A 69458-nucleotide genomic window follows, 5' to 3' on the forward strand; every position below is an offset into this window, starting at 1 on the left:
GAAAGCTTAGATGGTTATTTAGCTAAATTCTTTGCAATTGTAAACAACCTAAAGTCATTAGGTGAAGATGTTTCAGAAAACAGAATTGTGCAGAAACTATTAATGAGTCTAAGCAGAAGATATAAGTCCATTGTGTCAATCATTGAAGAGACACGAGATCTTGAAGTTCTAAGAGCAGAAGAAGTCATTGCTTCTGTTAAGGTATATGATAAGAGGGAAGATCTGCATGATGAAAGGGATAAGCTAAGAGGAACAGAAAAAGCCTTTAGCAGTTTAAAAGTTGGAAACAATCAAGGATACAATTCTCACAAGAGTTTCCAAGGCAGACCTACTCAAAAGTGGCAACCACAAGACAGGAGGGGATCAAATTGGACTCCAAACAGAACTCTGAATAACTACAGCAATTTAAGCTGGAATAACACTATTGGAGGGAGCAGTCAAGCTGGAGAAAAACCACAGTGTCAAGTCTGTCAGAAACATCATTTTGGATTGTGCAGGCACAAAGGAAAACCAAGATGTGGAAAATGCAATCGTTTTGGCCATATTGCAAAAGATTGTGATAGTTACAGTAACAAGCAATTAGCCAACTATGCAAAGGAAGGAGTAGCCACAGGAACCATGTTCTATGCTTGTCATTCTGCAAGTCTGCAAGATAATAATATATGGTTCGTGGACAGTGCATGCAGCAACCATATGACATCTCAAGAGTCTGAACTGATCAACCTTGATAGATCAGTAACATGCAAAGTCAAGATGGGCTTAGGAGACCTTGTGCAAGCTACTGGAAAAGGTACATTGGTTGTGAAGACTCAGCATGGAAAAAGATACATACAAGAGGTGCTGCTTGTTCCAGGATTGGATGAAAACCTCTTGAGTGTGGGTCAGATGATGGAGCATGGCTATTATATCTTGTTTGGAGGAAACAAAGCAGTGATATTTGATGATGAAAGCCTCAACAATATTGTAGCAAAAGTGATCATGGGAGGAAATCGTTGCTTTCCCCTTTCACTTGAGTCCATGACACCTGCAGCAAGAAAAGCATCAGTGATTGAAGATTCCTGGATCTGGCATAGAAGACTGGGACATTTGAACTTTGCTAGCATGAAAAAGATGCAACAAAAGGAGATGGTGTGTGGACTTCCAGTATTGACAGAAGTGGAAAGTGTGTGTGCAGGCTGTGCTTCAGGAAAGCATCACAGGGAGAAATTTAACAAAGAACAAACGTGGAGAGCAAGCTATCCACTGGAATTGATCCACACTGATCTGTGTGGACCAATGCAGAATGATTCTGTGGGAGGAAACAAATACTTCATCACATTCATTGATGATTATTCAAGAATGTGCTGGGTATACTTTCTCAGAAACAAATCAAATGCACTCAATATATTCACAAAATTCAAAGCATTTGTTGAGCTACAAAGTGGATACAAATTGAAGAAGTTGAGAAGTGACAGAGGTGGTGAATATACTTCAACCGAGTTTCAAGAATTCTGTGTAAAACAAGGAATGGAGAGGCAGCTGACAATTGCACATTCTCCTCAACAAAATGGAGTTGCAGAGAGGAAAAACAGGACAATCTGTGAGATGGCAAGGTCCATGTTGATGGAGAAAGAAATACCAGTGAGATTCTGGGCAGAAGCTGTAAGTACAGCTGTTTATCTTCAGAACAGATGCTATACAACATCAGTTATGGGAAAAACACCATTTGAAGCCTTTACAGGGAGAAAGCCAGGAGTCAAGCATCTGAAAGTGTTCGGGTGTTTATGCTACACACATATCTCATCATCTCTAAGGCAGAAATGGGATAGCAAAGCTGCAAAATGAGTATTTGTTGGATATGGAAGTTGTGAAAAGGGATATAGAGTGTATGATCTGAAATCTGAGAAGATTATACTTTCAAGAAGTGTGATTTTCAGTGAGAATGGGTCATGGGATTGGGGAAGAAGTCAGATGAATCAAATGCAAATGCCTCTCAATCTTGAGGGAGATGAAGCTGAAGATGAAAATCCTAAAGGACATTCTGCTGAAATTCAACAGGATACTCACAGTGATCACAATCAACAATCAACACCTAGTTCTACTCCAGTAAAGTTGAAATCCTTGGAAGATATATATGCAAGGTGCCATATGTGCATCATAGAACCTGAGAATTATCTAGAAGCAGCTGGTGATAAAGCTTGGCAGGAGGTTATGAAGGAAGAACTGGAAATGATAGAGAAGAACAACACCTGGGAATTGGTGGAGAGACCGACTAACAAACCTGTTATAGGAGTGAAATGGGTGTACAAAACCAAGCTTCATCTTGATGGATCAGTTCAGAAACACAAAGCTCGACTTGTAGCAAAGGGTTATGCACAGAAATCTGGAATTGACTACAATGAAACCTTTGCACCAGTAGCAAGGTTAGACACAATCCGAACTCTCATTGCACTTGCAGCACAAAAGGGATGGAAGTTGTTCCAGTTGGATGTTAAATCAGCATTCCTAAATGGAGTGCTTGAAGAAGATGTATATGTAGAACAACCTGAGGGATTTGAAGTGAAGAATGCAGGACACAAAATCTACAAACTCAGGAAGGCTTTATATGGATTAAAGCAGGCACCAAGGGCTTGGTACAGTGAGATTGATGCTTATCTCTCCATGTGTAAATTCAAAAGGAGTACAAGTGAAGCTACTCTATATACAAGGTCAGATCGTGAAGGTAATTTGATCATTGTTTCAATTTATGTTGATGACATTATATACACTAGCAGTAGTGAGAAGATGTTGTGTGAGTTCAAAAGGGAAATGATGCAGAGATATGAGATGACTGATCTTGGAATGCTTCATCATTTTCTTGGCATGGGAATATTACAAACTGATCAAGGAGTATTCATTCATCAAAGCAAGTATGCCAAATCCTTGCTTAGCAAGTTTGGTCTTGAGGACTGCAAACCAGTAACTATACCTTTGGCCACTGGTGAGAAACCGAAGAAGGCAGATGGAAGTGAATTGGCTGATGAAGGTCTTTACAGGAAAATAGTAGGCAGTTTACTATATTTAACTGCAACAAGACCTGATTTGATGTATGCAACCAGTTTGTTGTCATGGTTCATAAATGGACCTACTAAAATTCATATGGGAGCTGCGAAAAGAGTTCTAAGATATGTGCAAGGAACTCTGAGCTATGGGATCGAATATGTTAGAAATCAGTCAACAACACTTATTGGATTCTGTGATACAGATTGGGCAGGAAGTGAAGATGACAGCAGGAGCACCTCTGGGTATGCATTTAGTTTTGGAAGTGGAGCATTCTCCTGGGCATCTGTAAAGCAGAACACAGTTGCATTATCAACTGCAGAAGCTGAATATGTCTCAGCATCTGAAGCAACTGCTCAAGCCATTTGGTTACGGTTTGTTCTTGATGATTTTGGTGAAATGCAAGCTGAGGCAACACCCTTGTTCTGTGATAATACATCAGCAATTTCAATGGCCAAAAATCCTGTTTTTCATCAAAGAACTGGACATATAAACAGGAAGTACCATTTCATAAGAGAGGCTCTGCAAGAGGGAGTAATAGATGTGAGATTCTGCAGAAGTGAAGAACAGCTTGCAGACATCTTCACGAAAGCATTGCCTAAGGACAGATTCAAACAACTAAGATTGAATCTAGGAGTTAAACCAGTAAGCAACTTAGGAGAGGCTGTTGAAAGTTAAGCTGGTTACGTGGTTTTAAAGCTTCAAATGCTAATCCTGAAGCTATAACGTGAAGAAGGAAGTAAAGGAAGAAGATTCTGTTGAAGTCAGTTAAAACAGTTGAAACAGTTAAAGCAGTTAAAAGTTGTTATTTCTGTTTTCAATTCTGTTATAACTAATTCCTGCATGTGTACAAATCTTAGCCATCAATTGATGAATGGTTGAGATGAACTGATTATGTAACGTGTATAAAAGCAGGATTCCTGCATCAGAATCATAATAAGAAAAATACAAATTCTTCTTCTTCTCTTCTTCTCAAAAATACAGACCTCTGCCACAAACTTTTCTTCTTAAAAGCTCAAATTGAACAATTATTCCAGCCTAGCCTACTCTTCCTATGATCTCTGTCATTGCTTTTGAGGTCCAGCATGCCAGCTATTCACCATGCTATGCTTTCCCTGTGCATCTAATCTTAGAAATCATTACTTAGTAACTTTAAGGGTACAATTTAATTACTCAGTCATTAAACTTACTTTTAAAAAGTTATCCGGCTTAGTTTTATAAACTTTAAGAATACTAAATATCTGAAAATTTATACAGTTATTAATTTTAGAATTTTAAAGAATTAATTAATATATATATAAATTAACCCGACCACTTATAATTATTAAAATAAAATCATCGTTCTCTACGTTAAAATATCAAACCAACACACATCGTATGGTTCTTCAAAGGAGTAAAAGGAAGTTGAAGATTTTTTCAGATTATGGCGCAGTACATCGTACGGCTGAAGAGCAAGGAGAGGATTCTTCGGAGCCTTGTATACAACAATCAAATCTGCGTCTTCTTTATAGTGCAGCTTCGCTATCTCTCTCAAAATTAGATGTTGAACAGAAGGTCCAGGAGATCATAACAGACGGACAGTTTTTGGGTTTTGGTGATATGCATAATTATATGAAAATCTTTGCTGCAGACATTCAGAGACAATCTTTGCTACGTTAAAAAAACAAAGAAAGACACGAGAGAAAAAGAAAAAACAGAAAGCAAACAAAGGTCAAAAACAAAAAGAAAAGGAGGGAAAACAGAGAGAGGAAAAGGGCAAAAAAAAAAAATGAAACAACAAGGGATAAAAACACAAGCAAGAGAGGAGGAGGAGGAGGAGGAGGAGCAAAAACAAAGACACAAAAAAAGAAAAAAGAGAGGAAACAGAAGAAGAAGAACCATTATTCCACAACAACCATCTATCACCACTGTAAGCCACCATCAACAACAGCATCACCACTGCTAGGCCGGCCTTCTTCTTCTTCTTTTTCTTTTTTTATCTTCTTCATTGTTCTACTAGTGAATAGTAGAGACTAAAGCACAAATTTATTGGGTTGGCATCGGCCCAACTCTTTTTTAGGCTGAGGTTAGCCCAATTCCTTTTGGGTCGAACTCGGCCCAAACAGGGTGTGCTCAGCCCACATGATTAGGCTAGGCCCATCACAATGTTATTTTATTATATATTTATAATAATATATAATATTATATTATATATTAAAAAAACAAAAAACACAAAAAATATCCTTTCAAAATTTGTGATTTTCCCGCGTATTTTTCTATCAATTTTGTATAATATTGGTTTTCTCTGAAACATTAAAAAAACATTATATAGAAAAAAGTATTTTATTTTCATACATATAATCAAGTCTCTCAAGCTTTAAAGAAATTTTCATATCATATTTTCTTACAACAAATCAAAATCAAAAAATATATATTACGATGCATTTTAAGCTTTAATAACCAGTTTATTAAAGCCATAAGAACCAGGTTAATATTATAAAAAATACAAAAAAAATATTTTATCTTATTTTAATATCTGAGCTTACAAACTTATACGTAAGACGTATTCTCGTTATTAAAAAGTTAGTTTTTTTTTTTTTAATTCACATTAGAACATTTAGGTTTTTACCTGATAAGATAAGAATCTCTTTACTGAGGAGGACCTTTCTTAAACCCTTGACAGACCAACAATCAGACAATTAAACAATGCAACTTATCTTAAGTGAGGCATGCGAAGGGTGCTAATACCTTCTCTCTATGCAATCAATCCTTGTGCTTGATCTTTGAGACCAGTTAAGGTTCTTAATAACCAAATACTAGGTGACGACTCTCATTCCCTCATTCCACAGATAAAAGACAAGAAATCATTGTCTCTCCCATTTCTTAATTTCCAGATATCCTAGAGAGGATGATCATCGCAACGCCGCACATGTGCGACAATGTGAACAAGTGATTTTAAAGGACCAATATTCAATATGTTTGTTGCACCCGACATCGCAATGGTCTTAAAAATAAATTCAATGAAAAGAACAAATTTTTGACACCTTGTTCTTTGATGGGGAATGATCTTGTTTAAATAGTCAACATCTAGTATTATGGTTACTAGAAATCCTAACTGGTCATCAAAGATTCTATGGTACGGAACTGGTTACACAAAAGGAAAGATATTACTGATTTTGTCTTCAATTTCTAAGGGCTTGTTGAACTATGCTACCAATGGTTTGCTTGTAATATTCTTAAATCTAGCGTCAGTAAATACTCAATTATAGATACTTCCAACTCCAGCGTTGGTAAATATTATGTTGTAAAAAATATTGCATATTCCTGATTCTGGCGTCAGTGAATAACCCAGTAAAATCATTTTAAAATCAATGCATGCATATTTAAAAAAAAACAAAACAAAACAAAACAAAGAAAAAAGATGTATTGTACACTAGATTTGCATTTCACAGTAAAAATCCATAGATCAGTTATACAATGAAATCCCTAAAAACAAAAATATACAAGGGACCTACGAATAAATTTAGAAGCATTCATGAATTTATTTATTTTGAAATTTTCTTAGATAAAAAAAAAAAAAAAAAAAAAACCTTGCTAGCCAAATATCAAAACAAAAGGAAATAAAATAAAGGGGATTGGACCGGTTTAGCCTTTGACCTTAGTTTTTTATTTTTTTGGGCTGGGTCCAGCATAGCCCATACAGGTTGGGCTCAGCCCAGCAAGCCTGGCCTGGTCACTGGCTCAAGCTAGTGATCAACCCGGTCATTGTGCATGCATACGTGAATTACTCATGCATGCTTTGCACAATGACAGGGTAATTATTTTACGAGCAGGGAATAACAAAAGAAGCTTAACTGGTGCAATTGGAGGCGAAGCTGGCGCTTGGGGACGAAGACGATGGTGAAGCTGACGGGTCAATGCTACTCCCTTTTCAGTTCTTTCTTTATTCTTCCTTCTCTCTATTTTTTTTTTTTTGCTCTCTGTTTTTTTTTTTTTTTTTGCATTTTCTGTGTTTATATCTTTGTTCGTGTTCTCCCTGTCCAGTCCTTCCTATGTTTGTTCGTTCTCTTCCCCAATTCGTCCTTGTATTGCTCTCCTGGAGTGCCTTGTTTCTGGTGTAGTGGCTGCTAAAGATGGAGCTATGGAGCTCCTGCTGAAGACGAAGTATAACAGTATCACCCTTTGTTTCCCTCTTTCATTTGTCTGTCCCCTGTCTCTATGTGTCTCCATGTGTAGTCTTTTTTTTTCTCTACTAGTTTTCCTATTCGTGTTCACTCTGTTTTTCTATCCATCACCCTTTGTGTGCTTGTCTTCTGGTTTTTTCCTTTGTTTCCCCTCTCTATGGCCTTTCTCTGACTTTTTATGGAGCCAGAGAATGCCAAGCGGTCGCATCCAAATAGTAAGGCGACCGACCGTTTGTTATTGCAGGAGTAATGGCGATCGTGGGGTGTCCTTTTTTTTTTTTTTTGCATGGTTTTCTTTGAAATGGCATTGTTTTGTGTTGGGAATGATTATTTTCAGTTTGGTCACTAAAGTTTTGAAATGTTATAATCGAACCCTTTACACAATCAATTACAGCCCCTATATTTACTCATGTTTTCCAGTTAAGTACTTGATTTTGGATTTCTTTAATCAAGTCCTTAATTTCTCATCAAACTTTGATATTTATGCAATTAAGCCCCTGATTTGATCAAATTGACTCTTAAAAAATATAATTTCACCCCTGAAATTCAATTTCTTCTAATTAAAGCCTAAATTGACTTAAAAATTAAATTTTCTTGCAATCAAACCCTCCATAAATACAATTAAACCTTAAATAAAATTTAATGGAGCCCATAAACATTTGATTTTGAACTTTTCTTCATTAAATAGAATTTTCTTTGTCAACAGGACTCTCATCAGTTAAAAATATACTGTCAAATTTCAATCTTTGTATTTTAAATCTCCTTAACCAATTGTTTGTCATTTTCTAAGTTTTTTGGCATCCTCTTCCCACTGTTATTACTTTTTATTTTCTTCTGAATATATTTTTTTTGGTATTTTTTTTATATCTTCTTCTTTTTTTGTGTAGGGACCAAAATATAGATAACAATAACGTTCTTATAATTAATTGTTATGTTAATGTTATATTATTATAAATGTTTATTTTTTTATTTTCTTATATAATTTCTATATAATAAATTTAAATCATATATCTATTTTTTATATACATGTGACAATGTGAATAGGTGATTTTTGGTATGATGCATGTATGAGCAAGGAAGAAAGTCGGGTCATAAGACATAAAAAAAATGGAAAAGTTATACATCAAAGCATGTCATAGATAGTAATTGGACAAACTATATTCAGTTTGTCGTATCAGAAAGGTTTACAAAACACTTAATATCTGGTAAAAAAAATCAAAATATAAAAAAAAAAAAAGTATGGTTCAATGAGAAAGCATACTGGAAGAACAATTCCATTTATGCTCCATGTAAATCAATTAGTAAGAGTTCATTGTGATATAATTTTTTTTTCTTAAATTTTTAATTACATATTTATTAGTAAAAATTTTAACAAACTTTTTAATTTGTAGAGAAAAAATTTTAGCTGAGAATTGACTCCTATAAAGTTACATGAGAACTCGTATCAAGAAAGCAGATAAAAAAAATTCAAAAAAACTTCTGTTTATAAAAGAACAGATCATATATTGTACTGTTTTGACAGCTATCATTAATTTTAGATTATTTATTTGCATCAATAATATGAAATTTAATTAAGTTTTAAACTTGATTTTTATTTTATTTTATATGAGAGATATAACATCAATATAGTTAAGAAATTCAATAAAGACATTTCCACACATTCACTGTAAGTGTAGTTGGAGATTGCTTTAAGTGATGGACCCAGTAAAAATCAAATTTATAATTTACCTATGACATCAAACAGAAAATTAAAGGAGGATCACACTGTTTTAGCTTTAGCAAACCACTTTCCGACCCAAATTGATTATTATCAAAATGAGTTTTCAAGAGCATTAACGTAAGTACGTTACAGGTAGGTTTGAGGAAAGAACAAAGAAACTTCTAGGATTGGATACATTAGAACTAGTGACAAAATTAGAAAACAGTTGATTCTTCTTTTTTGTTTTCGTTCTTAATTTTCCTGGTAAATCACCTACGTACGTTAGGGAATTCAAAAGGTCGCTTTACTTGAGATGTTTGCAAATAAATAAAGGTGCAGATTCCTAACCAAATGTGATAAAGGAGATCAGCTTTCATAAAGCAAGTAATTATGTTAGATTCTTTATCATATTAACAATACAAAATCCAAGAAATTCTTACATTTAAAGAGTTTTTGTTTCGTTTTACGCTTTGCTGCTGGTGAAGTTTGCATATATCTAGCAGGTAAACTCTCTGAAAAGCGACTCTACCATTAATTTTGCTTCTGTCATGCTTTGAGCTTTGGGGGGGTTATAAGTGTGTGTGTGTGTGTGTGTGTGTGTGTGTGTGTGTGTGTATGATTATATTGTTTTGGGGTGATCATGGGATGGAAGAAAATCTAATTTAGTTAGATCCATTCATATCTCTCTGATATATATTTATAGCAGTGGAACAATGAGTTGGAGATTTGTTTTGCAGATCCATGCTTGATATTTCTGGCTTTCATGGTGAAATATTGGTGACAAGAAAAAACTGTTAAAGAAAGAGTGGAGCATATGTTAAGGTGGCTATAAATTGAACCCTGAGGTCTAACGATTTGCAGCAGGAGCTCGAGCTGGTTGTTCTGTATCAAGGGAGATGACACCATTGGACTGCTTTTATGAAAGGTATGTGGAGAAACAAATCCATGGATGCAACTGTAACTCTAGTTTCTTCACCCATATATAGTTTACAATTTATACATCACTCTTGCATTGATATGAATTTCAGTACTTCTAGAGTGTGGACTAAAGGCAAGAGAAAGAAAGTTGCGAGAGAGATTCTAATTGTTATTTATTTTTTTGTGAAAAAAAAAAAAAAAAAGAATTAATGCAAGGTGTAGGTCAAACCAGTAGAGGGATGAAGGTAGGTTTGAATACATTATGCAAGAGTGGATATGTACATAAAAACCTGCAAGTTTGTTGCTCGTGAGTTATTGAGGGGAATTTCTAGTGTCATAGTGTCATGAATCCAGATTTGGCCCTGCGGGTCATGCTGATTTATTGATCAACTTTTCTGGATAGAGTTTTAAATTAAATTGAAAATAATTTAAAAAAAAATCAAGATAATATCAATTTAACATTTTTTTATTATCAAACTATTGAAATGATAATGTTGTAAATTGACCGAAATCAAACCAAATAAACCCACAAACTCATGATCTACACATCATAGTACTGGCTAGGTTTTAATTATAAATAACTTTGCTTTTCATAATCTATTTATTATTTTATTATATAATAATAAAAATAAATATCCATAAGGAAAACAATGAGTACTTTTCATGATCTATTTATTATTTTATTATATAATAATAAAAAATAAACATTCATAAGGAAGACAATAAGTATTAAAATTATGATGAAGAAATGTATTTTTTTCATCAAAATTATCTTTTCTAACTCATGTTTTTTTTCTCAAATAACAAAATAATTTTTTTATTAATAGTATAGTTCATTGAATAAAAAACAACGGCAATAAAAAAAATTTATTAAAAAGAACTATTAACTTTAAAAAAATCATGAATCGATACTAAAAAATATTAAAAAATGACAATAAAAAATAAAAAATAGCTATCCTATTCTCATTCAAAGTAATGAGAAAAGTATTTTGAAAATTATACTTATTATTCATCAAACAATCAATAATATCATCATAAAAACTCTAACATTACTAAGAACCATGGAAAATTGAATAATAATTTGAATATTATATTAAGTAATTAAAAAAACTCTAAAACATGTGGGGAAAGTACTATGCTTTCCTCACAAAACAATTTTCTTTGTAAGCATTGTACTTTCCCCATAGAACAATTTTCTATGTTAGTATTATATTATGAGAAGAACTGTAATTAGCTAATTTGACTTACAAAAACGACGGCATCATATTTGTGTATTAAATGCTTTGCAAATATACATTGTTTTGTCTTTGTTTTTTTTATATGGAGTCTTTTCTTCTTATCTGTAGTGGGAAAGAATTTTACTTGCATGGGCGAGATGATAATTGTGCATTAAATGCTTTAAATGCTTTGACAATTTACAACTATCTTTTCTTTTTCTTACACTATTCGTTGCTTTCAAATGATTTTTGTGCCTTTGTTAATTATTATTATTATATTATATTATTATACAATACTTTAAAAGGTATAGGGAAAGCATTGTAGATTTCCCCACACCTTTTAGCTTTCCTTATTATTATTATATTATAACTATATTATAATTACTATAACATATACTAAAAAGCATGAGCTGTTTTTTTTTTTTTTTTTGCTTTTTTTTCCTGTGTTTTGTTTTTTCATTTTTTTTATGCCTTTATGGGTTTGGTTTTTTTTATTATTTTTTTCTTTGTGTTTTTTTTCTTTTAATGAATTTTTTTGTTTAATTTAGTTTGTTAATGTTAATTTTTTTTATTTAGTTACCAAACTTTTATAACACAAATCCTAGGTTTGACGGGTTAATGTGATTTGACGAATTAACCTGGAATATTTTTTTAATTAATTTTTTTCATTTAGTTTAGTTTGTTAATGTTAAATTTTTTCTATTTAATTATCAGACTTTTATGACACGTATCATGGGCTTGATGGGTTAACTTGATTTGATGGGTTAACCTAATTAATTCTGGGTAAACCAGTTAATTTTTTTATATATTTAATTATCAAACTTTCATGACGCGAATTGTAGGAAATGACTGGTGTGGGCTTCAATTAACAATGGTTTTGATATTAGAGGCTTCTATTTCATCATAATTATTATTTTTTTCATTTTATGCATTTCACTGTGGATTGCACAGTGCAGTCCATAATGAAAAGGCTGATGCCTTCTCTTTTTTTTTTTTAATTAATTTTTTTATTTAGTTTGTTGATATTAAATTTTTTTCTATTTAGTTATTAGACTTTCATGACATGGATCTTAAGTTTAACAGGTTAAGCCAATTAATTTAGATTTTCTTTTTTCTTTTTCCTCATTTATTTTTTTCTTCTTATAAGTTTTTTTTCTTTTTAATTAATATTTTTTTAATTAATCTAGTTCATTAATATTAATTTTTTTTTCTATTTAGTTATCGATTGATCGATGCCTTTAGTTTTTGTTTTCTTCTTTTTTCTTTTTTGCCATTTTTATGCCTTTGGTTTTTTTTTTTTTTTACTTTTTATTTAAATTTTTTCATTTAATTTAGTTTATTGATGTTCAATTTTTTTCTATTTAGTTATTAAACTTTCATAACACGGATCTCAGGTTTGATAGTTAGCCCAATTAATTCTGGGTAACCCATTAATTTATTTTTTTTCTATTTAGTTATCAAACTTTCATGACAAGAATCCATGATTTGACGGGTTAACTTGCTTTGAAGGATTGACCCAGTTAATTCGAATTTTTTTCTTTTTCTTTTTTAATTAATCTATTTAATTATTATATTTTTATGACACAACCTTGTAATTAAACCCATATCCAAGGCTATTATGTCTGGTATTGCAATCAGACCCACTTAAACTTGGATCATGCAAGTTAATGTTATTATTAATATTATAAATATTACTCTTAGGTCAGATGTTGTAGCCAAATCCTACACTATTAGTTATAGCTTTGCAGAAATACCTAATATTTTTAGATCTTAACTTGTTTTGATATTTTTTATGCAAAAAAAATTAACCCATGACATCGCGCGAGTCATGTAACTAATTTTATCTATTATGCGTTTCAATCAAAATCTAAAAATAATTAGATAAAAAAACAAAATGCAATCCCTAAATAAAAGTTGTCAAAGAGATTAGGCCTATATGCCTAGCTTAATTATAAGATAGCTTCACACGTGTGGGCTTGGAAGGCTAGTTTTCCTTGGCCTTTTTTACTATTAATTTTTAATGTTTAAGTGAATTTGCCCATTTGTTTCTAAAAATTAAATAAATAAGGTGTTGTTTTCTAGTTTCACTAGAGAGATGGATGAAAAGTCAGGGTTTGGACTTTTGGAACCCTCAAAATCAATTTTATATATATATATATATATATATATATATATATATATATATATATATATATTCATTTACAAATACTTAATAAACATCCTATAAAGCTTAATAAATAAATGTTTAAACTCAAAACTCTCATTTAAAAAATAAAAAATTAAATTGAATAAAAAAAACTTTCTTAGCTTGAACTATTTTTTATAGCAATACAAAAGTTTAAAAACACATTAATGTACACTCCCTTCTCGTCAATTCTTTGACTCAAAGATCAGTTCTTTTAGTGCTTAGAATATGGTTGAGTACTAACTCTCTCTCTCTCTCACTCACTCGCCTCTAATATATTAGGAATTGAAAAATAAATAAATAAAGTTTTGAATTCAAACATGAAACCATAGAAAAAGAAAAATCAAGAATCAAATTTTTTTTTTTAAAAAGCAAAAAACTTGAGGTATTGAGCTATACTTTTCCTTCATGAATAGTAAAAAAAGGAAAAAGGTATATTGTTATGTTTATTTGCCAAAACTCGTCCCTAGTGTTTTAATTTTTTTTAAATTAATAAAATTAAATCTTAATTTTCAAAACTCAGCACCAATTTAACGATGAAACATTTTTTAAGGCCTCAAATACAATGCAGCACAAGAGTCAAAACAGATTATGAGTTCAGAATCGTTAGACATAACATGGGATAATAAAATTAAAACAAAAGGAAAGATTGATGACTATAATTCTCTTATGAAGTTACGTTGTCAGGATTTATGTTATTGAATTTATTCTTAGACAAATAGGTACGTCTAATACTCATTGTTTGTGAGTTCTAGTACTGTCCTTCGTCCTTACCTCTGATATCTTTGGTTCAGGCCAGGACATTGAAAGATTGGAAGAACAGATAAAAAAACCTTTGACGGCAAAAAGCTCCGGCCACACAGCAACATCACTTTCGTGTAATGTTCCAGACAGCACACCCTCTTCGTACAGTACCTGACATATTAGAACTGCTTGCGATACTTCCAGCTGCCTCTAAGCCAATTTCTCTCCCTGTCTCTCACCATTTCATTTTATGTCGTTCTCTCTCTCCGGGTAAGCTTTCGCCCTTCATTTTCTCACACAATATGTTGCTTTTTGCATCCTGTAGGTAGTTGTTGAAATTCATATTTTGTCAAATAATGTTTTTTGATGATCCCAGCTGGTCTCGACAAAGTAGAGGTAGTGTCAAATATTGCAATGAGAGCAAACACAGCGGCAGCAGCTCCTCCAGCAACAATGCTGTTTTCGATTCCACGGAATGTTATGCTTGCACGCAGGTTGGTGTCCCTGTGTTTCACTCCACAAGCTGTGACAGTGCCCACCAACCCGAATGGCAAGCCTTAGCTGGATCCTCCCTCGTACCTATCCATGCCAAATCCGATCCGATATCCAAACCTGCCCGCTGTCAAACCCCGACCACCAAGGGCCCGTTTGGGTCCATCCTGGATCCACGTAGCAAGTGGGTCAAGAAATGGAATAGGGTACTGCTGCTGACCCGTGGCATTGCGCTGGCCATTGATCCTCTTTTCTTCTACGCATTGTCACTGTCGATTGGAAAAGGTGGGGGCCCTTGCTTGTATGTGAATATTGGTTTTGCAGCAATCGTCACAGTTGCTCGTTCGTGCGTGGATGCGGTGCATCTTTGGCATCTATGGCTGCAATTCAGGCTGGCGTACGTGTCGAGGGAGTCCCTTGTTTTTGGGTGTGGGAAACTCGTGTGGAACGCACGTGCCATTGCTTATCATTATGTGAGGTCACTGAAAGGATTTTGGTTCGATGTTTTTGTTATCCTGCCGATCCCCCAGGTTTAGTACGATTGCTTTAATTTGGTGATTGCCCTTTGTTGTTGTGCTAGTGATTTAAACAAATGCCAAAGGAGATTTGGTCTCCGGCGATATTTATCTATTAGACTTTTATAGTAGTTAAGTATAGTAAAAGTTAATAGCATGATCGACCAATGGATGACTTGATCTTCAAGGAATGATGAGTTGTACGTAGCTATATCAACTTATGGAAGGAGTGGTATCTCCGTGTGTTCTTATGTCGGCAAAACAACAGAATTATTATTAGAGAACTACAGGAGTGATGATCCAACTTCACAAATTCTCTAATTAGAAGCTCATTCCTTGTATTTGCTGCAGAAAACGAGGGTGTGCAATTCATCTGAAGAAAAAAAAGATTAACGCTTCTAATATCTTCATTTTGCAGGCAACATTTTGGTTGCTGGTACCAAAACTCATAAGGGAAGAAAAGATTAAGCAGGTCTTGACGATGTTATTAGTGACTTTCTCATTCCAGTTCCTTCCCAAGGTCTACCATAGCTTTTGCTTGGCTAGAAGAATGCGGAAAGTCACAGGTTATATATTTGGCACAATTTGGTGGGGTTTTGGACTCAATCTCGTTGCCTACCTAATTGCCTCTCATGTAGGTCTAATTTAATCTCACTAGAGAAATGAATCTCTAAGCTTCATATGACATCAATCTGATAGTAAAAGGCACCTTTCCTTGAGATTTTACAGGTCACAGGAGGATGCTGGTATGTTCTTGCGACACAACGAGTTGCGACATGTCTCAAGAAACAGTGTGAAAGAAATGGAAACTGCGATCTCACCTTGCAATGCTCAATGAATGTTTGCTATCAGTTCATGTATCCAGCAGATAACTATGGAAACCCTTGTGGCAGAAACTCAACATGGATTGCTAAGCCGTTGTGCCTGGATGATAATGGACCTTTCAATTATGGGATTTATTCGCCAGCTCTTCTAGTTGTATCCAGCAATTCTCTAGCAGTCAAGATCCTCTATCCCATATTCTGGGGCTTGTTAAACCTTAGGTAATTAGTCTACTTAATTTAGTGCAAAAGCTGCAAATAATTTCTGATATGAGGCTCGTCAGTTTTTTCTCATAGTCATTTCGTTTGCATTTGCCTTCGCCTTGGCCTTTTTAATCTCCCAGAATTTTGTGGACAGATTTTTCCTGGGCATCTTTGATAAGAGTCGAATCTTGTGCTAGTGTATACCAGAGTCTCTCTCGTTTCTTTTCAGCTAACATGTTAGTTTAAACTTCTCAACTAGGTTTCCAACTTTCTGTATGAATTATAGCTGTACATTTAACTACATCTTCCTGAACTTTTGTAGAAACTTCTACAGTAAACTAGGTAGTCATGCTGGCATCATTGATGCACCTAGACTCCATGAATTACCAAAATTTAATCTGATTTTCTACATATAATATGAGGAAAATGCAGGCTTGTATAAGCTTGATCTGGTTCCTTACTACGTTTTTCTTTTAATATCATGCTTTTATTGGCAGCTCTTTCGGCAACGAACTCGCTCCAACAAGTAACTTGGTAGAAGTGATGTTCAGTATATACATTGTGCTGTGTGGTTTCACTCTTTTCACTTTACTGATAGGAAACATCCAGGTAATAAAACTTCAGCACTGATTTCTTTTGAATGAATAAATATAAAAAACAATACTTACAGAATTGAGGAATTCTTATCGTTTGATAGGTGTTTTTGCATGTGGTCATGGCAAAGAATAAAAAGATGCAGCTAAGACGCCAAGATGTGGAATGGTGGATGAGGAGAAGACAGTTGCCAACTGGTTTAAGACAAAGATTTCGACATTTCGAACGCCAAAAATGGAGAGTCATGGGAGGAGAGGACGAGATGGGTTGGATTGAAGAATTGCCTGAAGGACTCCGGAGAGACATTAAACGCTATCTTTGCCTGGACCTCATAAAAAAGGTAGCACAATATCCTCAAAATGTGTTTGCAAAAGCAAATTGACTAATCAAATTAGCATCAAGGGATGCCTTTCAAAATACTTATGAAATGGAGTAATTCTTACTCTAGGTGCCTTTGTTTCACAACTTGGATGATCTTATCCTTGACAACATCTGTGATCGTGTCAAGCTCCTTGTCTACTCAAAAGATGAAAAGGTTCGATATGATCATAAAGTTAAAAATATCATTCTGTTAGCTGATTTTCTATGCAGCAATCCATACTGATTGCATAATTCTGCAAGAAAAAGAATTAAACTGTTATACTTTATTAAGTTATTGAACATATTATTGCCCCTGAGAACAGATTTTAAGAGAAGGAGACCCTGTGCTAAGGATGGTTTTCATTGTGCACGGACGTGTGAAGTACAGCCAATGCCTTAGCAAAGGAATGGTAGCCACAAGTGTGCTTGAGCCAGGAGGCTTTTTAGGTGATGAGCTGCTCTCGTGGTGCCTCCGCCGCCCATTTATAGACCGCCTCCCAGCCGCATCCGCAACTTTTGTCTGCTTGGAACCAACAGAAGCATTTGTTCTGGATGCATATGATCTGAGATATATCTCAGAACACTTCAGGTACCGATTTGCCAGCAAGAGACTCAAGCGAACAATGAGATATTACTCGTCCAATTGGCGAACATGGGCAGCCGTGAACATACAATTTGCTTGGCGGCGATACAGGATTAGGAAGAGGGGTCTAGCGACTCCTGACATGGTAAATGTAAGTATGGAGAACCGTCTTCGGCTGTGTGCTTCAATGTTCATGTCGCTGAGGCCACATGACCACTTCCAATAAATTATATGCAATTGATGCTGCTATTCTGGTTGGTCTTTTACCTTCTTTAATAAGATTTAGACACTAAATCTTCCATGAAAATTGTAAGATCAGGACTATACACAGCTTAAGAGCTTGTGATATTCTAATAATCTTTCCTCAAGAGTTCGAAGTTTATGGATTTATCAGTGGGTAATTTAGCTCAAAATGTTCCTTGTATTTCATATCTCTAATCTTTCTTTACAAAATTAATTGATTCGCAGTGAATGAGAGGATATAATCTTATTATGCATAAAATATATCTAATATGCTTGGTACACCAAAAAAAATAAAAAATAAAAAATTGAAAACAGGAGGGATAGATGGGGTATATGTTGGGGAAAGTTCAATTAATTTAAAATAGAGTTCTAAATATATATAATTTAAAAACTTAATGGGTTTAAAAATGAAAATATTGAACAAAAAAGGGGTTCTAAATAAAATTTTAAAATATATGACCTTTGGTATGAAAATATTGAACACCTTATAACATTTTTTAATAAAAAAAAAAAAGATTTAAGATGTAATTTAAGATTATTATTATTAAATCATCTTGCAATGATCAGATCATTAACAAAGCGTGCAAGGATGGATCTTCGTGAATTTGAAATTAATTTGGGTATTAATTATATTTTAATTATGTCTCTAATAGTATGGTCTTGAGAGATAAAGTTTTGATTATTTGGCCATGCATGCTTTTGATCCTTTTGTTACGAAAGCATATATATATATATATATATATAATATATATATATATATATATATATATATATGCCCTTGAAGAAGCCATTCAAATGGATTTGCTAATCATATAATTAATTAAAGGAGACGCTAAACTTATGATTGAAGCCTTTCACTCTCGGATGCTCAACACCAATGAGTCTCGCCTTATTTTATTAGACATTGCTAGTTTGATACGATAATCCAGTACACCTTTAATTTATTAGCAATACTCTGGGGAAAAAAACACGGGAGATTCGTTGCAAAATTGCCCATGAATCTTTTCATAAAATTATGTGGATTCATTGTTTACAATGTTTTTTTTTTTCATTATTTTTTTTTAATTTTACCCTTTATAAAGTGAATTGAGGGGCAATTTATGTAAGATCGTTAAGAAAGGAAGAAAAATAAATAAATAAAAAAAGAAGAAGATTAAGGCCATGTTTGTTCCCCGGAAAATAGTTTTCGAAAAACCATTTTTCAAACTTTCTTATGTTTGTTTGTCATTAGAAAAGTCAATCAACGGAAAACACTTTCCGGTCAACAAAAAACACTTTCTAGTCAACTGGAAAACACTTTTCGATCAACAAAAAATATTTCAGTCAAAGAAAATTTTGACTTGGTTTTCAGGAAAGTTTTTCCTTTAGTTGTGTTTATTTTCCAGAAAATAGTTTCCGGAAAATCACTTTCCAAACTTTCTTGTGTTTGTTTGTCATTAGGAAAATTGGTAAATGGCAAACACTTTCCAATAAAAGAAAAATTTAGGTGGAAAACACTTTCCGGAAGTTGTGAAAATTTTAGAAATGTCATTATTTGCTGATTATATCAAATTTGATCCTCAAACTTTTAATTGATATATATATTTTGTTTTGAATATTTATTTTTCAATTTCATCTCTTAAAATTTTATTTTTATATTAACTTTGGTCATTATTTTTATAATTGCTATTTGCTTTTTCCTTATCATTTATTGAAATTTTTTATCTATCAAATTTGGTCATCATTCTTTTGATTGTTACTTATTTTATTTGAAATAATTTATGAAATGTTGATTATTATTATTTTAATTTCTTCATCTTTCATTTTTTTTTTAATTTTTTAGGTTTCATCTCTATTATTTTGATTATTATTTATTTTATTTGAGATAATTTATGAAATTATATTTTTTTTTTTTCAATTTCATTCTCATTTAACTTTTTAATTTGTAATATTTATTCCTTATTATTTTAATAAAATTGAGAAAAATAAAATTTTAATAAGTGTATCATTTTTTTATTTGATGTGGATCATTTAGAGGATGCCAATCAATCTTCTTAATCTATGAAAATGAATTGTTTCGGGGATCAAATTAATGTTTATATTTTGGATGCCAATGAATCTAGATAATTAAAGTTTATGTTATAATTTTTTTTTCTTTTGATTCACACAATTATTTTATAAAATATGTTATTTGATTATACATGTTTAATATGACTTTGTAATAATAACATATATATATAGATATATATCATCCTTAACTAATATAGTATTTTATTCATATTTTATTTTGATTAACAAAAAAATGTTAAAATCCAAATTAAATTATTAGATTGAACTCTTAGTTACTTTTTTTTATTGGATATCCTTGGTTATTTTTTTTGGGTATCCTTTGACTTATTTAAAATAAATAAATAAATATTTGAATATTATTTTACTATAAAATAAATTATTAATAAAAAAATCATAGTTTTGAAACCCGACCCGGCCTAGCGGGTCAACCCGAGACCCAGCCGACCCGGGACTGGAACCGGGCCGAGTTGAAGAAGAAAATGAGGAAGGAAAAACCTGACAACTCGGCAAGACCCGGCTGCAAACCCGTTGACTTTTATTTTTTTATTTTTTTATTAAAATGACATCGTTTTAAATTTAAAAAAAAAAATTTAACCTGATGACCCAGTTAAAATCCGGAACCCGGACTTTGGACCGGTCCGGAACTAAGAATTATGAAAAAAAATATTAAATAGGAAAAAAATCTAATGAATTACAATGTGGAATTACAAAAATAGGCACCATATTCTCTTTGAAAAGGACCACCAGCATGGGCCATTCTGACAAGCAGTGTCGGCCGCTTGGACCAGACAATTTCGAAAAGCCCCCCCCAAGAAATTGTCTATAGCTTCATATCCTTGGAAGAAAACAGAGGGAGAAAGACATGGAGGGGAACCCCTCTTTATTTCTTTTCGTTCTCTGTTAAGCCCCGTTCCTGATAAACTGGTAAGGCCATGTCATGAACTGTTTCTTTTCTTATTCTTTTTACTGATTGGCGTTGAAAGTTGTTAGCTTTGTATAATTATATGACCACATCGAGCTTGGATGTTCATGGATCGGTTGTTTTTTTTTTTTTTTGGTATGTTGACTGTTAGGAATGTTTCTTTAACAATAAAAAAGAAGTGGGCTTTGATTTTTTTCTCTCAAATTACTATTTGTTATTGAATTTTCTGGTTTCTTGTTTGATTGTTTTCATGAATTTTCTTTGTTTGAATCCAAGAGTTTATTTCTTGTAATGAACATTGATTGTTTTTAGTTTTTTCTTTAGAATGTTTGTATGGTTAACGTTGCAGTTTCTGTAAGGAATGGTACAATTCTGGTACAGCTTTTGAATCTGATTGAGAGATTTTCTGGTGACTGGTTTAAGCACATCAATCGTTAACTTGTTGATTTGAGTTTTAGTTGATTTGGGTGATTTTGAGGTCGAGCTTGAGTCTCTGAAGGGAGAGTGTTTGATTTATTTCAGATTATTGGTCTCTTATTTCAGTGTAAATATCATTATTTGATGGGATTGTTCTTTTGGTAAAGATAACAGAAATAAACGTATGGTTTTGGGTCAAAAAGAGATGTTCCTGTGAGTGTGTGACTGCACATAAGCACACATGCGTTCAAGTTAACATCCATAAGCAAGCATGGATGCAAAATAAGGACAGCTGTGATAGAAAGTTGTCGCACATATTGAATTAGCTCTCTCTACGTTTGCATCCCTTGCACCACTGATGGAATATAAGAATTTGTATTTTCTACTCACACCAGAAAACAAGTTTATGATCAATTTTCCCAACTAGTTGTTACTGCATTATTGTGATGTGACTTAATACGTTTATCAGTTATATGGTCAATCAAGCAGAGATCAGAAGTATAGGGCATAGTTAGGGTAGCAAACATCCGTTTGGCATTAGAATTTGCAAATATGGATCTAATTCAATTTATTGGTATTTTTCATTGCGCTACTATATGTTGTACAAACTTCTGCTTTGTTAACCATAGCTCATAGCTAGCTAGTATTGCATGTGGAGAATGCAAATTGTTTTAAGATGCAGCTTGATCTAATAACGTCAAGGGTTCTTTAACCAGTAAATTTATTTGTCTAAATGTATAATAATGAATATCAGCATGTTTGCTCAAGTAATCTATCCTGATATTTTGTTATTGGCAAATATGTCCTTGTATTGTTGGGTCTTTTAAGCCTTTTCTTTCTACTTTGCATCTGGGATTACAAGTGATGGTGTTATAGCTAGAGGCTATGACTCCATGAAGTCGATAGTTTGGCATCTTTTTATTTTTTTCATTTTGGATTACCCTTCTTGATCATCTTAACCTGCTTCTTTCTAATAAGTTTTCCACCTTTTGGAGATAATAGTGTAGTCTGATGAAATGAAAATGTTCTGTTTTGACATACAGAATTAAACGCTGGATTACTCTATTATGCATAATAAGATTGCAGTGAAAAATTGAAAATGAATGCTAAACTGAACCTCAGCCTAAGTTACATGGAATTTAGTTTAATTCTCTTTCTAATTCTTATTTTTCCTGCCAAGTGAAATACTTGGAAATTTATTAGCAAGAGGAGACAATCCAAGTGTGGATTAATGGTTAATGTTACTTGTAGGTTTCAGCTTCTACAACCATTGAAAGTGATGATGTTTGCATAGTCATTTCTCTCCAATCAAAATGTGGAATTTTGCATCCAATTGCCTAGCTGGAAGTGTTAGTTTGAACAACTCTCTAAAGCCAGCTCAAGTTCCTTCAGAATACTCAGATGACGAGGCATCTTCTGTTGTAAGCAGAGAAGAAGGCCTAGAGTGCCCGATATGCTGGGAATCCTTCAACATTGTTGAAAATGTGCCTTATGTTTTATGGTGTGGCCATACTCTTTGCAAAAATTGCATCCTAGGGCTTCAATGGGCTGTTGTGAAATTCCCTACATTACCAATTCAGCTTCCTCTCTTTATTTCTTGTCCATGGTGCAATCTGTTATCCTTCCGCCTTGTTTATCGAGGGAACCTCAAATTCCCTCGCAAGAATTATTTTCTTCTCTGGATGGTTGAGAGCAAGAATGGTGATAGAGAGAAGTCTCATGGCACCTTCTGTGAAGATCAACAACCCCACTGGTCATCAGACAGTAATTTAGCCCTTGGAAATCAGGCAAGCCGTGGGAACATCAGGAGGGGACACTATGTTCATCATGCTGAACCATCAGAGGCAAACCATGATCATAATCATGTCAACAGTTACCTCAATGTGAGGAGAATACATTCCTCCCTTCAGAAGTCACTGGTTTTCTTTGTTCATCTGACAGCAAAGTTCCCATTGGTCATCATATTCCTTTTGATCATCTTATATGCAATACCTGCCAGTGCAGCCATTTTGGCCCTGTACATTCTTATCACTGTTTTGTTTGCTCTCCCATCATTTCTCATTCTGTACTTTGCTTATCCTAGTTTGGATTGGCTTGTCAGAGAAATCATCACTTGATATCCAAATTAGTGTCTTAGTCTGCAAGCATTATGAATAGAAGTTTGCTCCAAGAAAGTGGCATGTCTTTATCTTGGTGCCGCGAGTGTGGTTATTCAATGACTATCCAGTCTCCAAGACTATTTTAATTCTTTGGCTATGAGGCTCCTCAAGACCTTGGTTAGAAGCTCGTCTGTAAATGTCGGATTTGGCTTGTCAGGGCTGTATGTAGTTTCTGGAGGTTTGTTGGTAATGATGGTCCTGCGAAAAATGGTCTCTGTGTGGATATGCAATGCTATTGTAAGTATCTGAAATATTAATCAAGTGAGGGCTATCACCCAAAAGCTTGATTTCTTGGTTGTGTGGAGAATGATGTTTTATAGAATCTTTATTATGGTTCTTTTGTGTCATGATGGATTTTGAAACAAAGCGGCAAAAACCTGAGTTGTTTCATATTAATCTTCTGTGTTAAATACTATTTCAATTGAATTCTTTTTTATATATATTTGAAGCTCTTCTGGGAATACAATTGAAATAAGTTCTTATTCATTTCCCGGATGATACTTCTGAATAAGTTTTGTTTGCAGAGGACGGGTTCTTTTACCTGTCATGTTCGTTTGTGGATGCAACTTGGTTCTCTTTGGTTTGAAATGAAACTGTTGAACATGGGGTTTTAGATTTAAATCAGTTGTCATCAAGTAGCTACTCAAACACCTGCAGGATCAGCATATCTTGGTTATGCTACATAAAGTTTCCTTGAAAATGCCATGCAAAGGTGGAAACATTTAGAGAACTTTCTGGATTTGCCGGTTGTTTTGCTTTTAGCGGGTGTTGAAAAAGCTAAACGTGGAAAATTTGAAGTCTTGGTTCGGAATAATGATTTCCTTCATGAACAAATATGACATTTTAGATTTATTATAAGATTACATGTTCAGATAAATTTTTATAAAAAGAGTTCATATAGATATCTTAATAAGGTTCATTTATACTAGAAGGCAAAAGGATTCTCCATAACTCGTATATTATGATAAAAAATACTTCTAATTAAAATTGGTGAATATCTAAAATGATTTTGAAAATTTTTTAGTTAATTTCTGGTATTTAAGTACCAGACTAATTATAATATTTATACCAAAATATTGAATATTAATTTTTATGAATTAAAATTTTTAGGGTTATTTAAATATTATTCAAATCATTAAAGAATTTTTCAAACTTGATGTATATTCCAAAAAAAAAAAACACAAAGGAAAATCAATACAGGTATTTTCTAAAACCATCCTAAAAAATATTTTTTCTCTTTTTTTATAAATAAAATGCAATTTTTTATAAGAATTGGGTCATATACAACAACAAAATCATTTTTTGATTTTTACAATAAATATTTTATGGACCATGTTTGACAAAATCATATTTTTATTCAAAACAAGCGTAAGAATATTTTTGCCAAACATGCCCTTAAACTAAAATCCTTTTTTATCAAAATAGTAGCAAACCAAACAAAGTCTCTACTATTTGACTCGATTTTAACCCAACCAGGTCAATCCAAAAACATCGGTTCAATCATGAACTGAACAAAAAACTAAGGTTTAACCAAAAACTAAATCAAAATAGAAATTTAAGCTAAAAAAAAAAATCAAAGCTAAAAAAAAATAAAAAAACATAAAATTTTCTAATGAAAAAAATCAAATACTAATGAAAATAAAGAGCATGAAGAACAATGAAGAACATTCAAACTCAAAACCAGTAACGTAAACATCAAACCAGACTAGATTTCAAGCAATAAAATGCAAGGTTTTGTTTCAATCAAGCATGCATCAAGAATTAATTATCCATTTTCTTTGATTATTATTCAAATATCACAATTTTATTTTATTTTTATCAAAAATAGATTTCAGTTCAAAACCAAAACTCTAAGATTAAAACTCATAAAAAAAATGTTATTAATGCATGAAAACCCTAGATTATTTACTAATGATGATATACGAACTTGCAAAAAACAAATATAACTATGTGAAAACTTAAGGGTGGAGTCCATGTGACTTGCCCATGCATGCCTTTTTTATGTTTAATAATTTTTTTAAAATCCTTTTGGTATTATTTTGTGTTTTAGCATTTATGTGGATTAATGAATGAAAATATTGTATTGTTTGCTTAATCTTGTTTTGATGTTATTGTTAATGTTGCTCGGATGTTTAAAAGATGTTTGTATGTTTGGTTTTGATGAAATATAGTCTAATTGATCGCCTTTGAGAAGTGGGAAGAGTCTAGGTTGTGAACTTGGGAATCATCTTCCTTTATTTCATTTCTGAGTTCTGGACAAGGAGGGTCATTAGCCATAGATGCTTTACCACGATCATAGCCCTCCAACGCGAAAATCAAATCAAAATGAGACCTACAGTTAGCATTCAAGACAATGTTCTTCGGATGATCATGAAGAACATAAACACAAGTTATCTAGAAAACCCAGTATATATTGTCAAAGCTAGAAAATACATTTTAAGCCTCCAAACCAAGCTTTATTAGCCCCAACAGATCACATTATTGAAAGCAAACATGCTTGAATAAAAAACACTAATAAATAACCTTTTATCATCAAGAACATATATAAGATTTCAACTTTTAAAATTACAGTCATATTATGAGCTAACAAAAATATCAAACTTCAATTAAAAACTAACTCTTTAAACAATGGAGACCAAAATAAATTTAAGAACCAAAAACATACATTAGCAACCTAGAAAAAAACCATTAAATACCGCTACTTTGATATGTTAAAAAAAAATTATCAATATAAAATATGATAAAATAAAATAAAAATAGGATAAAACAAATAGTAAGATTACATGAAAATAATTGCTCGAAGTGTTTAAAATTGATATGAAAATAATGGATCGTTACACTACCAACTCATAAAACACCAAAAGCCACACATAAAATGATGCAGTCGAATTAAAAACAAAAGCTCAATGACCAGGAAAAAAAAAGGCCTCCAATCCACAATATAAACAGTGCAAACATATACAATGAAATCGCCAAGTTTCTTAAATTTTTTTAATGTGATTGTAATTGTAATTAGACATTAAATATTTGTTTTTGGCCAATAAATTCAATTATGATTTAAGGGTTCGTGGGTACAATCTATCCAGAGTTAATATTTTGTTTGTTTTAAAATATTTTTAAAGATATTTTTTTATTTTAAATTAATTTATTTTAATATATATATATATATATTTTTTTTTTAAAAAAAAAAAACATATTATAAATCAACCAATAATTTCCATTCCATTGCCCCTTTTTTCCCCGCCCACAATAAATTTCTAGAAAATTACATGTAGGAAAATCTAACACGTGTCGCAAACATAGCGGGGGAAATTCCAACTATGGATTCTGTTAACTCTATGGACACCCCCTACAACCTTTTGAAGCATCTATGCTCTGGTAAAATCTGACACCGTTTCAAGAAAAATGGTGGCAGCCATTACCATTTCTTGCCCAAAATCCACAGTCCTACAGAATCCAACCACTTTAAAAGACTCAAGTTCTAGTTTTTTTGGTGGGTCCTTGAAGGGTGTTCCTTTTCAGTTAAAACCCAGAAACAGGAGACCAGAGAGCTTCAGCTTGGTGGTTGCTGCTGCAAGTAACACCCCTACCACAACTAGCACTAGCAGCGGCGGCGGCGGTGGTGGCAGGTTTTACCTAAACTTTACTGGGTTTCCTTTCCCTCTTGGTCCTTTCCTTAATAGGCGCACTATAAGGACTGAGGTAACTTTCTTTATCTTCAACTTGGCCTAAATAAAATTTAATGATCGGTAACTTTGGTTGCTAAGGATTTTGGTCAAGAATAATGCTTAATTTTCCTTTGCTATGCATATTTACAAACTTGTCTGTCTTCTGGTTTTATCCCTCGCAGTCTCTTGTATTTGGCATCTTATAGACTTCATGTACCTATTAGGAGAGATAAATTACATCATCATGTCACTGTTTGTTTTATAATCTGGTTTCTGCTCTTTAATTGTTGATGAGCAAATTAGTGGAGGTTGATGTTTTTGCTTGCATGAAGGGCTTATATTTCGTGCTGCATTGTTGTACACATTGCTAACTTTAATTAGGTGAAGCATCATTGTAGCAGGTGTTCTGTCTGTGATAAAAATTATGATAGGGCTTTGTTTTTCATATTTGCTGTGTTTCAAGTTTTTACACTAACAAAAACTTGTGAAGTGGAATGAGCAGATTGGAAACTTCTTCTCAGTTAATATGTTTTCCCAATATTAATGTTTTCTTAAGGAAAATATAAGGAATCTTGATCTATGAGGTCACGTAGAAATGTCTTTTAGATGAAGAAATCGAAGACTTTTTTACCGTCTACTGAATTCGATGCTTTATACAGTAGGCTGTTTCAATTTCAATATGTGGTTGAAGATACTACTTCTTCACATACCATTAGAAAATCATGAAAGCTCTTCAATAAGATACTTCGAAAATGTCGTGTTTGAAACACCCAGAACAATGGCGGCATAAAAAGCTTTCAAACAAGGATGCTTTTTCAGCACTTTTTTTCCCCTTGTAGAGCCTTTGGGTTCTATCTACGTTGTGGTCTCCAAGAACCCTATAACGGTTTGCCTTATTCTCTATAAAAAACTTAATATAAAATCAGACACCTGAAATCACTTTATACTGTCCTCAAGGAACTGAAATACAAATAAAATTTCCTGAATTTCTATATTGTGCATTTGGAATTGGAAACCAATAACATATTGGATAGTGCAATTTAGATCACCAAACCCCTGAATGCTGGAGCTCCTTTCCATGGCTGAATATGAATTATGAGACCAAAGAAGTCAGCCTAAAAGATGGATACATATGTAAAGTAAAATGTTCTGTTTTATTGTTATATGTCTTCTTAAACTGGGAAGCAGCTCTGGATGAATTGGTGGAGCAGAACTTCCTTCATAGTGAGGTCCTCCATTTCAATCCCCACTTGATGAAATTCTATCAGTATGGGAAAAAGAAATGGTCTTTAGCTCGTATTAAAATAGTCCAGAAAATAGAGCAAGAGTTGTATTTGATATGCATGGGAAACATAAGAATTGTAAAAGACACAATTCTTTTGTATGCTAATATAAGCTGTAGCTAGAAGGTCTGTTCATTACACTAAGTGTTCCCCCCTTTTCTTCTGTTTTATGCCTTAGGCTGTGAAGAGTTGTATATGGCTATTCGAACAAGAACAAGCATTAGGCTTCAGCAGTGTATCAACAAACATTCGAATGACAGTCATCAAACTCAAATCTGGAGGATTATGGGTCCACGCACCCATTGCTCCAACAGAGGAGTGTATTCAGGTTATACCTTGTGTACCTTTTTTTACTCTTTAACTAGATACTGTCAGTCTTATTTTGTTGCATGTAGGATTTGAGTGTATGTGGATTTTAGTCTGTTTCTGTAACGCAGGAAATGTATTTTTGTTACTTTATTTTCTATGCTCATTATTGCAAGTTCATTCAAGGACAGTGCCATGTGCCATTGATTGCATCTTCAAGTCTGGTATTGGGTTACCCACTATTAGGGGCAAAACTGATCTGTCTTTTCTAGGACTATCCAATAAAACCACTTTTACTCGTAGATAGCAAACCAAAATGGCTTACCCTTGCCTTAAGTTATAATTTTATTTTATTTTATCAACTATACAGTTGTATATGATATATGTAGGAAGTAGGAAGTGCAAAATTATTAGAATTGGCTATTGGTCCTCACTTCTATTCCAGATGAACCTGTTGCAGGAGATCTGTTCTTTGTTTGCTTTTCCTACATGAAAACCAACTGTTGGATGCTAGTTCATGTCAAGACATTGATTACTTGACAGTAGGAAAGTACATCCTTGTGAAAGGAAGTGCTTCTATTTCCTACCTCAAAATTCAAAATAAAAGAAAAATGGCGACATGTGCTCCTAAAACCTCAGAATTTATCACTATTAAGTTGTCTTCATGCTTGATGGAAATAAGAAACAACTGAAGGGAAGTCAGTTATGTCTAATAGTCATTATTTGGTTATTTAATGTATCCCCTTAAGCAAAATTGGCCACATTTTGATGAGAGGTCTTACTCTGCCAGCTTTTGAAGGAGTTGGGAGCTCCAGTCGAATACATTGTCCTGCCTACATTTGCTTATGAACATAAAATCTTTGTTGGCCCATTTTCAAGAAAATTTCCACGGGCCCAAATATGGGTGGCACCAAGGCAATGGAGCTGGCCCCTGAATTTGCCACTTGAGTTCTTTGGAATTTTTCGTGCCAAAACCTTGACTGATGAGGATATGTCTACCCCTTGGGCTGATGAGATTGAACAGAAAGTCCTAAGCTCGCCTGAAGTTGGTAATGTAGATTGCACATGCAATGAATTAAACTTCATTTAACGACAATTCGAACAAATTTGTTGTGTATTATCTCAGGAATTGGACCGTATGTCGAGGTAGCTTTCTATCACAAGCGTTCAAGATCACTACTGGTAACAGATGCTGTGATTTTTGTGCCAAGAATGCCACCTGAATGTATTGGCAAAGAATCCTTGCTAGCATCAGCAAAGAATGGCTTGGCTGTAAAAATTCTTAGTAAAGGAAAGGAAGTCCCTCAGGAACCAGTTGTTGATAACCAGATGAGCCGGCAAAAAGGTTAGTATTTGAATCCCACTTCCAACACGGAAACCGAATATGGTGTTGCATGCAGTCTGAGGGTGAGAGTGTGTATGCATCACATTGAAATCAAGTTCTTGGTGCAGGTTGGGAAAGAATGGTCCTCCAGATCTTGTTTCTTGGTCCTTCTAATCTATTGGAACCTAATGCTAGCTTTGCTCAGATGTCACAAAAGTTGATTGTTTCACCCATTGTGAGGACTTTGGTCTTCAGCAAAGTTCCCGAAAAGGTAAAGAAACGGCTATGATGCAATATTAGAGCTCTTATAGCTGGGCTAAGATGATTCTGTAGGCCTAAAAAGTGAACAACAACAGACCATCATCTGTCTGGTTATGGTATACCACGATTAGTACTATCCAACCAAAGAACAAACATATGATGAAATTCATTGGAATTATCAACCTACCAGAGCAACTAAAGTCCGCATAAGTGTTTTCAATTTCAGTACGTTCAGCTTTTTTCTAAAATATGACCGTTCTCGTGCTTGTTAATACTGCAGGTCAGGGATTGGATTGATAGTATTGTCCGAGACTGGAAATTCAAGAGGATAATTCCTGCTCATTTTGCTGCTCCAATAAACGCAGGCAGGTCTGAATTTTTAGCTGCATTTGCATTCCTAGATGACCTCTTGGGAGAGCGTTATGTTACCCGACCTTCACTTTCTCTTCTATTTACATCAATTATGGGCAAGGCAGCCAGTTACTTCCCACCAGATGACATGAAGACCTTATCATCTCTTGATCAGTTTTTAGTCTCAGTGGGAGCAGTGAAGAAGACTGTCTCAGGCAGGAAGAAAACTGCATGAAACATAAATTTAGCCAATCAGTTTCACCACCTTAAATTCACTTACATGTATATCAAGTTCTCAATAAATCATCTGTCCTAGAATCCTAATAGAGTAACAAAATATATGGTTTTGATGTCCCTATTTGCAGATGTTTTAAATGATACGATATTCAAAAGGATCAATTGTAGAAATAGCCTTGTTCTGCGAGTACTTCGTTATTAAAAGCAGATTATGCCTCCATCAAACAGGTTTCTATTTGTTATCTACAGCTTTAACTTGCCATATATGCAATGAGTAAAAATTGTAGTCTCAGTAATTCCTAAAAGTCTCCTCAGCTAATGATTGTGCTTCCTCTCTTGTGGGTATTTGTTTTTGTGTTACAATTTATTTTTCAAAGTGTTTTTTTCACTTGAAAAAACATTAAATTGATATCTTTAAAGTGTTAATATAAAAAATATATATAAAAAAATCTGAAACAAACATCATTTACATGTATTTTTAATTAAAAAACACGCATTATATTACCAAACACATGAGATTTAAACTGACTGCCTGAGAAATTGCGAAGGTTGGCTGGTTCGATACTCTAAACCAGGCTTAGCATCTTCTCATGTTAGTGACAATAACACAACTGAGAAATGATCAATTACCAAATCATTAAGAAATTCGGAGGATGAGAGTGAGTTTCCCACCAAGACAAATGTTCATGGACTAATTAACCAAGAATATTGCAAACTCCCTCCTTAAAGAACAAAACTTTGCATCTTCCTTGAACTTGCCTGTTCGCACTGTTTCTGTCCTTCATTTCTAGTGAAAGGAGCTCCTAAGCAATTTATATGTTATCCATTTAGAAGCTTCGTGTGTGTCAATCACTTGCATCTTCCGCAAAGGTGGAAATTACTTGTCGGGGAATCAATCTTTCATGTTCCTCAAAATTAATAACCTCGCCTTGCCTTGAATGGCCTTCTACCACACCTTTGGGGTCATATATTAAAAGCTTGGGCCTACTACAGTTGAAGCTCGTAAACAACCATTAATTAACCCTTTTCTAAGTTCTAGCTACTTACCATGTTGAATTTCAAGTATAAACTTCTAATAATATATTTCCATGGGTCCAGCATTCAAGGAAGATGACTCGATGAACAGCTTTGAAAACAAAATCTTGCCGGTTCTGGAGAGGAAACGTCCACTCTTGTGCATGGATTCCTGGCACTTGTTCAACCAGAAAATCAAATACGGAAAGGATCACTGTTCATCATAAATACTTTAAAACCTATATTCTGGTTGGAGGGTCACCCTCTCCTCAACTAAAAACTATACCACACCAGCTGTGTTGAAATTTCGTTCTCAGCAGGCCTGAGCGTACACGCTCGTGCAAGCCACTCATTGATAAACGTATAAACAAACAGAGAATTGTTTTCCATTTTCGTGGGGCACAGAACTTTTCAGAGAGAAACTTTTCTTCGAGATGAACACCGCAGCAATAGAAGAAGATGATTGCTAGCTAGCTAGATCTTGAAAGCTAAAACATGGGTGTCATGGACCATGAGAGAGCTAGAGAGAATCCAAAGTGACTTTTACTATTACTCAATTGTCTCTTTCCTCTTTTTTCTTCCATTTGGGTCGTGACTTTGACAGCAACTTTAGGGCATGCCTCCATGTTCTGATGCAAATATCATCTTCTTTTCATACTTTACACTTCTTAGAGAACGTTCAAGCAACATTACTTCCCCCGCGAAGGAAGGGTAGCTACGAGGGGCTTTATCTTGGAAAAGCCATTTGTCCAGCCTTTAAGTCTGTGAAATGTCAGCCATAAAGCACTGCAGATTTTTATATTTTCTTTTCTTTTTGAGCATGAGAAACAGCAGCAAGCCAAAAACTTGCCGACGACTTAGCTGGACAATATTGTATGAAATTATAACTTATTGTAGATTGATTAGGGGAGAATCTAATGGCAATGACAATATTACACTAGTTGAAATAGGATATTTTAAGTCTACGAGAGTTTAGAAATATAGTAGTTGATGTTTTTTAAAAATATTTTTAATTTAAAAATATATTAAAATAATATTTTTTTATTTTAAAAAATTACTAATTTTTATATAATAATATAAATAATATCTTAATATCTTACCTAATAACTTAAACTTTTAGGTCGAATTGATTCTTTTATATGGTAATAAAATCTTGATAACCAAGTGTTAAAAAATTTAAATCTCACAATCATTATTTATTTGATAAAAATTAAGCATAAAATAATATAAGTATTTACAAATTTCAAGAAACTTTGAGATTGTATTATAAAATAATATAAATCATTTTTTAATACATTATCTACCAGCTTAGCTTAACTTTTTAATTGAATTGATTTTCTTACATTAATTTTTTAAAAAAAATAATAATTTTTTTTATAAAACTGTTTACTTTATAGAAGAATGATAATTAATTTAGGGTGCATAGGATACCTGCCATCATGAAATCTTAATTCTCATGCAAACCAAATCATATAGGCACCCAACCTTTCTGCTGATCAATTCATGCATCATCATAATCATAACCAGACCATTATATTCGCATCTCCAAAAATCTTGATATAGTGATGACGTCGACAAGACACAAAGTATATAAATTGGAATTCAGCTTAACTAATTCTAGGTTTCACGAACAATTAATCTTAAATTCCAAACTTATAGTACAAGGCAGCGTTTGTGTTTAATTAATTTTATTAAAGAATAATATAAATAAGATTTTATCTAACATTTAAATTATTAAATTAAATTAATTTTTTAATATGATATCAAAACTTTTTTATTATCAAGCAAACATGGTTTATTAGAGAATAGTTCTATCATAGTTTTTTTTATGGCACTAAAAATATTTTTGTTTCAAATTAATTTTTTTTGTGTGTTTTTAAATTATTTTAATATATTGATATTAAAAATAATATTTTAAAAAAAAAACTTTTTAAAAAATAAAAAATAATTGCAATAAAAACACAAATACTAACCAAAATACACAGGTCGAACTTATTCCGATTAAATTTTGAATTTTTTTATTTAAATTTAAATTTTTATATATTTTTAGATTGATTTAATGTGTTGATGTTAAAATAATTTTTTAAAAATAAAAAAAAAATATTATTTTAATATATTATTAATTTTTTTAAAAAAAATCGGTAGAACAACCTATGCACACTTTTTCAACATTTGGTAGCCAAATCAGAAGTTGCTCATTTTGTGATTTGGCCAATGGCCCACATGGGCAAGGCACTGCTTCTTTAAAGTTATCCTTTCCCACATATAAAAAAAAGCATATCTCACAGAATCCAAGTCTGAGAAGTGATTAAGAAATGATATTATTAACTGATGGAAGGAACCATTTAAAAAAGTCAACAATATCTTTACAACCGACCTCCACAAAATAAACTGTAGATTATCCAATGTCTGTTGATTGCCATTTTTTTAATTTGGACAATTAAATCTTATATGCATAGTTTTTAGAGCCGGGCTGGTAGCCGATTCAGTTCAAGACCCGAATTTTGATCAGGTCATCGGGTCATTCAAGTTAATTTTTTAAAAAATTAATTAAAATAACATATTTTTTTAAAAAAATCAACGAGTTGCAATTGGGTTTTTGACTAGGTCAACCCACCGGGTCACACCGGGTTTTTTCTTCATATATTTTTTCTTTAACCTAGTCCGATTCCAGTCCCGGATTAGTCAGGTCCCAAATCAACCCCCCAGATCAAATCGGATTTTAAAACTATGCTTTTACGTGCAAAATATTGTATATAAAATATTAATAACCGACTTCTTTTATAATTACAAAAAACCTTTTTATATTTTGATTGTTTTTAATCTAAGAATTGAAAATTACAGCTCGCTTATGTGATTAACAAAAGAAAAAAATCAAATTATATATATTACTGTTTTAACGAACTGTAACATTTGAGGAGGGTAAAGTGATTTCCCCTCCTTAATTATTTCTTGTCAATTAGAATTTTTTTTATGTTATATTGCGATTCAAATCATTTTTTTATATATAAAATATTAAGATCTTATTAATGTATTTTTTAATAGAAAAATTTTAAAAAAACTATATGGAAACTGATCTGATGTGATTTAATTAAGTTAAAAAATCTAAAGAAATCCCGAATAATTAATAAAAAATATAGTTTGATTAAAACAATTAAGAAAATATCTTTTTTTAAAATATTAAAATAACAATATATTAGATGAACTTAAATCAATTCGAGTTAACTTATCAAATTTGTTATCCAAATTATGAAATCTTTGATAATTTTATAAAAAAAAAATTAAAAAATATTAAACTAAATTTTTAATCAATTCAATGTTAAAGGATTAAAAATATATTTAAAACTAAAAAAAAAACCCTAAAAATTTTGAGTACTCGGGGAAAAAAAAAAAAAAAAAAACCTTGGCATTCACTGTGATAGTAAAATCCCAAAAACTTTTAGTACATGTTAATATAATATTAAAGAGAATATACGTGAAAATTGAAAACCACAAGTATTTATTATATGAGCACATAATTTTAAAAAAAAGTCTAACATAATTTTCTTTTAACTTTTGAATTTAACTATTTAACTTTTTAAAAAATAAATATAATTTTAATAATTCAATTTATTAAATGGCATTAGTTGCGCATTGTAATAAATTTCCATCTAAATTTGAAGAAAAAAGACATTCTATAAATTCAATTTATCTTCATTAATTTAAAATTTCTATAGAAATTACAGGGGTCGAATGTCTTCATCTTAGAAAAAGGACATTCTTTAAATTAGAGATGACAGAAAAATGACAGAAAATTTACATAAATGAAAGTCCAATACTATTCTCATAGAAACAGAGGTATCAAACTTTGAAAATTTTACTATTATTATCTAAAATATTAAAATAGATTGCAAAATATCCAAAATGAGAATTAAATATAATATACTTTAAAACGATTAATTATTTTAAGAATTATTTAAAACGAGGTGAATGTTCGCCAATAAGGTATATATAACCCTTCCTCTTTTCTTAAAAAATGAAAGAAGATAAAATTAAATGGTTCCGCCATAAAAAAAAAAATGAAAAAAACTAAAGTATGTCCTGAGAATACACTTTTGTCTTGTTTATTTTTATGTTTTAAAAATATATTTTAAAAAAATTAAAATTTTTATTTTTTTTCTTCAATTTAATATTTTTTGATATTTTTAGTTCATTTTGATATGCTGATATCAAAATTAATTTTTTAAAAATAAAAAAATATATTATTTTGATGTGTTTTTAAATGAAAAACAACTGCAATTACACTCTCAAACAGACTCTTTAAAATATTAATTGTAGTAATTAATTTTAATTAAGTATGAAAAAAATTAAAAAAAAATTTAATTTTAAAATTTGTATGTTATCTCCATACCATACTACTTGTGAGTTACTGGTCTAAAGCTTTTTTTTTTTTTTTTTTAAGTTGGTAATGTAAAATTGGTAACCGGTTCCAAACGTTTGAAATTTAAATTATTGAGTTATTAACAATCAATTTCTTTAAAATTAACGAATTAAAATAGCATTTAATTATTGTATTGAGAATAAAAAAGACTATAGTGAGGATAGATGAAACATGTTTATTTTCTGTTTTAAAAATATAAAAAATTATTTTAAAAATACATTTATCTTTTATGTCTCTTATTTTTTAAAACCAAATATATTTTTATTTTTTTATGTTTCAAAATAGGTTGGCCAAACCTTAAGAAATAAAACCACAAGAACCTATTAATTTAAAAAGTAATTGAAAATTTTAATATAATATGAAATTCCATTTTAATTGTGAGAAACTTGATTAATTTAGGCCTAATTTCCATTGATACAATAAGTTCAATAATTTTTCCAAATTAACCACCAAAATAAGTTCGTAAATCTTCCCAAAAACTCCATCTTTGACTTTGGCTAGGTCTGGAAGTAAAATAAAAACCCAAAAGAGAAGGCAAAAGGCGGTATAATTATAATATAGTGCAACACGCTTCTCTCTCCCTCTCTCTCTCTCATAGACATGTAGAAATATAATGGCAACAACCGCATAATATTGCAGACAGAGAGATGAAGCCTTAGCCCACCAATACCAAATACCAAAACCTGAAAACGAAACATAGTTGCTTGCATGATCTCTCAACCCCAAACCATTAAAGAAATAAAACTGACCAAATTCTCATTTCACTTGCATTTCCCTTGTTTTATATACAGTTTCTCTCAACAGGTATGTAAAAAAACACAACTAACTTCCCTTCTTGTTACGTTTCTTTATTTAAGCTTTTCGTATTGCTTTTGTTTCTATATTAAAGTTCCTTTTTTTAGAAAAATTCGAGATGGGTTTTTGTTTTGCAAAAAAGGGTTCCTTTGGAAATGGTGTTTTGATCATGGGTTTTTGAGAAAAAGCCTGTTCTTGGTGCGTTTCTGTTCTTATTTTCTCTCTTTTATTTGTGTCTTCTGTTACAAAAATCCTGCTTTAATGTGGGGTTTTTTATTTTCTTTTCTTTTTTAGTTTAGTGAATTATTGGATTGTATCTTTGTTTGTAATTTGGTGGCATGAACTTTTAGGATTTTGGTGATATGTTGGTTGAGAGCTTCATTTGGATTTGATTGGTGTGTTATGGTTTGATTACTTTTATTGTAATTCTCATTCTTGTTAATGTATGTGGTAAAAAATGAATAGAAATGCATGTTATATTGACATTGTTTCGTCTCCTTGTTAAACAGTTAGTGTAGCTATGAAAATAGCATGTTGAAGAATATTGTTGTTAGTAGGTTTGAGAAATTGAAAGATCTCAGTTTTAATGTATTTAACAGTTGTCAGTTAGTTTAAATGAATAAGAGAATCCATATGTGAGTATGCTTTTGGTGCTGTGGATGGTTTATTTTGGTTTCCAGGATGTTTGGAATAGCATAGAATTGAATTAGATTGATTTTGTGTTAAAATTCTCATTCTTGGATAATAAAGTGATTCCATTTATCTATTTGTTTATGTTCTTTATTTATATTGTTTTTCCTATTATGAGATTGTGTGGTGCTCTGCTATCTCATTTTAAGCTTTGGAAGTTCTTGATTACTCTGTTTGATCCAATCCTCGAAAAGATTATATCCTTCAAAACAGTGTCAAAGTTGATTTCTTTACATTGTTGGTGTCTGATATGTAAAACAATTCAAACATAACCAATCGAAGCATGTTAATTGGTAGAATTCGAGCTTTTGAATTCTTTGAAGTTCAGAAAATAAAATAAGTGATGTCTGTGGTTCTTCTGCTTATCTCTCTTGAAATTTGTAAAATCATTATTATAGTACCCCTTATTGTTTCACTATTCATGTGGGGTATTCATATCATTTTCTGTGGTTTACAAGAAATTTACATTGATCTCAAAACATAAATGGATTGTTGTTTACTTTCCAGGTTGAAGATTGAGATTTCTCCAGTCCAAAGTTTTTCACTCCGCGTGATATCAGATTAGATTTTTGTGAGTTCTCTTCCTGGTTATAATATTAGAATAAGATTTTGGATAATACCATTTTTTTTTTCTCTCTAGATAATGCATTCAAACTATACCATCATAACTGGATGTTCTTTGTTGGCAGGGTTGCGTTTTCTACACTTTTGTTCTCTTCATCTTGTGTGTATCTTATGGCTGAGCCAAGCATCAGTCTAGCAGTGACCCCAACAATAGCTGAGGCAGATAGAGGTAATTCAAAAAGAAATTCAATGGGAAAATCAAGTTTGCCGGATACAAGCAAGGAGATTCTTCCTCACTATCTTCGAGCTTCTACTGGTTCATGTCATGATTTCTGTAAATATGGGAGGAAACATGCATTTGAAGAGAAGGCAAGGCGTTCCTTTCCAAGAAGGATTATAAAGAAACTACCAGATGACCAAAGTTTGGCAGAGTCTCAGGCAGAGGACTACAGTACATCAGTGGTTAAGGTCAAATCTAGTCCCAATTCCAAATCCCCCAGTGCTAATAGTCCTGAGATCATCAAGCGAGAAGTGTCAACCAAATCAGTTGTCAGCCAAACTCCACTGTTAAAAGAAGTCCTGACTAAGAGGATGATGCCAGCAGGTTTATTAGCAAGGTCTTTTGACAGCCAAAGTTCGATGTTAAGAGAAGCTCTGGCCAAGAAAGAATCATCAGCTGGATTACCTCTGGCAAAATCATTTGATGGCCAAAGTCTAGTTTCAAGAGAAGTTCTGGCCAAGAAAAAATCATCAGCTGGGTTGCCTCTGACAAAATCATTTGATGGCCGAAGTCCAGTTTCAAGAGAAGTTCTGGCCAAGAAAAAATCATCAGCCGGGTTGCCTCTGACAAAATCATTTGATGGCCGAAGTCCAGTTTCAAGTGAAGTTCTGTTCAAGAAAATGACATTGACACAAGAAGTGTCAACTAAATCAGCTGACAGCCAAGGTTCAGGGCCAAGTGAGATTTGGATGAGGAAGAAGACATCAGCTGTGCGGAGGAAGGAGAGTTCAAAAATCAAATCATCAACTAAATCAGATGGCGGCCAAGGTTCAGGGTCAAGTGAAATTTGGGTGAAGACAAAGACAAGAGCTGTTGGGAGAAAGAAGGATTCAGAGGTCAATTCATCCCCAAGCATCACCAAGCAGGATTTGGCATCATCTTCTGAAAAACCAGGGGTCTCTATGAAACAAGTGTTGTCGAAAGCTAAAGAAGTAAAATTATCTGCAAAATACGCTAGTACTTTGAATCCAAAATCATCTTCTCCTGATGCTTCAAGAGTTTTTGGTGCCAGAAGAAAAGGCGACATCAAGATCGAACGGCATACAGGGTCCTCCAAAACAGTTGCAAAGAATTTACAAGCATCCCCAAGGGCTTCATTTTCTCCTAGAAGGTCAGTCAGTGGTGTTGCTAGAGGACTAACATCCCCACGAGCTTCATTGTCCAGTAAACCTTCTCCTATTAGAATTGCATGTCTGAATTCAAAGAAGAATAGGAGCTTGAAACTCACGCCTCAGGCTAAAGAAATTAATGCCAAGCAGCACAAGAATAAGAATTCCCATAAGAATGCCGATCCTGTTCAACCCGATGGCAAACTTAAAGAATCCAACGGTGACACGATCCAGGAGAAAACATTGTATGTCATCAAGATGAGAGCTGACAACAAATATGTGGAGTCTGATCACAATGAGAATGTTTCTGTCGAGGCATCACCACCTCTGCTGTCTTCACTGAAGTCTCCATCCCTCCCAAAATCTCTCTCCTCCATGTCCCATAGTGAGAAAGATGAAGACGAATCTGAGTACACTGTGACAGAAGCAGAAGATGACACTTCCTCTGAATACGATGAAACCGAGTGCATTGAAGAGACAGAGACTTTGGAAGCAGAACACAGAGGGAGGAATAGAAAGTCTGGGATGGTTCTTTCTGAGGACAAAGATGGCAACCCTGTGAAATTACGATTCAGGAGGGGAAGGGTGATTGATATTCTGTCTGAGAATAATAGTCCAAGGAGGTTGAAGTTCAGGCGAGGAAGAGTGTTGGGGGATAACCAAAATCTCAAAGCTGATGGCCGAAGAAGCTTCAAGAGGAGAGGAGCTGATGATGATGTGATTGACAGCAAACATGATTCAGGAAAATTTGTTTTGAGGCATCAAGATGTTCATGGAAAGAAAGATGCGCAGGGTCTGTTTAATAATGTCATAGAAGAAACAGCAAGCAAACTTGTAGAGACAAGGAAAAGTAAGGTTAAGGCCTTGGTGGGTGCTTTCGAGACGGTAATCTCCCTGCAAGATGGCAAACCCTCTGCAAATGCTGCTTCCTGAATTGGAAATGACTGCTAAACTAAAAATAAGAAAAAATTTCTAAAAAACAATTAAGTCTAAGTGAATGCTTGGTCATTAACAGTCCATTGGTTTTTCAAAGGATTGGTAGGAAAATAAGACCAAGCTTGCACTGATAAGTGTGGTTAACAAGCTTATGAGTTGTGGAACTGTAAAAACGATTGCTTCGGTTGACATTAGATTGCTTGGATATAGAATTGGACGGAAAGTCCTATGAGTATTGATCTTGACATGCCTAATATACAGAGTGTATGCATCTTCTCTTTTCAAATTTGTACCTAATATGATTGGATTCTATTTGTGAAGAATGAAACAAGTATCCTCGTGTAGTTTGACTTGCAAAAGAAAGCTGCATGACATGATTTTTCATCCTTCCATAATTTATCATGCGTGTTAAGATCCCTCTTGTTAAATGTGATGCGTGATCTGTATTTCGTGGGATTTCATGTTTCTCTGTGATTAAATTCATCCTCAATCCGTTGATTCCATTTGTTATTATGATGTGTTTACAGAGGGCAGACCAGATGCTCTCCCAAACTACTTCTGTGGAGTGATAATGTCTATAAACCTTCCGGTTCATAGAATCGTTGCTGTGCTTTTGCAACATCTTCTGTGTTCATAGAATCCTGCTCAATACCAGCCTTTGATTTGCATTATCCTTGAATTTCTTTTGAATTTTTCATTAATGGGAGTGTTTTATACTTCATATCAATTTAAATGGCAGGGTGATGAGAATCCAGGACATAATGAAACGGGGCCCTGGTTAAATATGCTGCGCCCATTTCAGCGAGTGGTTGGCATGGCACATCTGCCTTTAGCACAACTCATCGAGCAAGAAGAAATACCATCACATCAAGTAATTCTATTTTAAGTAGCTAATAACAGGCTAACACATTATTTATGACATTCAACAAATAATTAAAAAGTATTTATTATCGATGTTATTTGCCTCAACATTATAGCACCACCAAATATCATGCAACTTTATTAGGAATTGAATTTAAAATAAAAAATAAAAAATGTTTCTAATCAACAACTTCGTTGCAGACAAGCCATCCATCATGTAAAATCATGCTTGCAAATAGGTTTAGCCTTCAAACAAGTGCAAATGTTGTCAGCAAAATCCATGTATGTTTTGTCAGCAAATGTTGTCAGCAACATCATCACTATAATATCAATCAATTTCCACATTCATTTATAATTTATTAATAGCTTATTAAGAAAAGTAATGATGATTATTTTAAAAAATATTTTTTTTATTTTTTAAAATGTATTTTTAATATTAATATATTAAAAAAAAATAGTTAGTTTAAGTAATTTGATTTTGTTTTTTTTTTTAAAATAAGATCTTGAATTTGAGTTTTGTGAATAAAATAGTCAGTAGACTATCACTGAAAAAGTTTTATCTTTTGGTGAGTCATTCCGGCTTTACTAGATTAGTTGAGGTTTAATAAAATTTTAAATATTGTGGTTTAGATAAAAAAAAATATAAAAATATTAATTTTATAAAAGAAATTTAAAAACAGTATATAAAACATAAGTTTTTTAGAAATGTTGTATGAAGTATAATTTTAATCTGTCTCTAAAAAAGTTTAGCACGGGATGTTTGCCCAAAATTTGAAATTTTAATACTTAAAATAATTTTTTTTAATATTTTAGATTTTTTAAAATTTTAATATAAATAAAAAATAAAAATAAAAATAAAATATTATTTATATATTTTTTAATAAAAATTACTTGAAAAACAAAGAAACGACAAACCAGCTCAAAGCCTCAAACAGCAACCATAGAGAATCTCGAACAGAATTTGAAACGTGGAAATATACCCAATCAAAGGATGCCAAAGAGGCACACAGACAGTGGTCATCAATCCAATAATAAATATGCTGTGAAAAAATCTACACCTGACACGTGGAAAAATGTGGGGGCTTTAGAATCTTTCTCCTGTGGACAGTGTGTAGTAGTTGTAGTGCTCTTGGCATTTCATTTCCCTCAAATTTTAAAAATACCCCATAAGTATGGGCTCTACTTATCCACTTGACTGTCACTCTTTCCCAAACAACCACCAATGAGCTTCTAACACTTGCTCTTTATACTCTTGCGTGGCGAAATATGAATGGTTTTGATTTGAAAATAAAAATAAGCACGTAACCGTATCTGTTCAAGAAATATAAAACTATTTTCTTCTCCTATATGCAGCCTCAAGAAAGCCGTCTGCTCTCTCTGTCTCTCGCTCCAATCTCTGCATTTCCTTTACTCTCCATACTCCTCTCTCTGGAGTGCGTTATTTCTCACTTTGGACCGGAATACGTCTCAAGGTGTTTATGTGCATGTAAGTGGTCACAGTTTCCGGCTTTTTTTGGTGAAGTGTTTTTTTTTTAAACCAGTTCTTCACAAAAAGCCTAATCTTTGCTTCATTTTTTTGGTGTAAATTTGGTTTTTTAGGGTTTTTTAGGGTATGAGAAGAGGATACTTGTTTTGCTGAGGTAGGAAATTTTGGGTTTTTTATGTGATTTTAATTACGATCCTATCCACTTTTTAAGTTTCAACTTCTTTGCTTTTTCTAGTTTGATTTTGATGTGGGCTAGGGTCTTTTTTAGCTCTTCAACCTCAAGTGCTGCTTTTGCATACTCAAGTGAATATGTGAAGTGGATTTTTCTTAGATTAAGTGATTGTATTTTTATTTTTATTTTTTTGGTTTAAGTGGCTTGCAATTTGATAAAGGGTTCTTGTGGATCTAAGTTTTGGAGGGTAGCTCACATGCATTGAGAAAATCGTTGTTGTAGTTTGCTATGTGATGCTTGAGTTGATGGAACTTAAACAAGTTTTGAAGCTTTTAATGATTAGGATTAAGTGTCAACTTGTACCGTGGCAAGTTTCTATAAAATGTTAAACATTTTTAAGGCATGCGCACTTTCGAACAGAAGCGCTGGAGTTCTTTTATACTGAGCAATGCATATGTAGCTCAGAAGGTTGTATTTGTACTCGCATATAGATTAACGTTGGACTTTGTTTGATAGGATTTCGTTTTTCAACTAAAGTTTGTTGCAATTGTATCTTTTGTGGTTCCGTTGAAGATTATGATGCTGTGTGCTTTCAATTTTACATTTTTTTTTCCGTTTAACTTCTAGATTAATTATAGCTGGAGATAGTAGATTTATTCATTAAGATCACAGTTCATGAATTTTCTTGACTTAACGTCATTATTGCTGGCACTCATTCTTGTTATTGAATGAGAATAGATGATTTGAATGGTTAATTTGTAGGTATATATGACTCCATAAGTGAACCGTATTCACTCCCATGACTATGATATGAATGGTATTTAATATACATTTCTTACTATTATATTATACATATAAACAACATATGGATCTAGTCTTTACAGGTTCACTTTGCCCCGTGTTCCAGTGCTATTTTCTTCCTTCAGCTTCATGCCCCTGAATTGCACAGTCAAACAGTTGTTTCTCCAATAGAAATCCACCTGACCTTTGTTTTCAACTTGACAAATTTGATCGTCAAATGCTATAACTGTTGACTTTTAACTGTGTTGATCTTGATAGGAATGTACAACAAGTACTGATTATATTTGTTATCATATATTACTACCTTACTAGGTGGAGACAATGATTTTAACAAAGCAATATCGTTGCGTACACTCCTCCAGCTGTCAATGCATAAAAGGGCATCTAAGTGAAGATGTGATTTTTTTAGTGTTTCAACAGCTGAACTGGAACCCTAAGCTGATAGCTACTCTTTCGTGTGTATGCAAGTGGTTTGATGATCTTGCCAAGCGAGTATTGTGGAAGGCATTTTGCCGAGCAAGGGCTCCAAAGATGATGCTTGATCTGCAGTCCAGTGGAAGTCACAGCGTTGATGGGAATTGGAGGGCACTTGGGAAGCTGCTTATTTACTGCTCAGGATGTACCAAGGGTGGCCTGTTTAATAATGTTCACATTCCTGGTCATTTTGTTTATAGGACTCGGTTTTCTAGGACGTCAGGGAAGAGCTTTCTTTTGCCACAGTGCAGGACAGATGTATTGTATGTGTCTGACCCCTGCGAACATCTTGACCAAGGGGATGAAGGGGATGTCGGATTTTTCCGAGGGATTTTTAAGTCATTCTCAATGTCAAAGGTCCGGAAAATGCTGATTAAAAGGGGGGCCCAGCTTCACCCAACCGAGGTGTGTCCTTATTGCAAAGCGAAGCTGTGGAGCATGCAGCAAGCTGAAATGATTCCACAGAGTGCCAGCTGCAGACTGGGTGCCTATGACGACTGCATTGAATATTATGTGTGCCTCAATGGACATGTTCTTGGAATATGCACTCTCTTACCATTGTCTGATTCCGAGGAGGTTTCTGAGCTGGAGTGAGTCAGAGTACATGCAGGTACCCTCCTTTACTGAGTAATTTACTCTTTGTTAGAAAGGAACTGAGATAAAATTCTGGGGGGGTTTTGACTGTTGTCAAAGAGACATCTTCGATTTGCCATGAACAACAAAGTAACAACCTGTAAGACGATATGCAGTGTCTGTGGTTGTGCGGGCATGGAAGAGCATGCGTTTTCTGTTGAGAAATTAGATGCTACTGACTTGTAAGGTATTTTACATGCTTTTCCTATCCAGAAAATTCAACAATTGACGGCCTTTTTTTTCTCTAACAGTTGTCTTACCAGGCTTGGATTGTTTCTTGTGGACTGAGCAAATGTGGAAGAGAAGGGATAGGCTACCCTATATTTGCCCTGAAGCTGTAACCAACCCTCACAATCTCTTCTAGACTTCAACAACATTGCTTCCTGTTCCTGCTCAGGTCAGTTGTTTCATAGAGAAGGGCTGGGGACTGTCGCCGACGACCTTTAATCATCTGTTACTTACTGTGAGCGTGTAATACTGTGTGCTTTTTATGTATGCCCGTATTTGTGCTTCCATGGCAGATTGGTAACTGCAATAATTCACAGAGCCCTGTTGTCTATGATCGATCAGTTGCTTTACCCTTCGATTTTCTATGAAAATCCTAGTGCAAATTAGAAGGCTCAACCTTCTGTACTCGTGAATTATAGTTTGCTTCCGTGGCGTAATTTATATTAGTTCCAGTGAAGGATGGAGTACTTGTGAACAACTGGACACTACAATGTGTTTCTTCGTTTCTCTGACTGTTATAGAAATGCTCTGCGCCGCGGGCTGGGAAGCGGCGGGGTCAATTTTTACTCAATCTAATAAAATAAAATAAAAATGTTGAGGGATAAGAAGCAAGAAAAATATGAGATTAATGTCATTAACTGATTTTGATTCAATAGGTGCGGATAGTTTGATAATATAATTAAAAAATAGATAATGATATTAAATTAAATAAATATTTGTTAATATTATGAAAAGATTTTCTTTTAATATTTTTTTAAGGTTTTCAGAATATGATAATTTTATATAAAGTAAAATGAAAAAATTAAATGTTAAATGACAATCAAATTAAAAAAAGAATAAAAAATCTAACTTAGGCAATTTACCAACATAAATATATAATTTAGTCATGAGATTAAGATAATGATAATTTTATAAAAAAAAAAAATTAAATAAAACAATAAAACTTAAATCCAACACAATACAATTCGATAATGAATAAAAGGCCTCAGTCAACCCAAGTAACTCATTAAGCCCATAACTCTGGACATGAGATCGGGATGATTTTATAAAAAGAAAAGTGAAAAAAAATCATTAAATTGAATCCTCAACTATCTCAATGCTTAATGATAAAATTTAAAAAAAAAATCCTAAAACAATTTGAAGTCAACTCATACTAATCTTCAAAATTAGTGATCTAAGTTATGAGACAGGGACTAACTTCATAAAAAGCAAATCCATAAAAATCACAAAAGTTAAATCCACAATCAATAAAATGATGCTTAATGATGAAATTAGATTAAAAAAAAAAAGTCAACTCAAGCTAATCTTCGAAACTAGTGATCTAAATCATGAGACAAGAACTAGCTCCATAGAAGACAAATCCATAAAAATCACAAAGCTAAATCCACAATCAATAAAATATCGAGGGATGGAATTTAAGAAAAAAAAAAGAAGATAAAAGACAAAAGACAAAACAAATAGCAATCAAAAGAATAAAAATCAAATTTGATATCAAAATAAAATGAAACAAAATGTGTGGGGATGAAATTGAAAAAAAAATCAATAAAACATGATAAAAAAACAAAACAAATAACAATCAACATAATAAAAATAAAATTTAATATAAAAAATAAATAATAGGGCATCTTTCAATTTTGGTAAGCTAGTGTGATTCTTGAAGAGAGGAGAAAGAAAAGAGAGAGGGGAAGAGTGTATGGTGACACTTCCAACGTTGTCGTGGAATTCATTGTTGATTACTAGGAGACTCTTCACAACCGTTTGAATCTCAAGGACACCTCCCACCCATTAGCACCCATTAGCACGTACGTTGTACCTGTTAGCCTATTTGACTTGCTCGTTTACTCTAGTCCCCATATAATTTTTTAATTTTTATTTTGGTTTCTTAACACTTGATTGTTTTAAATTAGTTGAATTTTGTTTTATTTTGCAAAAACAAACATTAACACATTTTTCTCAATATTGCAAGATCTCAGTATCAAGGCAATCAAAACAAACTACCTAATCAAATCTCAAATAAAGCCGAAAGAGAGGGATCAATTTGAAAGAAAAAAAAAGTTGAGGAACCGAAATTAAGAAAATGGGAACCAAAATTAACCCCTCCTCCCAATTGACTGTAAAAATCAATCCATGATGTTAGGGAAAAAAAAAAGGAATGGATATTTCTTTAAGCTTCAAATATGGTCCTTGAAGTTAGAATTATTTTAAAGCAATTAAATTGAATTTTATTTCACAAAGTTGAGAATTAACCGATTTTCTCGATATGTCGAGACTTTTATATACACACATGAAAAACAAATCATCAATATCAATTTCAAATCAAAGCAATGTAAAAGGACCACATAAGAAGAAAAAATTGAAGGACCAAAACATAAAAAAAACAAGGACTAAAAAAAGGGAAATCACTGTAGGAATGAATAGTGGATTCATTGATACCTATTAGTTTTATTTATTTATTTTCATTTATTTTCAATAATTATAATTTATAAGAATAGGAATTTAGCATATCTTCTCATTGTAGGGCTGTTGGCCTGTCCTCTGGTTGAATTTAAGGTTTGCCATATGAAAATGGATTCCTCTGCTGTGCCATTTTCCAACTTCTTATAAGCAAAGCAGTTGGTGTGCTGCATAGTTTTAAAATACGACATGGTGGTTAGCCCGGTTCAAGGCTCAAGTTTTGAGTTTTGACCAGGTTAATTAGGTCAATTTTTTTTTTAAAATCAAAATGATATTATTTTAATAAAAAATAAAAATAAAAAAGTCAATAGGTTTGCAGCTGGGTCACACCGAATTTTTTCTTTTGGTGTTTTTTCTTCAACTCGGCCTGATTCCAGCCACGGGTTAGTCGGGTCCCAAATTGACCTGTCAACACCAAACCAGGTTTCAAAACTATGATGTGCTGGACATAGAAGTGACAAGACCCCAAGTTGACATGACAAAGAAAATGATCCTTCTCCTGTTGTTGGGTTTTGAACTATCTGAACTTTTTTGCCCTTCTCATCTTTCCCCTATGCAATGAGCGTCTACAAAGATGCGTGTTTAATATTACATTTCAAAAGTATTTTAAAAAAAAATTAAATTTTTTTTGTTTTAAATTAATATATTTTTTATATTTTTAAATTATTTTGATATGTTGATCTCAAAAATTATTTTTAAAAAAATAAAAAAAATATTACTAACATACTTTTCCAAATAAAAAACACTTTAAAAAACAACCACAATTATATTCTCAAACACGGAAATTGCTATTCCTAAGCTCCCCAGGATAGAAAGCCTAACGTGGCCTACACGATTTTTTTGAACAGGACTGATGTTAATGTGAATTAAATTGCGCTTTAGAAAGTTGTACCCGAATTTGTTCATTGTGCACAAGATTGGCACAATTTGGAAGTGAGCCGATCGAGCTGTAAAAAGAATTGGTAACTAAATTTAACAGAGCCCTCAAGTTCAGGATGTCTGGATGGTTTTCCCTGATATGAATAATAGGATAAACAAAATAATCTAATAATCACTTTTTAAGGAAATGAAGCAGTAAATCTTCTTCTTCTTCTTCTTTGCAAGAGAAACGAAGCAGTAAATCATCAAAGCCTTGGTTTCAAAGTGCATATTTGATCAAGAAGACTTGTCTCGATAAACTTGGTTGCATAATCAAGCATTAAATTGCTTATTTTATGATAACGCAAAAAAGGTATAGCTGCATGTGATTAACTAGCTTCTTGTCATAGATTAACGTATAGCATGCAGTAGCATATACAGACAAGGATTAGAGGTATATCTCTACTGAATCATAGTCTGCTTAACACCAGCATCCTCTGCTTCAAAGTCCAATCCTGAAATACTCATCCTCCCAATGTTAACTGCACAATTTCAAACTTCAGCAAGTTTATTTACAAGGCTTTTCAAGCTCTAAACAGTTCATTTATCGCCTTGCGTAAACCAAATGCTGTAAGATTACTTCAAGAAGTTCCAAGTTTGGGACACCATATGTCAATGTGAAAACAAGTATAAGAATCAATATGCCATATGGGTTCCAAGGAACTTGCCATGACCATACTTCAATATGTATAATTCTGTCCTATCTGTTAAATTGAGGATGAGTGTGATCAAGGATTCAAACTTGTGCAAAAATGACAGAGTGAATTTGACTGTCGTTTAAAGCGTCACAAATTATTTAGCTTGCTCTGGAAAGTCAATAGTAATTTGATACGGAATCAGAAAATTTTGTGACATTTAAAAGCTGGAGCACTTTTCTCTGTTAAAATTGACATGAACACAAGCTAAGTTTGTTTTGCTCGTCAAACAAAACTATTATTTAGCTGAATCAGTCAAAAGACAGTTAAATGCTGAATATGGTGCATATTTCTTGTAATGCCACATAGGGGTTGACGTTTACTGCTTGGGCTAATAAAAGATTCAAAAATTATCCAGTGGGCAGTAAGGTCAGATAGAAAAAATGTACCAACAGCATCTAGCCCAGCCAATTTTGGCAAGAACTGCTTGATGTGGTCTTCAGCTGCTTTGTCAGCTTTCAGTGTCTCGCACTCAAATGAAACATGAATCTTTTTCTTCCCATGCTTTTCTTCTACCATACCTACAATATCCTTTTCCCAGCTGTTACACACAACATAGGACATGTTAATGCAATAATTCATCGCCGAGGGTCTATATTTGAACAGAGAAACAAATCCCAGTTTCTTAATAAGATATGGATCTAGTAGTAAGCTCAAATACATTGAGGGATTAAATTTAAATTGGAGTGAGTGATAGGAGCTGTCACGAAATGTTATCAGAATCAAGCTTAAATAATTCAATAATTTCTGAGGAACACATGGAAGTTTATGAACTATACTTGAATTAATTGCTAAAAGTCAATCAGAATATAGCTTGTGTAAATCAGTAATCACTAATTACTGGGATGAGGTTTATCATTGACATTTTATCCATAATCCAATTGATGAAACATATGTCACACTTGCATGCACAAACTAATTATGGAGCGCAAATACAGAAGATAATAAACTTGCATGAGTTAAAACAAACTTAAAAACATCAGAAAGTTTGTTTTTTTAAAGAAATAAATAAATAAAAGAAAAGAGTCATGAAATGGGACTGATTCCCAACTCAGATGTTAATCTGAAACTAACAGTAAATCCCAGAAGGCTTACCCATGAGCTTGATCAACGTTATGGAATCGAGCAGCATCATGGCCTTTACACTCAACCACAACAGCTTGTTCTTTCCCACTCTGTTATAAATTAGAGACAACCAAAACAAACAAAAGGGTGGTTAACAACAGCCCAGAAAAAAGAAAAGAATTACAGAAGGAAAACGAAGAAACAAACACGCCATACGTTGAAGTCAACAATTGTAAGTTTGATCAGGCGATAATCCTCTCCTCTGCTACACTCCCTCTCACAAGCTAATTCTTTTCACCATAAAAGAATTAGTTTAGAATAGGAAAATAATTCACGGAAACATATCAAAAGTAAGTCTTTATGGAAAGAGATTTTTACATCAATTCTTACAGAAGATGGCCACTAAGCAAATTTTGTTTCAAGAAAATATCTGTAAGATCTAGAAACATTCTAGGCAGGAGAATTCTTACATAGACTCAGTTTTTGTAAAACAAATCAATCATGCTGGCACATCAATGGTAATATGTCCAACCTGATATGCCCCAACATGATTCGTTTGGTCTAATAGACCAGGTCATGAAAAAATATCTCCACAGCACGTGTAAGCACTTGGATTCACTTGTTATTTGAATGTCAAAACACTCAGAATGTCACATGTATACATTTCATTTTCATAATTGTATAGGCTATATCATCATTGCAAGTTCAAACGCAGGACTCCACTATGGTGCGATTGGTGACTACCATCAGGTAGTGCAATGAGTGCTCGAAAGCATCAAATGAATTTGGAATGTTAGTACCGCATATGGAGCTGCCAGAAAGTCTTAACAGCAATACAATTTATGCCAGAATGTGCATTCAAATAACCAAAAAGCTTCAGTGTGACTTTACGATTCTAAATATTTTCAGTTTCTTAAAATAACTTGTTCTTCTTTTTCGTCTTTTCACAAATCAGCCAAAACAGAAAAGAGAAATTAGCAAGAACCAAATATTAAGAGACATGCTTTGTATAATTTTTAGCATCTTTATACACTGTAAATGAAGACCTCTAAAAGCACTATTTCGCTGGTGCATCTATAATTTCTCGCAAACAACACCATGAAAACCAATTTGTAGTAATATTATAAGAAAATTTGAGAAGTAAATATTATTGACAACAACACTCTTCCAAGTTCCAAATATTCCCTTGCACCAAAAGTTCTGGCGGATAAAAGACTTGAAACTTTGGTTTGTTTTTCTCGTTTCCTGTCCATAGTTCAAGTACAGACCTTGCATCCATTTCTTTTTTCCAGACCAGTAACACTTCATTGACCCACTTAGGCATAAGCATACATTTAAACACACACAGATACATAGTGAGGTGGGGATTAGGGGTACCAGTGCCATGAAGACCATAGCAAATGGAGTGGGGCAGCTGAATGAAGTGACCGGAAATGGACCCAGATGGCAATAATGCTATAGAAGCTACTCCTTCCTTCACCACCTCCACTTTCTCACTCTTTGATGATTCCACTTCAAACTGTTCTTCCCCCCCTCCTTCCTCTGCTATAAAACATGTTATGCATGTAAAAATAAATAAATAAACTTTAGAAGCAGAAATAAAGCTATAAACAATTTCCAAAAAAAAGAAAAAAGAAAATGAAGCTTACCCATCAACTAAACTTCTTTACGCAAAGAAAAAGACTGACCCTCTTTTTCTTGCAATTGATTCTCTCTTTTCTACTATGGGCAAAGATAGGGTTTTGCTTTGGTTTGTTAACAAAGGAGTCCCTGCAGTAAAAAGCAAGCTTGCTTTTTTTAAGGTGAAATACAAAGAGGCACAAACGATGACGTTTAACATGGTTATTGAATATTCCTTGTATAAAACGGCTCCGTTTGCCTCTTTATACAATAATCTTTCGCATCAGATAATCCTATATATCTCCTCCCTCTCCTCCTCCTCTCTCTTTCCCTCTCTAAAGCAATTCTCTTTCTAAAGCTATTTTCACTTTTCACTTTTCGTTGTTTCTACAGAGATAGCTCTTTATAAGATCAGGATTTGCGACTGAACTGGGTCTTCTCCATTCGGTTGTTTCTGAAAACTACGTAGTTGTTTCATTTCTTACTCTTGTTGAAGTACTGTAAGTGCCCAAGTAGTTAGCTTTTGGGGGTTTGATGTTATTTTCGAAACTTTCTAGTATTTTACATGAAAGTAGTTTCCAGTTGCAGGTGGTTTAGTATTTTGAAGCAAAGATAGTTCCTTTTTTTTTTTTTATGAAAAGGATTGTATAGTGTGTGTGTGTAGTGCAATTGGGATGCTTCCGAGTTGGTTTGTTCTTGTTTTAGAGGATTTAGATTGAAGTGAATATTTGCATATTTCTTTTTTATGTTATGTTAGTTCAGTTACGGGAGAATTGTTGAGGAACTCAATGCTAGTTACCATGAAATGGCATGGGCTTGCTTGTCAAAAGGGTGTGTATTTTCCAAACAATGGTAAAGATAGAAATTGTTGTAGAAGTTATTACTGTGGTGGATATGGTTGTTCAGCTATGAAAACAAGGAGAATTCATGTGGGAACATGTGAGCTCAATGTGGTTTCCGTGTCAATGAAGGGCCTTACTTGGTTTGGATGTGTTCGAATGAAGATGCCTCAGATGGGTTTGCAATTCGGGTCCATTACAATGAGAAATTCGCTGGCTGTATCAGGCGTGGTAGCTTGTAATGAATCTAAGTTGGTTTCCGAAGATAACAGACAAAAAGAATTGGTTCGAAGAGGAATAGACCAATTTGATAAGGATCCTCTTGGACAAAAATTACCTCCTTGGGGAATTGTCAGTGACAATTCTGAGTTGGTTTCTAATGAAAAGGAAGAAGACTTGGTTGATAGTGGAAAAGACCAATTTGACATGGATTCTTGCGGACAGAATTTTCCACTTCAGCAGGGATCGGATATTAATAATGAAAAAATTGTTCAGTCACCATCACTTTTAGACAATAGGGTTACTGCGAATGAAAGTAGGGTGCATTTTTTAGAGGAAACTGATGAAAATGAGTTATCAAGAAGGATTTTGATGCTTAGTAGATCTAACAAGATTAGAAGTGCACTGCAGTTGCTTAGGTCCATGGAATTCTCAGGCCTCCAACCTAACAGACATGCTTGTAACTCTCTTCTCTCTTGCCTTATAAGACACGAACTGCATGAGGATGCTTTGAGAGTTTTTGAGTACATGAAGAAAAATGAGATCACAACAGGCCATGCATATAGCTTAATACTGAAAGCAGTTGCAAGTACCAAGGGTTGTGAATCAGCACTTGATATGTTTTCTGAATTGGAAGCATTTTCCAGAGAGAAGAAGAATTTTGATGTAATTGTTTATAACACAATGATATCTGTTTGTGGCAAGGAGAAAAATTGGGTTGAAACTGAAAGAATATGGAGAAGCATGAAGGAAAATGACTATCATGGAACACAAGTTACTTACTCGCTGTTAGTTAGCATTTTTGTTCGTTGTGGTCGGAACGAGCTAGCTCTTGAAGCTTACAGCGAAATGGTTCAAAATGGTGTGAAACCAAGAGAGGATACAATGCATGCTGTTATTGGTGCATGTTCAAAGAAGGGAAATTGGGACATGGCTTTGAATATCTTCCAAAATATGTTGGATCATGGGCTGAAGCCAAATCTTATTGCATGTAATGCATTGATTAATTTACTTGGGAAAGCAGGGGAAATCAAACTAGCATTTAAGGTCTTTAAAATTCTCAAGTCTTTGGATCATACACCTGATGAGTACACATGGAATGCATTGCTCAGTGGTCTATACAGGGCAAATAAACATGTTGATGCTCTTCAGCTCTTTGACAGACTAAAAAGAGAACATAATTCTCTATTAAATGAACATTTATACAACACTGCTCTGATGTCATGCCAGAAACTCGGTTTATGGGATAGAGCTCTTCAGCTTGTATGGCAGGTGGAAGCTTCTGGGCTTTCAGTTTCAACAGCATCCTATAATCTTGTTATTGGTGCTTGTGAAGTTGCTAGAAAGCCAAAAGTTGCTTTGGAAGTTTATGAGCACATGGTTCACCAGAAGTGCCCTCCAGACACATTTACCTATTTGTCGTTGATAAGAAGTTGCATTTGGGCATCTCTTTGGGATGAGGTGGAGGAAATACTAGATGTAAGTTTATTTCTGAACATTCTATCCTTTTTGTGCTCGGGAATAATCGCATACAAAGATTAATCTATTCTGTCTTCAAGCCTTCACTCTTCATGAACTCCGTGCTTTTCTCTGAATTCACTCTAGATAAACTTATTCACATAACCTGGACTCTGTTAAGGAATCAGGAGCATAAAAGATGAGCTGCTTAGCTTTACCGAATTTTAGTTTCATAAAAGTTTTGCCTCTTGCAAGTCAATTTCTTGCATTGAATATCGTTTGTAGATGGAGCAGAATAATTTAGTTCCTTATCAATATCATATTTTACCCTAGTAGTTGTGATAATTAACGAACCAGAAAAAGAATTTTTGTGAATTGTCAGTCCAAGTCTGTACGCTTATATAGTTTAGGGTTAAATTCCAAGTTGAAAATTTGGTCTTTCAAAACCTTTCTGTCAAACTAAGGTGCAGAACTGCCATGGATGAATGACCTTTGTATCTGGACCTTTTCTTGTTATAGCATTGCAAATGGTTCAGAAATAACTGATAAATTCCATTTCATCTGCAGCAAGTTGCACCAGATGTCTCCCTCTACAATGCTGTTATCCATGGAATGTGTTTAAGAGGCAAGACTGAATTAGCAAAGAAGCTGTACATGAAAATGGGCAAGAGCGGTCTAAAACCAGATGGGGGCTTGATGCTCCAGAGCTTGCGGAAGAATTCAACTAAAAGAAGCAGGTTTTCTACCTGCCGTAGATAATCCACATGGAATCATATCCTTGGTACTGTAACTAAACATCAAGGAAGAGAACACAAATGAAAAAGCTTACTGTCGATCGTTGTTTTGACCTCTGCAAATATCACGGGACATAGTTGTGCCATGATATATCAAAGTAAATGAGCCATGCCTATCTTTAGTTACACAAAATATCCCATTTTCAGTGCTCCCTCTTCCTTGATTCTAAAGGTGGCACAATGGTATATCCTCTACATTCTATGATGGAAGGCACTGTGAGCCAAGCGGGCTGGCAAATTAAGCCGTCGGAGCCACTCCGAATTCCCCCGATTGCCCATGTGCTGAACAATCTACCGAGAGAGTATTTATTTCTTGTCTAGAAATATCGATGACAATCTCTCTGAACATGTCTTGGCTATTATCTCTTGTCCTTTTTGCAGAGTGAAATGCAGAAAGTGTTCTTGCAGCAAGACTGTCTCACTAACATGACATCAGCAGCTTAAGAGACATCTGCTGCTAATCAACAGAAGACGTGGACATCGTATCGTGATGTTTTCTCTAAGATCATGACTTTAAGCAATTTATGATAACGAGATTCTGAGTTCAAAAGATATAGAGACGCACTGGCCAATTCGTCAGGTCATAATAGCAGCACAACAAAATACATCAGAAATGACTTTCTACGATCAATTTTTACTCGCACCTTTTCTATTGTTTTCTCCAGTTCACAAAATTTCGTTAGTGATTCATGCAGCTTAATTGAAATGAAATATTAAAAGCAATGTTGTCAATATGGATAGCCAATTTCCTCAACTGGAGCATGCATGAAAACTCTGGTCTATGAAATAAATTATTACGTCGCTCTCTAGTGCACTTAAGACTTCAGGGCTGCTAGATCGCCCCTAACTTTGGCAACCACTTAAGGCATAAAAAGCCTGTATTTTTATTTCTTCAAACCTCGAGACCTATACTTTTATAATGGAAACATTATACAAGATGGGAAAAGCCATATAGTTTTATAATGGAAACATCATACAAGATGGAAAAAGCCATTTAGCATGAGCTACGAACCCTCTACACAAAATGTATAAAACCTATATAGTGTAGTGCAGGTAGAAACATTCAGACAGTTCGTGAGAAAACTCGATTTTCTGCAGCTGCTTTTTCTTCACTAGTTTCAAGACGCTTGAAAACTAGCTTTTGCTGGGGGAGCTGCCCATTAGCAAATGCTGTAACCTCGGTGTCTACTAAGACAGAATCCTCATCCTTGAATTCCCCTCTCAGGATACCCTTGGCAAGTTCGTTTTCAACATACTGCTGAATCACCCTTTTGACTGGCCTAGCACCATAGTTAGGATCGTATCCAAGAGTCCCAAGAAGGTCTAAAGCTGCATCGGTAACCAATACTCTTATCTTCCGGTCTGCAAGCCTTTGCTGGACACGTTCAAGCTGAAACGCACAAGCAAATATGGCATAAGAAGTCAGTAAAATGCATCAAAACTGGATCATCATGCAATAAGCTACACTCAGTGTAAAAAGCATAATGAGGTTAACATTGAAATTCAAATTAAATTGCTCCATTGTTAACAAAGAAAGAGGTTATTTCCCATGAGTCTCCATGAAGAGTTGTGAAAGATCCAGCACACCTTGGAACATATACATGCAAGCACTACAATTCAGCTAAATGCTAGGCAGGCTCATTTACCAAGTCCCAATCTTAATCTAACGGGCTGCAAGATGATTGCAGTAAACTAGGATGCAAAACACAATTATTAATTTGGGTAATACGATCAAGAATAGACCAAACAAGCTCTGACCACTTTTATGTAGTAATAATTCATAGCACATTGCAAGGAGATTCACTAAAGAAAAATATGATCAGCCCAAACAAACTAATCCCAACATACCTGTAACCTGACAATGCTGTTTATTTGATCACGATCCAGAGGCTGGAAAACTATGTACTCATCAACCCTGTTCATGAACTCAGGTCGGAAGACTGATCTAGCAGCATCCATTACCCTCCTCTTAATTGTTTCATAAGCTACCTCCTTTGGCAAGTCATCATCAGTGTCAAGTATATATTGTGAACCCACATTTGAAGTCATAATGATGACAGTGTTTGTGAAACTGACTGTGCGCCCTTGTGAATCAGTCACCCTACCATCATCCAAAATCTGAAGGAAGATATTAAATACATCAGAATGAGCCTTTTCTATCTCATCAAAGAGAATAACTGCATATGGCCTTCTACGAACTGTCTCTGTCAACTGGCCCCCTTCCTCATACCCTACATAACCAGGTGGGGCACCTATTAATCGTGAAACTGCATGCTTTTCCATGTATTCGCTCATATCAATTCGTACAAGGGCTTCTTCAGTATTGAACATATAGGAAGCTAGGGCTTTAGCTAGTTCTGTTTTTCCAACACCAGTGGGGCCCATGAACATGAAACTAGCAATTGGACGGCGAGGATCAGAGAGACCAGCACGAGATCGCTGAATGGCTTCAGCTACTGCTTTCACTGCAGGGTCTTGACCCACCACACGTTTATGCAGCTCTTCTTCCAAATGCAATAGCTTCTCCTTCTCAGATTGTTTAAGCTTGGAAACAGGGATGCCAGTCCACTTGCTAACAATTTCAGCAATGTCATCACCTGTAACTTCTTCCCTCAGCATGGACTTTCCTGACTTCATGTACTCATCCAACTCCTTTTCAGCACTTCCAAGTTGGCGTTGCAAAGAATTCAGGCTCCCGTACTTCAATTCAGCAGCACGATTTAAATCATACTCTCGCTCAGCCTGCTGAATCTCAAGATTGACCCTGTCAATCTGTATAAAGCAAAGGAATGAACATTAGCTTTGAGATTGCCACATCAATAGGCATTTTATTACTTATTTTTTAATGATTTTTGGTAATTTTGTTTTGATAATAATTAAATTACATTGGAGTTCACACTCACAACATTTTTGCTTGTCTTTTCAAAACTTGTGCGCGTGGCAGTGTGCAACAGAATCATTCTCATGCTGACTTATCTAGTATATATGAAGAGAAAGTTAACTTCATGGTAAAATAATACCTCTTCCTTAATTGACTGAATGCGTGTCATGACAGACTTCTCGTGCTCCCATTGCTCTGTCAGCTCAGCTTGTTTCTTTTTTAACAGGGACAACTCAGCATCAAGGCGGCTCAGCCTATCTTTTGAAGCTTTATCCGTATCATTTTTAAGAGATAACCTCTCCATCTCCAGCTTTAATACTGAACGGTTGATTCCGTCAAGGGCAGTAGGCTTTGAAGTAATTTCCATTTTCAGTTTTGCAGCTGCTTCATCAACTAGATCAATAGCTGCAATTTGAAAATACATGAGCACTTTGTGGACTTGCACTTCTTATAAATGAATTGTAGACACATTTGGTGTTGTAGAAGCATGATATACATGTTCATGCAAACCACACAAGTTTATGGACCAAATATAAAACTTAAATACAAACTTTATGGACAATTGATATCTCTTCTATATAAATTTAGCATATGATAATGAGATTTAACATCAGTTTTGGGATAATGACAAACAGGCATACTATTGCTTTTGCACATCCTACCTTGCTGGCCAAACATGCATTATAGGAAGTCAACATTGAATGATCTAAACAACATAAATTATCTTCCAGCCTTTTAGGCTGTTATATATCTATGTGCATCAGTTTTACCTTTGTCAGGTAAAAATCTTCCACTGATGTAACGATCAGACAAAATCGCTGCTTCCACAAGTGCACTGTCAGAAATACGGACTCCATGATGCAGCTCATATCTTTCACGCAGTCCCCGGAGTATAGATACTGTATCCGCTACTGTAGGTTGATCAACATAAACTTGCTGGAAACGACGCTCCAATGCAGGATCTTTCTCGATATACTTACGATACTCATCCAGTGTTGTTGCACCAATGCAGCGCAACTCTCCTCTGCCAAGCATAGGCTTCAAGAGATTGCCCGCGTCCATCGCTCCATTTGTGGCACCTGAGACAAGTATTAGAAGGTCGTTATTGTTATCAGATATATCATCAACAGTTCATTAACAAACCTCATCTCACATTTAGGACAGCTAGTATTGATCTGGATCACATTCACATTCTCTATTATATTAAGAATAATCTGCTTCCAATCTTTAACTTCATCCACATTTCAGGTATGTGCCACAAAGTAATGGCATTCTCAGAAAAAATACATTTAGTTCTACTTTGAGAGAATTCAATTCCATAAAGACATATAAGCTCAAAGGAATGGGATAAAGTAAAGATATCTGATATACAGCTTACCAGCACCAACCACTGTGTGAATCTCATCAATGAAAAGGATAATCTGACCATCTGAATCCGTGACTTCCCTAAGTACAGCCTTCAATCTATCCTCAAATTCCCCTCGATATTTTGCCCCAGCAATGAGTGCACCCATGTCAAGGGATATTAGCTGTAAAGCAACATCTAACGAAATCATTACCAGGTTAAACAGTAACCACAGGTTATGGACAATGCAGCCTCTCCTCTGAATAACATGAGAGAAAAAAAGAAGAAGAATAGTTCCAGTGAGTGGAGCTTAAAATGGGCATATAGAATGCACCTTGCGGTTCATCAAAGCTTGAGGTACATCCCCTTCCACAATTCTCTGGGCAAGCCTGTCCAAAAGTACAGTCAGAGTAATCTATACATTCTAGAAATAGACCACCGAGATGTAAAGCAGATCCAGTTGGCAGTCAAACTAGACAAAAAAAATATTTAACCACCCCCTATGAAAACATCCTACTGCATCCAGAAGCTCAAACCAGGTCCGTAAAACAAGCATGCTTCACTTGGGACTCAACACAAACTTAAGTACCATTTTCACTATTTTAATATGTTCTATGAGATAGGTAATATAGTGAGAGTAACATTGAGGATGTTTGTTTAAGCTGCAAGTCAGAAAAATTTCAACTAACTTTTAAGGCCAATTACTGATTAGAAGTAAAGTCAGAAACTTATCAGATCAAGAACCCAATTTATCAGAAATACCCAGAATCCCAGTTGATCCTACTTTAATGTTATTGCCTCTGTGAAGAATCAAGCATTTAAATGCTTACCCTTCAGAAATTGCAGTTTTCCCCACGCCTGGTTCACCAATTAGCACAGGATTGTTTTTTGTTCTCCTGGAGAGAATCTGGATGCATCTACGGATTTCATCATCCCTGCCAATAACTGGGTCAAGCTTTCCTGCTTTAGCCATGGCTGTCAAATCCTTTCCATACTTCTCCAGTGCTTCATACTTTCCTTCAGGATCTGTAACAAACTAACAACATTTCAGATATGCTTCATGCAGAATTTTAAGCATTGAGAGAAACAAAAAAACAAAACTATGAATAATTTATCAACAGATATGAAGCTGAGTACAAAGACACATAAAAAACAATATTTTATTAGCAACCACGAATCATATTGAAAAAATAGAAATTTTTCCTTGTCCCAGGAACATTAGTTCAACCCAGATGGTTAATAGTTCCTGCCTCCTGACCCCAGCATGCTGTTCCATTAACAAGAACTTGAATCATATCACAGTTTCAACTTGAGAAAGAAAAAGCTTCATTGCTTTCAAGATTATCTTGAACACACACACACACAAAAAAACGCTCAAAGGGAAAGTATTCAACCTTGGTCTATAACTGATTGGCGTCCCCTTATGGATTCTATAGCAGGTTTCAGAGTTTGTAGAGATATTTGAAAATCTTTAAATAATTGCTTCCCAAATCGTTGATCTTGAGTGAATGCAAGAACCAAATGCTCAACAGAAATAAATGAATCCCCATACTCTTTCTTGTATTCTCTGGCTCGTTGGATCAGGGCCTCCAAGTCACGTCCCAACATTGAACCAGCAGAATCGCTTAGAACCTAACATAAGAAGACAGAGAGAAATAAAGTGATAATGTGATCATCATAAAAGCTCCAGACATGAGATCTCAAACCTGTGAAATTATAGGTTCGTGGACATGATCACATTTCATGCTTTAGCTTCAAATAAGGGAGGGTCCACATACAGATCGTAAAATGTGTCAGCCAGTTTTTCTAGTGCCCAAACCTGGTGTTCATGACTTTAACACTAAGGTACTAATCATGTGCTGGTCAGATTTCTAAGACATCTTATAATCAATGCCTTAAATTGTATTGAAGATTGACAACCTACACACCACATTGCAAAGAAAGCTTTGATAATCAGGGATCAAATGATTGAGCAACACCACAATACATCTCAACTTCCATAAGCAAGGAAATTTTTGGCCAAAAACTTCACTTGAACCCACACAAAAACATGTTAGATGGGTACTAATAAGCACGAAAGGAGATAAAAGAGTAGTACATTACCTTGGGCTGGCGTTGGATAAATTTATCGGTGGCTTCAAGAAGACGAGTATTATCAACCCCAACCTTGGAAAAGATACGGCGAGCAAGGCCATTCTTTTGCTCCAAGAGGACTTTCATCAAATGCTCAGTCTCCACTATCTGATGTTTATTCTCTTTCGCCACATCTGGGGAAGATACAATTCCTTGCCATGCCATGTCTGTAAATTCTTGCTGTGTAATCTGTCGAGAAATAAAATAGAAAATAAAATCCAATAATTGGCATGACTACTGTAGATAGTTAACATACTTACTTACTTACCCTTCCATTAGAAGCATCACATCTAACAACAAAGGAAGTGGGTCTACTAGTCCTCTGAAAACGGGCAACATTTCTCTTCAACTCAAGCGACTTCACAGAAGTCCACCTTCCAGCGAAACTAATAAGAGACTTTCGAGGCAACAAAGCATTCCTAATGGAAGCTGAATGTGAAAGGGGGGATGATGAGGAAGGACACAGACTCACTCCGGTAAACGACGCCGCTGTAGCGGTGGTTGCCATTTTGGCTGAGCAGGTGGCAAGCCAGTAATACAACTTGGAGATTGACAAGAAGAGAGAAGGGAGCTGGAAGAAATTAAAGCGAAAGAAAAGGACTTTACTTTAATTTAGAGTGAGAATGAAGAAGAGAATAAAATTAAAAAGAATTCCATGAATCGTAGGCTGTAGCGAGTAAGCGAAACCTGTGCTGTTTGTTAAAACACAGAAGAGAAGATAAAAGAGAGAGAGGGAGGGGGTCCGTGGATACTTCTTGAAAGCTCTCAAAATTGGTAGAAAAGCGTGATTTTACTTTGTTCAAACACGTGGCACTTTGTTAGTGTAATGAACGCTTTAGCTTTTGATGCGATGGAGATATTTCATTTTATAAATTATAATGATTTGGGCTTTCGTTTTTTCACGGATTGCTAGTACTTTAAGTTAATTTTTAATATAAAAAAATGTCAATGCTATTGTAGATTTATTTTTTTTGTATTAGGAATTTTAAAACTAGGGGATTAAATTAAATCGAATAAAAATTAATATTTTTTTGTAAAAAAATAAAAAAAATAAATATATGTATAGATATTTTATCTCAATTATTCTTTTTTATTTGATTTATTTGTAAGGTTAATTTTACTCGCTAGTGATATATAATTTAAAAATAAGAGAGGGTATTAATTAAAAAATTAATTAAAAAAAATGCTATGCGTGAATGGGTCTAGAAGGCAAAACTCATATGCCTGGCTTTTTTTATGTCTCAATATAGATTATTATTATGTTAAGCTCAATCACAAGTTTGAATTAGTTTTATTGGAAAATGTTGATTTGCTTGTAAGTTTCTGGATTTTTAAATCCACGGAATTCACATCAGTTAATATTATAGTAAGGCTTTAGAATCAACTTATATCCATTTATCTTTTAGTTTTCGTATTATTTTATTATTATCATCATCTAACACCTAGTTCTAATAAAATTAAAAAAAAAAAAAGAAGATGAATTTTTTATATGATTGTCTACAATTAAAAAAGAAGAAGAAAGATCAAAGAAATCATATAAGCAGAAAGAAAAAAAGGAAGGGTTTAGGTTGCAAATTAAGGTTTTTCATCAAATCTTGGATTCAACAACTCAAATCTGAAACTTCTTGATTCTTGGGATATTTTAGTGTCATGTATTGATTTTGGGATTATTTGGATATATTTTGTTGGGTTATTTTTGGAAATTACAAAAAAAAAAAAAATTCTTACCAGGTAGTTTTATGTCAAAAAAAAAATTTATTTCGATGTTAATTTCGAGTTTGCTACAAAAAAATAATATATTTCTTAGTTTGGGTTATTTGATCTTATTTCATTAGTTTTCCTAATTTTATATTTTTTTGATGTTTTTGTATCGTTCATATTTCACACCAATTTATTTTGTTGTTTGTAGTTTTCTATTGGTAGTTTTTAGTTTTTTACATCGCTTCTTGAGCCATATATTTGTTTGGATTGAGCTACTAAGTTGTTAATTTTCTGATTTGTTGTTAATTAGTTCCTTAAAGAACTAAATGTTTTAGATTCAATGGTAAAAGATGAAAGGTAAGATTATTATAGTGATAAACTAAAATTTTATGTGAAACATAAGAGAAATGACATCTATTGAGTGTAAACACATAAGGGAGTGTGTAAAAATATATTTTCTTGCTACTAACATGATTTTCAGATCTTGATGACGTCAACTAAAGTGTATCATCACTGCTAAAAGATAAGAACAATCTTGAATATGCAACAATAATTAGAGATTATGAACTTGAGGTTTGGAGAGATTATGAATGGAATATGTTTCCAAGTGTTTTATGAATTCCAAAACTATAGGAAGGTTTCTTATTATTTGTGGAAACATAGGAGTTTAAGAAAAAATTATTTTCTTGTTTGTATTGGATCCTGATGTGGTCACCACATCCTATTTGGCCAAAAATCATTTTTAAATAATTGCATTTAATAATAATTATTTTTTTATTCATAGCGTGTGACAACTTAGCATTAGTTTTAGAATTATTATTTGTTCATCATCATCAACATGACACTAATGTTCATTCCTAACTTCTTTTTCAGCGTCCTTAGCATGGGTATTTGGAATTTGATTTTCAAGAACATACATTATTTTCTTGCTTGAGAACAATTTTTACATTTCAGTGTCAATCCATGAAATTTGATCAAGATAATTTGTTAACATCAAGTATGTTTCATAGGGATATATTACTGCTCATTTTGATCTACCAACCTATTTATGTAAAGATAGAGAGCATTAGTTTTATGTATAAATATTTAAATTTTAAATTTAGATAAGGTCTTTAATTATAATTTGATATCCCACTATTTTCTTGCAAATTAATAGCTCTCCATATTAATTCAAAAAATCTCGCTTATATTTTCCTAGTGGGCTAGGATTCTATTTAATTTATTTTACTTTGAGTGACTCAACAAATCAAAAATAAATAAATTAGATAGATAACATAGTTTATCAATTACATTTTTATATGACTCCTAGATCAATTAAGTAATAACTCTTTGTCTAAACATGTCTTATATATTTTTCCTAACCCGTGCCTCTAACCTCATATAATCATGAATGACTTATTCAAATTATATAAGTTAGTTAAGTAGAACCCAATTTTATAGCATTAAACATTTTCGATTAATAGTAAATTTGAATGACTCAACAAGTTATCCATAGATAAAACTCTAGTTTTATGCATATAAAATTGAAAAATAGCTTTTAATTTTCTCAAACATGTACTTAATATTTCAATGAGGGATTTAATAATTAAACAAGTTATATATATATATATATAAAACATACACCCATGTCATGTCATTTTTATTGGATGATTATAAATATATCTAAACTAATTCTCTCGAGCCATTAAAGGGAATTAAATGGTCAAATCCTAGTTAGCTGCTGCAAATCTTTATAAGTCCCTTGCAAGCATTTTAGTTGTAGCCTTTATTGTCATTTCTTTATTCATCTTGGATTAAAAAATAATTTTCTATCTAAATTCTTATATTTCTAAATTACATAATTAATTAAGAAACCTTGATTTATATTTTTAAGGGAATTAGATGAGAAAAGAATTTATAACCCAGAAAAAAAAAAAAAAAGACGGGACACGCAAATTCTATTTAATAAAAATCGCAACCATTCAACCATCAAATAAAAACACAATTACATCGGTCTTTAATGTCCATAATCATCCATCATGCATAAAAACATTTTAATATCATAATAAATTACATTACATGCTTCAATTCTAATTACTAAATTTATATGCTACTATAAAATAATATCTCTAACACTTTTAAATATTCAATCAAATCTAATTTGATAATTTTTCAAATAAAATAAATTTTATTTAACATAAATTCCGTGAAAAACATTTTTAAAAATTTAATAAGAAAATCAATCACATTAAAATTCTTATTAATATCCTGAACTATTTTAGGATTAACTAAATAAGATATTACAACTTAAAAAACTCTCATTATTTTATAAAAATTATTTATCTAAATATTATTTAATTAAACCACTTAATTAAATCTTAATCCTATTTGGACATGATAAGACTCAAAAAATTTTGAATTAAATATTTTAATTCAATCCTAATCTAATTAGAAAAATTAATTATATAATTAATTTAATTTAGGGTTTCAATTCTAATATAAAATTATTATTTTATATATGAAGAAATAAAATCATAATTTCAACCCCAAATACATCTAAAATTAATTAGATATAAGTTAAAAGGATAGAATACCCTTAAAAAAATCTTAAACAAAGATAAAGGGCATAATCATAGGTTGTCTATTTTTTTAAAATTCTGATGTCATAGGACCTAATTTTTACATTCTAAGACACCATTATATAAGCTACTAAAAATTTTTGTTAAGCTTTATAATTCTCCCAACTAAAATCAATTTTTCATTCATTTATAATTGATTTTAAACATAATAATATTGTATTTTATATATCTTATGCTAGAGAAAGCTTTCCAATAAAATCTTAACCTCAAATTAATCCTCTTTTAATTTTGCCTAAATATGTCCACTCGATTTGCATAAAAGGTTGTATGGACCCTGTGAAGTAGAAGTAATTTTGTGATGCCTGGGCTTAAGAGGTGGCCTGAGTCGACTGACAAGATTGTTGTCTATTTCAGTTTTGGATCTTTTCTTGGATGAAATGTGGAAATCAAACTCAAGATATCTATCTACTGGGACCACAAAAGATTCTTGTCTTTTTTCTTATCTTTAACATCCGAAAATCTTAGCAACAATTGTTATTTAGGGTTCAATAAAGATAATGATCTTCGAATATATTAGACTTCTTCAAAAGATCCACATTAAACACATCAACAGATGGATCATTCTGATTTAAAAATGAAAGAAAAAGATATTGTTAATCTCTGAGAAATTAATTAATATCTTGACCCTCAAAGAGTGGATCTAAAAAGTGATTGGATGCAAAACCAAGGAAAGTGACTCCCTCATCAGCAGAAAAAATTTACTTGTGCTTTGATCATCAAGTAAACATGTAAACCATGTCATGAATCTATTTTGAATGCGCCAAAATCACATCAACCCACCATATTTGACATTTTCATGATTCATACCCACCTACACATAATTTACCTTCACCATGAAGGAAAAGTTAGGATTAGCTCTCTGCTTTTGACCCATCAATGGTTATTTTAGATCTATGACCAGTGTGCCACCAAGCATATAGAAGATACAAGTTTGACAGCCAGCATCTAGACAAAACCTTCCAACAATATGCATGTGAGATTCAAATAGGTGGCCGTAGACAACCAGAACATCAATCAAATTGGGCAAGAAGGTTGTAAGAACCTGAGAAAAAACTAAGTGGTCAAGGTTGGTAGTTGGTATTTGATAGCTCCATCAAAATTTGACAAGTCTACTGAGGGCACCAAGTGGAGACCTGAGGAAGACTCTGGTTTCTTGCATGGTATTTTATACATATGTTGTAGCTTTGGGACAATTAAGTGCAACAAACGTTAAAGGCAAATATAAGGTTCTCAGGCACAAAATAATTACTGGAAAACCAACAAACTCATACCATGAAAGTTCTTTAAGAAAGCAATACTCAGAAACTACATTTGACCTTAGACATTGAAACCCCATCCACTTGATCAAGAATGAAACAAGAATTTTATTGCATTCCACAACAGTCATGAGCTTTTCAGCATTCAACTACGTAAATGATGACCGCCAACGTGAATTGTAATACCTCCTCAGATTGTACAACTACGACCGATACATGACAAGGTGACACAAATTCAAAATGTAAAATCTGGGATACGTGCCTCTGTGAAATTTTCAGCTAAATATGAGATTTAGTTGCCTGAAAGCAGAGTTGAATCGACTTAACTACAATCACCGTATACCAAATGGGTTGGGTATGACCCGACCTATGTATGATCTATATTATAAAAGTTCATAATGCTATTGCTTCTCATCAAATCGACAACTTGCTAACTTTGTTATCTCATACCAGCACCAAACTCTCTTCCTGTAGAAACACAGAAGGAGGAAAAAGAAACACAAAAATCAACATAAAGAGCACCACGTTTTATTGAAGACGAAATGGACTGTCATGTATCTAATTTACCTTTATGTCATTCCTGCTCTTGGTGTTGCAAATTATAATATAACACAAATGCATTTACTTTGCTTTGCTTGATTTGCCCCTTTCTTCCCTGCTCCGCCACAAAGGGATACAAATTTTAATAAGACACTAGAAATAAAATCGATATTCAAATAAACTATACAACAGGGAAAGGCCAAAAAAATTATGTAATCGCCCGTATAGTTTGCAAAAGTTAGCTTTCCATCAATGTTGCTTTGAAATGGCCAATAATTGAGTTGAATTGACATAAACTATTGCATTGAAAATTTATAAGATGCTTGGGAACTCAATGAAATGCAACCATTTTTATATGCCATCCCTGGTCTGTAACATAACAAGGTATACATTATACAAAGCCACAAAAATAGCCATCTGTCTAACATAATAGACCAAAAGAGGGTAAAGAATTGGGCAGGGTACCATTCTCAAAACCACAAACTAGGCTTTTTCACAAAAAAAATATATATATATGGGAATCTACAAAAATTATACAAAAAACAAAACAAGCCATGCTAGTTGCACGGTGCTCAAATAAAAAATAATAATTTATTTCCAAAAGGCTCCAAGAAACAGCCGATTGGAAAGAAAGAATATATTTAAAAATTTGGCCATCATTATTTCGGGTGATGGATAATGCTTGTACCTTTCTCTACAGAAGATGGCTGAACAACAACATGCATGGTTGTAACACCACCAGGGATATCACACAGTGGGCTCCGGCATTCCCCTACTGTTCTGTTGTTTTCCAGTATTTTTCCTGCACTAATTAACTTGACATCCTTCAATGTCCTTGGACCGTTCTCCTTTTCTGGTCAAATAAATATTAAGATTTTTAAGTACCTTGAATAATATTTCTTGGAGGTACTTAAAACTATAGAAAGCATCGAAGTTCACACAAGTGTAAAATCTTGTCTTTACTAGGGAATAAACAGCAACAAAAACAAAGACTTAAAAGAAGTTGTCTAGCAAGATTACATGACAAATCTGATTGCTATGCTATCAAGTTTGACAGTGGTTCTTAATAACCAGCAACTGAAAATTCAGATGCATTCACTTTACAGAGCTGCATTCCCACTGGATTGCCAATGAACAAAAACAACCATGTTCACAACCCAAACTAGAGTCTCAGAGGTGCCATCCTATTCCATCTAAATTCGTAAATTATTTAACTGAAGAAAGAAGAGTATGAAAATCCAAATTACCAACAAAGATGAATAAACAACTAAACTAAATAATTTGTTACTTCAGTTTTTGTTTGAGGCAAAATGTGTAGTCTATCAATTCAGATTTCAGAATTTCGTTACAAATTTTCATCAATATTCATAAGAACAAAAATGCATGAAGTCTATGTATCCAATAATTGGAACTGGAGAAATCAAGGATTTCTGGGAAATCATCAATTTGATTATAACATAGTACTTTGCAGTAGCCTGACTCCAAAGAATGGAATGTGTATACATATTGATTCAAAAAATAAGGCAACAATTATGGTACTTCCTCTTGTTAAGGTTGTCGCTTCCGAATAGTAAACCACAGATAGACAGAATTTGCACAAAGTTTTAAAGAGAAGCCCAGCATCAATACATGTCTGTCTAGACACAGTTTAATAAAATTTGTGCAAAATTTCATAACGAAACAGTTAAGAGAAAAGACAATAATTTAGAATTTGAGGGGGGGAGGG

The 69458-nt window shown here is 33.5% G+C and overlaps 9 protein-coding genes across 15 annotated transcripts in view; 6 read left to right on the plus strand and 3 right to left on the minus strand.

Annotated features, from left to right (window-relative positions):
• Positions 1–9184: 9184 nt before the first annotated feature.
• On the plus strand, positions 9185–17903 carry LOC118049553 (cyclic nucleotide-gated ion channel 2). The gene is made up of 10 exons (XM_035059584.2): positions 9185–9383; positions 9618–9805; positions 13995–14214; positions 14321–14966; positions 15370–15585; positions 15681–15994; positions 16474–16585; positions 16674–16910; positions 17019–17105; positions 17254–17903. Exons 3-10 carry the CDS (start codon positions 14195–14197, stop codon positions 17737–17739), a joined length of 2118 nt encoding a protein of 705 aa, XP_034915475.1. The 5' UTR covers positions 9185–9383; positions 9618–9805; positions 13995–14194; the 3' UTR covers positions 17740–17903.
• A 2667-nt stretch (positions 17904–20570) lies between these two features.
• Positions 20571–23743, plus strand: LOC118049554 (uncharacterized). The gene is made up of 2 exons (XM_035059585.2): positions 20571–20729; positions 22396–23743. The coding sequence occupies exon 2, from the start codon at positions 22458–22460 to the stop codon at positions 23259–23261; it is 804 nt and encodes a 267-aa protein (XP_034915476.1). The 5' UTR covers positions 20571–20729; positions 22396–22457; the 3' UTR covers positions 23262–23743.
• Positions 23744–26652: 2909 nt separating this feature from the next.
• Positions 26653–30997, plus strand: LOC118049555 (uncharacterized). The gene is made up of 6 exons (XM_035059586.2): positions 26653–27005; positions 28433–28582; positions 29351–29609; positions 29687–29905; positions 30013–30155; positions 30426–30997. Exons 1-6 carry the CDS (start codon positions 26709–26711, stop codon positions 30729–30731), a joined length of 1374 nt encoding a protein of 457 aa, XP_034915477.1. The 5' UTR covers positions 26653–26708; the 3' UTR covers positions 30732–30997.
• Positions 30998–36708: 5711 nt separating this feature from the next.
• LOC118049556 (uncharacterized) lies at positions 36709–40904 on the plus strand. Of its 2 annotated transcripts, none has more exons than XM_035059587.2 (3): positions 36709–36971; positions 38160–38223; positions 38342–40904. In XM_035059587.2, the coding sequence occupies exon 3, from the start codon at positions 38388–38390 to the stop codon at positions 40536–40538; it is 2151 nt and encodes a 716-aa protein (XP_034915478.1). In that variant the 5' UTR covers positions 36709–36971; positions 38160–38223; positions 38342–38387; the 3' UTR covers positions 40539–40904. The 2 variants fall into 2 exon arrangements, with proteins under 2 accessions (XP_034915478.1, XP_034915479.1); XM_035059588.2 differs by lacking the exon at positions 36709–36971 and adding an exon at positions 37046–37160.
• A 1827-nt stretch (positions 40905–42731) lies between these two features.
• Positions 42732–45653, plus strand: LOC118049557 (EID1-like F-box protein 2). Of its 4 annotated transcripts, none has more exons than XR_004687717.2 (5): positions 42745–42888; positions 43002–43042; positions 44174–44945; positions 45085–45155; positions 45232–45653. XR_004687717.2 is itself a non-coding variant. In XM_035059589.2 (4 exons), the coding sequence occupies exon 3, from the start codon at positions 44183–44185 to the stop codon at positions 44927–44929; it is 747 nt and encodes a 248-aa protein (XP_034915480.1). In that variant the 5' UTR covers positions 42745–42888; positions 43002–43042; positions 44174–44182; the 3' UTR covers positions 44930–44945; positions 45220–45653. The 4 variants fall into 4 exon arrangements, 2 of the variants coding, with proteins under 2 accessions (XP_034915482.1, XP_034915480.1); XR_012168279.1 differs by having other exon boundaries at positions 45085–45150; XM_035059589.2 differs by lacking the exon at positions 45085–45155 and having other exon boundaries at positions 45220–45653.
• A 3162-nt stretch (positions 45654–48815) lies between these two features.
• On the minus strand, positions 48816–52128 carry LOC118049560 (uncharacterized). 3 transcript variants are annotated; one of them, XM_035059597.2, is made up of 6 exons: positions 51978–52128; positions 51706–51873; positions 50545–50618; positions 50359–50438; positions 49657–49804; positions 48816–49050 (listed from the first exon to the last, which is right to left on the minus strand). In XM_035059597.2, the coding sequence occupies exons 1-6, from the start codon at positions 51979–51981 to the stop codon at positions 49033–49035; spliced, it is 492 nt and encodes a 163-aa protein (XP_034915488.1). In that variant the 5' UTR covers positions 51982–52128; the 3' UTR covers positions 48816–49032. The 3 variants fall into 3 exon arrangements, with proteins under 3 accessions (XP_034915488.1, XP_034915487.1, XP_034915486.2); XM_035059596.2 differs by having other exon boundaries at positions 49653–49804; XM_035059595.2 differs by having other exon boundaries at positions 49653–49804; positions 51706–51870; positions 51978–52121.
• A 105-nt stretch (positions 52129–52233) lies between these two features.
• LOC118049559 (pentatricopeptide repeat-containing protein At3g29290) lies at positions 52234–55665 on the plus strand. Its single transcript, XM_035059593.2, has 2 exons — positions 52234–54485; positions 55032–55665. Exons 1-2 carry the CDS (start codon positions 52737–52739, stop codon positions 55221–55223), a joined length of 1941 nt encoding a protein of 646 aa, XP_034915484.1. The 5' UTR covers positions 52234–52736; the 3' UTR covers positions 55224–55665.
• Positions 55666–56196: 531 nt separating this feature from the next.
• Positions 56197–62375, minus strand: LOC118049558 (chaperone protein ClpB3, chloroplastic). The gene is made up of 10 exons (XM_035059592.2): positions 61886–62375; positions 61588–61806; positions 60879–61116; positions 60315–60510; positions 59819–59873; positions 59518–59668; positions 58910–59218; positions 58279–58544; positions 57107–58030; positions 56197–56648 (listed from the first exon to the last, which is right to left on the minus strand). The coding sequence occupies exons 1-10, from the start codon at positions 62123–62125 to the stop codon at positions 56322–56324; spliced, it is 2925 nt and encodes a 974-aa protein (XP_034915483.1). The 5' UTR covers positions 62126–62375; the 3' UTR covers positions 56197–56321.
• A 4901-nt stretch (positions 62376–67276) lies between these two features.
• LOC118049562 (membrane-anchored ubiquitin-fold protein 2) overlaps positions 67277–69458 on the minus strand; it is a 3288-nt gene continuing 1106 nt past the window's right edge. Inside the window, exons 3-5 of the mRNA XM_035059598.2 lie at positions 68421–68585; positions 67760–67847; positions 67277–67660 (exon numbers count right to left, since the gene is read on the minus strand). Of these exons, the coding sequence (XP_034915489.1) occupies positions 67792–67847; positions 68421–68585 (221 nt within the window). The 3' untranslated portion in view covers positions 67277–67660; positions 67760–67791. The remainder of the gene's footprint in view (positions 67661–67759; positions 67848–68420; positions 68586–69458) is intronic.

This window comes from Populus alba, chromosome 17 (genome assembly GCF_005239225.2).
Source record: "Populus alba chromosome 17, ASM523922v2, whole genome shotgun sequence".
Lineage (NCBI taxonomy): Eukaryota > Viridiplantae > Streptophyta > Magnoliopsida > Malpighiales > Salicaceae > Populus > Populus alba.

Bases quoted from the DNA above. Each gene is read 5' to 3' on its own strand.
- LOC118049558 (XM_035059592.2), bottom strand. From the start codon at position 62,125: ATGGCAACCACCGCTACAGCGGCGTCGTTTACCGGAGTGAGTCTGTGT. The intron at 61,807-61,885 runs GTAAGTAAGTAA...ATTTCTCGACAG, and splicing joins GTGATGCTTCTAATGGAAGG to ATTACACAGCAAGAATTTAC. The intron at 59,219-59,517 runs GTAAGCTGTATA...TACTTGTCTCAG, and splicing joins TCACACAGTGGTTGGTGCTG to GTGCCACAAATGGAGCGATG.
- LOC118049553 (XM_035059584.2), top strand. From the start codon at position 14,195: ATGTCGTTCTCTCTCTCCGG. The intron at 15,995-16,473 runs GTAATTAGTCTA...TTTTATTGGCAG, and splicing joins TGGGGCTTGTTAAACCTTAG to CTCTTTCGGCAACGAACTCG. The intron at 16,911-17,018 runs GTAGCACAATAT...TTCTTACTCTAG, and splicing joins GCCTGGACCTCATAAAAAAG to GTGCCTTTGTTTCACAACTT.
- LOC118049556 (XM_035059587.2), top strand. From the start codon at position 38,388: ATGGCTGAGCCAAGCATCAGTCTAGCAGTGACCCCAACAATAGCTGAG.
- LOC118049554 (XM_035059585.2), top strand. From the start codon at position 22,458: ATGTGGAATTTTGCATCCAATTGCCTAGCTGGAAGTGTTAGTTTGAAC.
- LOC118049555 (XM_035059586.2), top strand. From the start codon at position 26,709: ATGGTGGCAGCCATTACCATTTCTTGCCCAAAATCCACAGTCCTACAG. The intron at 28,583-29,350 runs GTTATACCTTGT...TTACTCTGCCAG, and splicing joins CAACAGAGGAGTGTATTCAG to CTTTTGAAGGAGTTGGGAGC. The intron at 29,906-30,012 runs GTTAGTATTTGA...TTCTTGGTGCAG, and splicing joins CCAGATGAGCCGGCAAAAAG to GTTGGGAAAGAATGGTCCTC.
- LOC118049559 (XM_035059593.2), top strand. From the start codon at position 52,737: ATGCTAGTTACCATGAAATGGCATGGGCTTGCTTGTCAAAAGGGTGTG. The intron at 54,486-55,031 runs GTAAGTTTATTT...TTTCATCTGCAG, and splicing joins AGGTGGAGGAAATACTAGAT to CAAGTTGCACCAGATGTCTC.
- LOC118049560 (XM_035059596.2), bottom strand. The intron at 50,619-51,705 runs GTACCCCTAATC...TATGGTGAAAAG, and splicing joins CTATGGTCTTCATGGCACTG to AATTAGCTTGTGAGAGGGAG. The intron at 50,439-50,544 runs GTATGGCGTGTT...AATTTATAACAG, and splicing joins TTACAATTGTTGACTTCAAC to AGTGGGAAAGAACAAGCTGT.
- LOC118049557 (XM_035059591.2), top strand. From the start codon at position 44,183: ATGATTTTAACAAAGCAATATCGTTGCGTACACTCCTCCAGCTGTCAA.